The following is a 65,453-nucleotide window of genomic DNA, read 5'->3' on the forward strand; positions in this document are numbered from 1 at the left end:
TTTTCTACAGTAATAGACAAACGTCTTAACTTAATTGGAGTACCTGTAGTAAAGGTTTTAAGTAACGTGAGGTAACGACACTTAGACTTACAAATTTACCAGTTATATATCATGTTCATTGATATCCAAATGTCACAACAAAACACGGACGTCACAAAGTTGTGACAGAATATCGTGCCGAAGGAACATAAAAGTAAAGTAAACTTAGATTAAATATAGAAAGTAGTACCATTTGTCGTAAATATCTGTGTAGAGTTCACCGTGTTAAACACAAATATTTAAATCTGGCAAATACCAGTTGTTACTATTTATTTCTATTCTATCTAGAGTAATTTCCTTTTTGGAAAACATCGGCAGTATATTTTTGCAACTTCAAGAAAAATTTATGCACAGCATCAAGATAATGGTAAGCATTGTCGACTTTATAAATAATTACTAGTTGTATATCAACGCAATTTTAACTAGTCTGAGTTAGGGCATCAACAGTGATGCACAACAGTACAAGAACACGTCTGCTATGGAACGGGTGCAATCGGAACCCATAGGAATAAATACAATCTGCCGATAATCTTAATTGTCAAAACGTACATCAATATTATCAGAACGAAAATCAACAGCATCTATAATCTCTGTACATCTCCAGTAAGTATATCTAGCATATTTAACTTTCACAGTAGAGAAGGCATTAAATGAGTCGATACTGTTACTAGTCAGAAAATAGAACCAATTGACAAACAAAACAGTTATTTTGTTTCAATATTTGCTACAAATCTCAGATTATGATATAAATCCAATTTTCTCTTACTTTCACTGGAATTTTCAAACTATTACATGTTTAATATTTGACCTCATACTATTGTAAGCCCAAGCCTAAAACTAGGAATTATCCTATTTTGGGAATTGATAACCGTGCCTATGTATAATTGTCGTCTCAATTTTGTATGCTTTTACAAAAGTCTCTCAATGTCATATATATAAATATATATCTGTCATTTGAAAAATCGTATACTTCCTTGAATTTGTTGATGAGTAAATGAAATCTGATTTAAGTATGTATTTCCTACCACTTGATTGATTTTAAGTATCACACGAGGACATGTGAAAATAAATATGTCATCAGACAAGGCAACTGAATGACTTATTCCACTATTTTGGTTCACCCCTAGCTATAGACAATGTGAAGACTTCGGTACATACAATTTCTTAAACTCGGGATATTAACTATCAATTTCTACCTAATTTCACCTTCTGAGCTTGAATAGAAAATGAAACATTTTGTATCCATAAATCGATATCAATCTTTTTTTCATATCGCAAATAAATGTCTCTATATCATCTCATTCCAGAGGGTGTGTAAATTATTGTACAACACTTCCTTTTCTTTGTTATATTGTTATCATATCATCACTTGTACTATTCCTCCAGTTTTGTCCAGATACAGTAAATAAGGGAAACGCCCAACTTTCGTACTAGATAACATGGCTACGATATTTAATGAGTACACGTATTTATAATCACTACATCGACTGCACTCTCTGTTAACGTTAATCGTCTCCAAATGTATAAACAGCCAGAAGAAATCATTCGTGTATTGAAATAAAAAATCAATTGATGCCGTTATGTCTTGTTCACAGTGTTTTTTTTTGTTTGTTTTTTTTTTTATTTCAAATTATTTATTTTGGAAAATGATTTGGCCTTCCTACTTGATAACACCGAGATAGATACTTTACAGATCTTATCAAAACATTTGTGAACCTAAAATGTATGTTGTTGAAAAAGTACATACAATACCATTTACATCAGTGTAGTTTGTATTATAATTTCGGTATATTACTACAAATTACAAATCATACATATTCGATTCATAGTATTTCTAGTTTTTTTCACTTTCCAACGTATTTGTCAGATAAATCATCAATAAATGGCAATTCATTGCATTTATTTTCATATGCCATGTTTATAATATAATGTGTTTCTAAGTTCGCATTATAGATGCGGTTATAGATATATTTTAAACAAGTTACACCTAGATCTTAAAAGAAAGTTTCTGTATGCGACAGAGAAAAGATTGTGAAAATTGAACGACATTACATATGACTAAAAAACAAATCATTTAACACATTTGTTAAACTCACGAATCGACTGAAATTCGGTTTCTTGTATTCTATGCGATATGGACAAGTGGGTATACTTCCATCAATTATCAACAGTTTGATGTATGCCCCCGGGGTATGCCTTAGTACGTAAAAGTTTTAATACTAATCGTAAGCATGATATAAACTTATACGGTAAAACATTTTTTATAAGATATTCTTCCTTGTATATGTAAAGTTTTGATATTTTTTAAACAATGCGACATACATTGTTGATTCCGGTCCATAGTAAGTTTGTAAGTATGAAACAATTGTATATAATTTTGATACGATATACATTTGTACAAAATGTCTACTATTCGTATTTTATGTCTCACGACTTTATGGATACATAGCGTGTTTAACGGTCTGTATAGTTGTGTATGATTTTTAGTTGTTCTTAAATGATATGAATTTCATGTGCCCGTTCGTTGCGGTTAACTTTTTAGACAAACTGAAGATTTCAAATGTTGTAATTAATTGTGTTTTGGCTTGATTTACTAAGACATATTGATGTTATTATATTCTGATTAATATTTCACTTGAAATATATGCTTTTATATTGACCCGGGTTTTTTTATTTGCATATGTGACTGTTTTGATTTATTAAAATAATGAATACGTTTTGATCTCTTTCTACCTTCGTGAAAATTCGAAAGTAAATAAATTTAATGCACGCATTGCTATATGTTTTAGCAGCAAACGGTCTTTCTGTTGGAATTAAACGCACATCTGCAATTCCATATTCCAAGAAGAACATTATGGACAACCAACACAGATGTGAATGTCATCAACCTCCACAAACTTGTTTAAACGAATCTGTGCTGAACACACATTATGCTGATTCGCAGTGCTTAGTTAACTACAAACCTTATACCTACCACGGTAAAGGTAAGGTTCTTAGAAATATCTTCCCCAAGCAAATCAAAAGATGCTAATCTTAGGAAACATTATAAGTGTGACATCAGATATGTTTAGATTTTAGGATGCTTTGGTTACTGTGTAATTGAAATATAGAATCCATAATAATGAAAAAGCAAATAGTTGGTCGCTGTTGGTTTGACATCTGTTATAGGAGAAACGTTAGTTAAACAAGCATATATAAAAAGGTTATCATGAATGTAATAAAGACATAATTCGTGTTTATTTAACACTTCCATTTGTCATGCTTTATAACAATATATACTTTACTCGAACGTGAGTCAAACAGCTAATTATTTTCATACATCATTTGTAGTAAGCTTACATACAACAAACTGTTGCAAACAATATCAACGGAACAATAAACCAGAGACACAACAGATAACTTAAAGTGAACATTTCAAACAATATATAGCTTGTATATGTTTGAAGATGTGAGAAAATTTAACAGCGCCTAGTAAAGGCCATGACTACAAAACTACCCAATATTGACACAAGCATGTGTAAGCATGCACATTATTAGTGATGGGCGTTTGTATTGAAAAGGTTTTATTAATATATAGCAGGCAGTGGAATTTCAGTATAAACCCTGCAACTGAATATCACATTTACCTTTAAAATGCAAGTATTAAACAAAATGAACATTTAATCAATGAGTTCTTAGAAACAACGTATCTTTATTTTGTCAATGAATTTGTTCAAAATACCTTTCAGTATGTGTGTCAACAGATGCTGGTACGACATTGGTCATCACTTGCCCAGCTGGCACTGTCGTTAAGGTTGCACAATTACAGCGCAATAATAGCGAATGCTCTACTTACAGTTATTTAGATAGAAATCGCAAGAACCTTTGCAACGATTCCTTCAATTGCTCAATTTCAACCATGCCAGCTGATAAGACAAAAGCAAGCATTTATTTCCATTGCAAAGGTTTGTACATATAATTTTCATCTGTTAGACAAGTATTTCGAGGTGGCGTCCGTGAAATTGTTGATGCCGTCAACTTTGACCACTTGAAACACTTGGTTAATTACCCTCCAAGTAAGCTGAAAAAAATTATATCTCGGCAATCGTAATAAGAAAAAAGTAAAATTACAAAATGTTATTGAACTCCGAGAAAAATTCAAAAAGGAGAGTCCCCTAATCAAATGGCAAAATCAAACACATGGATAACAATTGTCGTATGCCTGACTTGGTACAGGCATTTTTTTATGTAGATGGTGGATTGAACCTGGTTTTATAGCTAGTTAAACCACTCACTTGTATGACAGTCGCATCAAATTCAATTAAATTGACGAACTGACCTCCGTTGTCCATTTTTAAGTATTAATCAAGGCGACATAGTCTAGAAAAACCTTAATGATTAACAATGATTAAAAAGAGGCTAATTAAGGTAACAAACGAAAATTGAAGACAAAAACGTATCACCCGTGATGTAAGCTCAAAATTTCGTTAAAATATGACACAGTGGTGGTCTCTTGTTGCTATATAAGATATTTGTTTTGTTAACTTATTTGCAATATATCCGGTTGTGAATTTTCTTTCTTGAATTAGATGATATTTGTCATTTTGGAACCTTTTATAGCTTGCTATGTGGTATCAGTTTCGCTTTTTCATTTATACACTGTTGAAAAATTGTCTCGTATTCAATTACATGTATATTATATTTTCCTATCTTAATAAATTATCTGATTTTGAAAAGCAAAAGATTGATATATTGCTTGTTTATAAACGTCAATTGGCAAATATTTCAAGCAAGACAAGAAAGGCAACCTACGATGGAGTATGAAAGGTACAGCAAAAAAATACCATGACATTGCCAATCAGTAGACTCCCTTGTCACCATCTTATGGTGTTTATATATCTCAACTTGTAAGGTTCGCTCGTGTATGTCACAACATATGAGTTTTAGCGAGATAATTTAGTGTATTACTGAAAAATAACACCGGGGTTTTCAATATCACAAACTAGTCAAAACATTTACTAAATTTTATCATCGGTGCAAGGACATCATTCGTAAACATAATTCAACATGCAGACATCTTATACGTTCAGGTATTTCACATCCAATTTTTTATGATAATATTCTTTACAAAGCACATAAATGTCGACATTCACCTCAAAAGCTAACAAAACCTTTAAACATACTGATTGAGAAGGGATATAGTTACGATATTGTTGTCAGGTCATTAACGATTGCATATTTTGTCTTTAATATAGATTCACTTATAGGGTCTTTGCATCGGAAATAAACACATTTATTCTAAAACCAGTTGTTGGCGGGTTAAATATATGTTCTTCTCATATATTGTATAATGGTATAATACTAACCCCATAACGGGATGGATTGTACTTGATATTCATATGATGAAGACATAATCTTTCAATCAGTTTAATTAGGTCTGGAGCTGCTAGTCCTTTGTTAATTTATGTATCATTGCCATTTTGTTTAGTTTTTTTTTTTGTTACTTATTCTGACATCGGACTCGGACTTCTTTTGAACTAAGTATCACTGTGCGTATTGTTGTTTATTATTCTACATTGACTAATGTATAGGGGAGGTTTGAGATTTCAAAAAACATATTTAACCCCGTCGCATTTTTTAGCCTGATCCTCTGGCCTTTGTCAGTCTTGTACAATTTTCAATTTTAGTTTCTTGTGTATATTTCGGAGTTTAGTATGACGTCCATAATCACTGAACTAGTATACATTTTGATGTTTTTTTTACCTGTATAAGAATGCGTTTTAGTAGATTGAATCATTCAACCAAATGTTTCCCCTTGTTTCATTTCCAATGTTGACCTTCTTTTCCTTTTTATAGCTGCATACGCCTAGTTCATTGGTAGCCCATCTCTAGCTAAGGAGTTGAAATTTAGTTAACATGAATTCGGATTTAATGAAGTCGAATTATTCACTTGCAACTATGTCTCTTTGCTCTTTTGACAAAACTGAACCAAACTAGCTGCTAAAATAATTATTTCACTATGCCTCTACCAAGTCAGGAATATGACAGCTGTTGTCCATTCGATTGATGTGTTTTATCATTTGATTTTGCCATTTGATTAGGGACTTTCCGTTTTTGATTTTCCTCGGAGTTCAGTATTTTTGTGATTTTACTTTTCACTTTCATGATTAAACAAGAAAACATGATGTTTTACCTTCTATATCTCATAGCTAATGTTGTTTTATCAAATAATAAATGACATGTTTCATCTACTTTTCAAATTATTGAATTCTTTATAAATCAAATTGCGAAAAGCATGCTATGAATCACGACAATTGATTAGCAATTAATTAATTTACATATAGAAAATGATTTTTTTTTAAAGATCTAATTGAGATATTATTACTTTTCAAAGATATATCGTTGAACAGTATTGGTGGTATTTACAGTTTAAACAAAAGCAAGATACTTGAATGTTTTAAAACAGTATGTGTCTGAGGGCTTACATATATGAAGACATGACCATTCATAGTTTAACCAATGTTATCTTTACTATATATTGTTCCGTATTACTCTGAGAACGTAAACGTTCAGATTTGAGTCATTGACAGATTTTGACACACTCTGTTGGTTTTCTATTATAATTTGTTTCATACTGAAGTTCCCGAGATAAATTAATGCATCCTCGGCAAATTAAATTGTTCTGGAAAAGTACATTTCTTGGTAAAACTCAAGTAGTGGTAGCAGATTTGTCATCAACATTTTCTGACCTCGATTAGATTGAAAATAAATGTTCTGGCTTAACTTCCTAAATTTTTTTCGTTCGTTTAGAAAAACTAGTCCATAATTGATATTTCTGATGAGACAAAATTATATATTAATTGATTATCTATAACATTCATTTCAGACAAATTTCAAATAAGATTAGTAGTTTTGTTATTTTTTCCTTAACATATTCCCAATTACGGTCATCCCTATTTTGAATTGCTGGTACTGTTATAATCATTTCGAATGTGAATTACGGTCTTCTTAGCAAAATTTTGAAATCGAATTTTCTGTATCATATACATTTCTCGGTGTAATTTGTGAACTCCGAGTGAACCTTTCAAAAGTTTATATTGTACCAATGCACGCTTTATATATACGTAATCATAGAAACACTTAACAGTCAATAAAGATTGTGACATAATTCTCCGTCCGCCATCTTTGGATGACCGTGAATCGAATAATGGTCATCAGCTTTACCCTAGTGAATATTAAATTGTGTTCGTTATTTGTGTGTTTTTTGTTGATCGAATTAGCTGAGCCTTCACAACTCTTTTCTCTTATTTTGTTACCCCAATGTTTCATGTAAAATGTGTAAAGGAGGCAAGCATTTTAGAACATTTTAAACCCCAACCAACCCACTTTATATTTGGATCTGTCCCAAGTCAAGGTCTTGCGTCAATGCTTGTTTGCGTATAACTGTGTGTTTTCTAATTCCATATTAGCTAGATGTTAGGGAGCTGAGATCTCACAAAACATGTTAAACCCCGCGGCAATTTTGCGCTTGTCCCAAGTCAGGAGCCTCTGGTCTTTGTTACTCTTATATGTTTTATAATTAAGTTAATTTATATGTTTTGGAGTTTAGTATGACCTCAATTTTTACTGAACTAGTACATATTTTATTTAGGTACCAGCTGAGGCCCACCTCCGGGTGCGAAATTTTATTGCTGCGTTGCAGCCCACTGGTGGCCTTCGGATGTTTGGTCAGGTTGTTGTCTCTTTGACATATTTCCCATTTCCATTCTCAATTTTATTGTAATTTCCAATCGAACTTCAACTCTTTATTATGTACACAAGACATATGTATTAATAAAATGTACCAAATTCAACGAAAGAGCTTCTCAGTATAACGGTTATTTAATGCAAGATTATTTTAAAGAGTAACGATAGAATTTTCAATAGAAAAAAGTAAACTGAAATTAGGAAACGTTTCGGTTTTATGCAGTAGGATAATATACATTTGCAAACATAATGTGAACATCTTGTTATATTTCTAAATTCAATTTTTATTGCAGCTGACAATTGACAATGAGTACATTTAAATTTAGCGAATATTTCGGTTTTATGCAGATGGATATACATGATATAAAATGTACATTTGCAAAGTTAACGGAACATCTTTTTGTTGTTTAAACTTAAAACTATATTACAGGGAGCACTCATATACTTAGTAATGGCATGAGTACAGAGTATAATGGTAGGTTAATATCATAAAATTAATTTAATGTGTATCAGGCAATCGCCTAAGAGTTTTTCTCTTTCCTCGCTGCACTTTGAATTAAAAGCAATAATACTTTACAAATCATTAAGTTCAAACTTTCTTATAATATTTGTCACTTTTCGAATAACAACATGACACAAGTGATAGTTCTTCTGTATTAACCTCTATCAGACATGTTGATAAAAAAGAAAGCCGTCGAGAAATAAATAACAGAAAAGCTACATGATCAAATGGACACTAACAGGGAAGCCAACAAAATTTGTGGTCAATTACAATGCAAATCGTGAATCGCTTCACACAGGTACATAATATCAAAAGTGTTATGTTCATTGAAGATGTTATACGGGATATTTTCTGCCGTCAATTTTATATTTACATTATTTTACTGAATTACGTGAAAGCTCTTGATTCAACCAAACAATAAATATAATATAAATATAAAACTTTCTGAGTGTAAAGATTTGTGTTAACAAATCCTTTCAGTTTTTGTGATGATAAGGCATATTATATCAATGGAGTTTGTAAAATACTAGTATAATAAAAACTACTCATTAAAATGGTAGTATCAAGCTAACATCCACACAGATGTACATGAACTTCAAAGAGAAACATATATTATAATAAATGCAAATTCATTAGAAAACAGCAGATCTAAAACTATCTGCCATTTTTGCTCTATGCAGGAGGTAAGGGTACATTTGACAATGTTTGAAAACTTGAAGTGAACAACTTTTGTATACATGTATCAAAAACTAGTCATTATTACAGGTGGCACAAATACAACAGGTGATGACATGAGTACAGAGTATTATGGTAGGTTAATCTATATATTTACATCCCAGCTACATATTCAAAAAAAGCAAGATATTTTCATAAGTGAGGCGAGTTGACAGACCTTTATTCAGTGGGTTTTTAACCGCTTTCAAAAATAAGGCAAGTTGCGATTAAGTGTGGGCCGATTGGCCAGTGGGGCGAGTTGACATGGTTTCATATTTGAACATCGTGTTCGGGGTCATAAAGGATATATATGTATTATATAGTAATATAAAAGGTATATTATAATGGTTTTGTGGCGTTTTAAACCAGATGTTATGAATTGTAAATGGTTTTTCGTCTAATCTTAAACAGCTGGGATGTAAACTAGTTATCCCAATCAAACACCGCGTTCTCATGGGATAACTATTACATAATGATTAATCTTTGTTAGACGATCGTCAAAAACGTTTTGCAGTTGTTTTTGTTGTGTGATACTAGAATTTTTATGAAATCCAAAGTACTTTTTTGAGCATTAAGATACAGACAGTCCTTCACTATTCATCAGTGTCAGTACAATGAATTATAATGGCAGATTTTGCATATACAAAAAAAAAATACCAAAAAACCTAACTCCAAGGAAAATTCCAGTAGGAAAATCCGATATAAAATTTCAAAATCAAAGTTCAAACACTTCAAAGGAATGGAAAACAACTGTCATATTCTAAACGTGGTACAGCCATTTCCTAATGAATAAAATGGTAGATTAAACTTGATGTCTAGCTGGATGAAACTCTCGCTTGTATGACAGTCCCATAAGATTTCATTAAATTGACAAGAATGTGTGTGAAAAAAAAACAGACATAAAAGGTACATTTGTAAAAATGTCAAAAAAAAGGGCACAGCATGTAACATTGTGTAATAATCTACAAAACTATACAAGCAAACAAATATCAACAAATGAAAATAAAATGGTAAACAGACAAAGCACATAAGCAAAAATGAGAGACAGGCCTACAAAAAAATGACCAGAAAATGAAAAGAATAAGTAAAATAAGCATACACGTCCGAAGCGCTTTTCTGGATTCACGTTTATCAGGAAAACTAAAAGCCTAATATTTGAATGCCAAGAATGTATAAGAACCGAAACAGTTGAAGAGCAACACATTGGCGGGATGCATAAGTACCGAGCCACGCCAAAAGGATATTACCAAAATGGACTTACAGGAAAGGCAAATGAACTACAAAGATAAACAAAAGAACATCATACTACGTATACGTTATTACGATTATAAACAACGTCAGTATCTTGAATCTGTACTTCAATACCAAAAATATATAGTTTACCCGAGGTTCAAAGCAGTTCAAAATTTCAGATCTGCTTATATCTATATAGCCCCGCCATCTGATCATGTGTTTTAAGTAATCAAGTTAGGAGGACCTTTAACCTCCGCATTTTAAATATACATATCATCTTTTTTTTTTTGCTATTCCTATAACCCATCATCTGTATGTTGTGGTCATTATTATCTTCAAATGTCACTTCAATATAAAACAATCGTTTAAATTAAGAAATAGTTATGCTTTATGCAGTTGGTCAGTGTGCATTTGAAAACTTAAAGTGAACATTGTTTTAAAATATTTCACACTATCCATCTTAACAGGTTGCAATACTACACAAGGTGATGACATGAGAGCTGATGACACTAGTACAGAGTATTATGGTAGGTTGATTTAATAATTAATCTTTGTTAGACGATCTTCAGAGAAATTTTTTGTTGTCCTTGATGCGTGCTTATACTAGAATTCCATTGTAAGGTACATACAGTCCTACAAGATTCCTAAGTTTAGTACAATGAATGATAAATGGCAGAATTCGCATAAAGTTTACCTGACTTAAAGAGAAGTTGAAAATTCTAAACATAGCCCCGCCATCTGTACATGTGTCTGCCTTAAGTGATAAAATTTAGTAAGGCCTTTAAGCTCCGTGTATAGAAAATATACACTTGCTACTCTTATAAACCATTATATGTATGATGCGGTTATTATTTCACGCACTATGAACTTATCAAATATGTTTCTGTAGAATATGATATATATGTATAAACGGCCTTTCTATTTCTTAGCAAAACACATCTACTTTTTAAAGAGTAATTCTTTACATTTATTTTATTTTAAAATCGATGGAACCAATATCAAGTTACCCGTATTTCTTTCTTATTGATTATTATAAAAGGGACACATGCATGAAAGACAATCAAAATAAAAAGACAAACGTTGAATACTTGTAAAAAGGAAAATATTCAATCTATTGAAGAAATATTAGTTTCTTGACGTTAGTGCAACTTATACTTTGAAAATAAAGGAAGATAAGAATGAATAAATGAACGCTCAAATAGATTTGGTTTTATGTATCAATATGTCGGAAAGATGAACAAATTTAAATTTGCTATTGATATACAAAAAAATAATTCAAACCTATGTAAAAAATGAAAATCATAGTTAAATAATAAATCGTTTCGTAAGTTGAAAGTACTTTTCATGTAGTTCATTAAAAATATTTTTCGAAATTGACCGGGTGTTAACAGTCTTTCATTCTTAAACTTAACTCAAAGTGGTTTAGCCTTCATCCAAATTAATAGATACCGCTGAATTATTTGTATGGCAACTTATCTGCTGTCTTTATCAGAAAGAAATTAATCACATATATTATGTTTTTTGTCTAAAAATTCATTTAGTCTCCAATTAAATAGTAAGGAATACTACGATTATTCTAATTCATATCAGTATACCATTCAATAACCACTCCAAGTGCTACTAAAACATGTACATAAATAACTAAATTGTTTTACAGAAATTCCAGTATATGTTTTCATTGTTGGAGGATTCGTTGGAGTTTTGCTCATAATGAGCATTATTGTTGGAGTTCTATTAAGGTATGATTCTTTTCAAAATTGTTTGTAATACAAACAAACGATGAGGTATAGCTAAATCAAAAAGTAGATAAATAGCTTATGTATTAACAATGAATATAAAGAATATACAAAAAAAAACTTGCAATATAAGAGTTAAAAGAAATTCAATTATGAATACTTAATAAATACAGATTCTGTAATGATAAATAAAGAGAACAGCAGTATACCGCTGTTCAAAACTCATAAATCTATGGACAAAAACCAAAATCGGGGTAACAAACTTAATTTTAGGGAAACGCATTAAATATTAGAGGAGACCAACGACACAACATTAAAATGTAACACACACAGCAACGGACTAAGCATTAGACAACTTCCGATGAGAATGATAAACCTTTCTTTAGAAACTCAATTTTTTCAAATATAATTTCGTTAATACTTGAAATTTTACTCTGACCAATGAAAAATGTTGATAAGGTAAAAAAAACCACACGAGACCTATCGACTAGAGATACCTACCTTATACGAAAACAAACTATGTCATCAAATTAAAGTTGACAAATAAACAATGAGAAAGAAGTCATGGGCATTTAAATTGCTCTTTCAAAAAGATAAAATGTACTACGGGTCTTCAGACTGTCTATAAAGTAAAACAGGTCATATAAAAGATAATTTTTACATATAACTGAAATAAAACACTTATTTTATTTTTTTTATTTTTACAGAAGACGTAATCAATCAAGAAATGTTGAGAAATCAAGTAAGGAAAACGTTAGGACAAGCATGAATACAACAACTGAGAGACAACCAGAACCAGTCAATAACCCTCAAGCTAATATGGTGATTTCCCATGATGCAATACAAATGTCAGCAACGCATGCAGTTAATTTGGCCATTTTAACAGACGAGTCAAACACGTATTCACATCTTCGGAGCACCGAGGAGGACTCTGATGTCATGTATGATCATACAATACGTCATAATGTTCATAACAACTGTGATGGTGATTACGGAATTGCACACAGGAGAATTACAGAAGATGACTACGATGTATCTGGGAACTATCTTCAGTCTCTAAACAAAAAAGCAGACCCTGTTTACAATTAAATTGAAAACGTTCAATAGTATTAATTTGTGTGATCAAATGACGTATTGTGATGCAATTAACACTATATTGCTGGTATACATTCATCGTATTCATTGATTGTATTATGAAGCGAAAACAAAATGATAAAACAAACTCAGTATGAAGATGATGAAAATCCTATTGTATAAATATTTTTTTTATTTTTATTCTGCAAGGTTATAGTCTATGTATTTTCGAAGTATTGTATACATTAATGTACGGGAGTGTGTTATTATAATGTCCTGTTGGATCAATCCATCAAAAAATAATTGGTATGTTTAGCATTTGAAATAAGCTTGAACCATAAACAAATTGAGCCACAGGTGTACTCGGCGTCATTATGATTAGCGATTAATACTATTGGCGATGAAATAGTGTCGTCTGGCACATACACGTGGTACTACTCAGCTTTTGAGTCTAGTAAACAAATGCTATTTTCATATATATTAAACATCACCATAACTAAGATATATATATATGTATATATCGATCGAAACAATGTTTTTTTTCTCGGTCATTATAATATTAGACGGTGCTTCTCAACCTTCCTGGTAAATTCGAATGCGTATAACCAAAAGTAAATCCAAATCTCTGTAAATATCAACCATGCCAGATATAGGGTGTGGCACGCATAAACTCAGAAAAGCTTTAAACTTTGTCAGTTATCACACTATTATGTGTAAATGAAAACAATAATGTTGATATGGCTGCTATGGACCATGGTTGCCATGGTAACATGATATTATAATTTAACCTTTAAAATTGCTCCTTTTCAACTACGAAATAGGTCTCCTTTGGGCTTTATAATAACCACTTAAATAGCAATATATTGATTAAAATTGATATAATGACGAAATTTAAAAATACAAAATATTTCATGTTACCCTGACTTGAACCATGTGAACCATGGATACATGGAAGAGTTCAACAGGTATCTGTAATACCCAATTTAGACAGTTTTTTCAGGATGTATAGCAAACCTACGCATCCATGTTGGAATAAGACGTTATCCTTTCCATTGAGTCAACATATCATAGTTTTGATTTATGGACAAAATTCGTGGGTATCTTGTTTCCAAGGGTGGTAACCATGGAAACAAAAAAGTTAAGTTTTCCAATTTTTATCAGTTTTTTCATAAAAAATGTAATTAAAAGTTAACCAATAACTTATTTAATCTTACATAACCTTTTTATCTATTATTTACAGCTTTCAAAAAATTGTCATCTTTTGTGTTACATTTACACATTGCATTTTTCCTTGAACTAAAATACATTATATTTCGACCAATAAAACTAGGAGCCATTTTAGAATAATATTTGTGAATTGTAATATTCTAACACGTTTCCGAAAAAAAACTATCCTATTCTACGCAAACAAAAATCAAAGCTTATGTCCGAATAATACGTAATATCACACAAGCTGATGTTGAAGTAAACTATTCTGTATAATGGTCTGCATCTTGTTTCCGATAAGTGATAGTACCATGCTTATATTACTTTGTGTAAATAATACTTCGTTTTATGGAACATAATTTATATTAAAAAAAGGTGTGTTTTATATTGAAGGTCATAATAATATTCTGAAATTTTATCTCAAATAATATATTTGACTCAAAACAAAACAAATAAAGAAAACAAAAAGAAATATAAATCAATTGCTTTTAAAAAGCAATTGTAAACGGTCTTTCCCTTCCCCCCTTGGGAACATGATTGATTGTTCTGTGTTTGTGTGTGTGTGTGTGTGTGTGTGTGTGTGTGTGTGTGTGTGTGTGTGTGTGTGTGTGTGTGTGTGTGTGTGTGTGTGTGTGTGTGTGTGTGTGTGTGTGTGTGTGTGTGTGTGTTGTTTGTTTGTTTGTATTTGTAAGGGGTCTATATTGGTGTGTTACCGGAGAAGTTTCATGTTTAGTTGGGAAAGTTTTTATTTTATTTCAGGTCCAGCGCGCGACTCTCGCGCCAGATTGAGGAGACATCACGTGACGCGGATTTATGATAACGAAAAGTCTTTTTATTCCTTTTTAGGTGGGGACGTTGAACAGACAACATGTATAGAGACGGAATAAAATTCAGAATGAAAATGGGGAATGTACCAAAGAGACAACAACCCGACCATAGAAAAAACAACAGCAGAAGGTCACCAACAGGTCTTCCATTCAGCGAGAAATTCCCGCACCCGGAGGCGTCCTTCAGCTGGCCCCTAAACAAATATATACTAGTTCAGTGATAATGAACGCCATACTAATGTCCAAATTGTACACAAGAAACTAAAATTAAAATAATACAAGACTAACAAAGGTCAGAGCCTCCTGACTTGGGACAGGCGCGAAAATGCGGCGGGGTTAAACATGTTTGTGAGATCTCAACCCTTCCCCCTATACTTCTAGCCAATGTAGAAAAGTAAACGCTTAACAATACGCCCATTAAAATTCAGTCCAAGAGATTCCCGAGTCTGATGTCAGAAGATGTAACCAAAGAAAATAAACAAAATGACAATATTACACAATGTAATTTCTTTTGTCATTGTAGGAAATTGACATTTTGATCACAGTTCACCAGCAGTGCATTATTTGGATTTAATTGATACGGTGTAACTTTAAAACATTTAATTTCTTATAATGTACATTTTTAAGCACCAATTTGTAAAACAGATTAGTATTTCAATCTAGGAGCGGACATTTTGTTGTAGGATTTCACTGAGTTTTACGGACCTAGCAAGCGATTTTTACGGCATTGCCATTTCCTTTCTCTAGGAAAATTCTTGAGAGATATCTGCACCACGTTGTTTTATGAACCTTTAGTACATGTATGTTCTGCTGACTGCAAATGTTCAGGTCGATCGGACTTGTAGTTTTAGAGTACACGTTGATTTGTTTTCAGAAGAGATGTAAGAACAATATTAAAATTCAATTCTTTTAGAATAATTGAGAGTTTTTTCCTTCCATATTATTTAAAATGTACGGTAATAAACAAACTGTCATACATATTGATTGATTGGTTGGTTGCTTAATTGGTTGGTTGGTTGGTTGGTTGGTTGAACAATTAAACACGTGGTATAGGGTCCCTTGAAACAGGCAAAAAAAAAATGAGACCTTGGACTCCGTAAAAAACACATGAGACGCAAACATGAATGCAATGATTGATTAGTTGGTTGATTGATTTAATGATTAGTTGGTTGACAATTTGGTTGGTTGGTCGATCAATTAAACACGTGGCATAGGGTCCTTTGAAACAGGCGAAAACAAACAAATGAGACCTTGGACCCCGTATTAAACACATGAAACGGAAACAAGCATTGATTGATTGATTTATTAATTGATTGATTGGTTGGTTGGTTAAACACGTTGGATAGGATCTCTTGAAACAAGCGAAAAAGAAACAAAAGAGATATCGGACCCCATAGTAAACACATGAGACGGAAACATGCATAAATTGATTAATAAATTGATTCATTGATTAATTGATTGATTGATTGATTGATTGATTGGTTTATTGATTGATTGATTGATTGATTGGTTGGTTGGTTGGTTGGTTGGTTGGTTGGATGGTTAGTTGGTTGGTTGGTTGGTTTATTAAACACGATGGATAGGGTCAATTGAAACAGCGGGGAAAAAAAGATCTTGGACCCTATATTAAACACATGAGACGAAAACATGCATGCACTGATTGATAGATTGATTGATTAGTTGGTTGGTTGGTTGGTTAGTTGGTTGATTGGATGATTTATTGGTTGGTTGGTTGGTTGGCATTCAAACACCCATAAAACTCTTCAAGTTGTGCCAAGATCACATTATTTGTCCCTTTGTACATGACCTTGACCTTTGACCTTGTAACCTTTGTCAAGGTCATTGCTCCACAATGTCATTGCAAAAGACCCTACGGGTCAAGGACATTTTGTTTAAGAGTTTTGCCTAATAATGGCTTTATATAAACCATCAATGGGAATTATGTCCCTAACACAATGGTAAAACCAATACAGTCATAATGTAACAAAGTTGCCCCTTGAAGTAACAAGTATTTTTCACTATGAAAATTTTCTGTATCTATAACCATTCCAAAATTATAGGGAAATCAAAGACAAATAAAAATCAAAAATACGACCTTGACCTTTGACCTTGACCTTCTTTGAATGTTTTTGGACCAAGGATTTCAAATAAAAATATCCTAGGTCTCTATCACTTATTGTTTTCCAGTTTAAAATACATTTCCAAATTTCAAATACAAAAGGGAAAATAACTCTCATATGGAATCTTTATACGGCTTCGGTCAAAATAAAAGAGAACATCCTGAGGATATAACAAACACTTTGGAAAAATAATTCTGTCGGTTTCTTATACGGTTGTGAAGATTAAAAGATAACAAGAAAAACAGTGTTCGGGAAGATAACTCTTAAATGGGAAAGTATTCGGTTTCGCAGTGTCAGTTTCAAAAGCGCATAAACTGTTTGATATCATATTTCATTTATCTAAGCGACATCATGCCAAACAAGAAAACAGCGAAGGAAAATATGAAGGCGGAAGAAAAAAAAATAATTAAAAACCAATTGTTCAGAGAACCATTGATGGTCTTTCCACCAGTTCAGACCTTTTTTGTATATGAAAATATTAAAATTTGGTTTACAATGTAAATTTTAGCGTCAAATGAAAGCTTATTGAACGCTTATTCCAAAAATATATGGTTCCTAAACAAAAATATATAAATAAGGGAGATCATTTTTTTAAATATGTTACTTCCGGTAATTTTTTATTGTTTACTTGAAACTGATTCCAAAAATATATGGTTCTATATACTTTTTCATTAATTAAGTACAAAATATAGCTACTTCCGGTTTACAAAAGGTCACTTCCGGTTGTCTTTTTCTAGATCACATTGCTTGCAACCTAATTTAAAAAGTCCCATGTCTTGATCATGTATACATATGAGGTAAAAGCAAAGGTCAAAATCTAGAATGTTACATTTACCTATGACCTTGAGCTCAATTTCGAGGTCATCAACCAAGGACCTCAAATCACAAGACTCGGCCAAAAAGGAAAAAAAGGGGAAAAAAAGAAAAGGGGGAAAAACTGGCATCAAATGTCTACGTACTCTTTCGACTAAAATTTACGTGTTACGACATGTCGCAACTAACAATTTAGTAAAAATGATTTGTCGATAAGTTATACGGCTTTTGAAAATAAGCGAAAATAAGACAAAATCAATTTATAATATGACCTTAACCTTTGATCTTGACCTTATTTTCATTTTTTTGGTTAAGCATAGTTAGTTTTAAAAGCGTATAAACTGTTCAATATCATATTCCAAAAATCTAAGCGACATCTTGCACAACCATTCACAATACACTTTCGGATGCTAAACTGAACACACAGTTACACACTCGAATAAAAAAAACCCACACAACATGATAAGGTGTAGAAAAAAAAATATGCATTCGTCTTAATATACACTAATGAATATGTCATTTTTTGGGGGCTACCGGGCTTAAACCTTTTGGATCAGTTAATTGAAAAAAACAAATAGCAAATAACATAACATATTTTTAAATTAAGTATGTATTTATAATCAAAAACGTACATAAAAATTTTAAATATATTAAGAAAAAAACAATTTTTTATGTGTATTTCGAAGCAATGTTTAAAAACGATGTATGCTGTCCTAAGGTTCTTTTAATTAGATAATACAGTCATTGAGAAATGATAAAAATGGATATGAAAATATGAAGATGTTGTATGATTGCAAAAGAGGGACGAAAGATACCAAAGAAACAGTCAAACTCATAAATCTAAAACAAACTGACAACGCCATGGCTAAAAATGAAAAAGACAAACAGAAAAAACAATAGCACACACGACACAAAATAGAAAACTAAAGAATAAACAACACGAACCCCACCAAGAACTAGGGGTGATCTCAGGTGCTCCGGAAGGGTAAGCAGATCCTGCTCCACATATGGCACCCGTCGTGTTGCTTATGTGATTACAAATCCGGTAAATAGTCTAATTCGGTAGGTCACATTCATGCAAATGACACAATACTCCATCAGTAACCAAATGACGAAGAAATTAACATCAATAGTTTATCGTTATGCATTTAACAATCTCTTAAGCAATGAAAGACTCATATATGACAAATGTAAAACAATTCAAATGAGAAAACTAAATATCTGATTTATGAACAATACAATAATCTTAATACATATGTATAGCATACAGCATAAACGACAAACACTTAATTTCAGGCTTCTGACTTAAAGCATTTACATATAGCATTTGGCGACAAACCCTCCCCTTATCTTGATACAATAGTAAAACAGTACAACATAAAAACAAATATGAAATCCATCGAAACAGTATAGCTCATTAGATCGATACACAGAGCTATAGAAACTACCAAAAAGCATAAAAGACACATTTCTTATTTTCTAACACACTTCCCAGATGTGGAGATGTGGTATGATAACTCATGAGACAATAAATCACCTATGGTCCATAACTGTTGATATTTAAAGAAAAAAATATTAGAACATACGAGAGAAAACAACAAGCATAGCATCAAATATATTTTAAATATTATATAGTTAGCGATATACAAACATCCATTTTCTAACATCATTTTGAAAAAAAGACAGAGAGACAAATTTCTGTATCCAACAGTGAAAAGTTTGTATTAACTGGTTTTTCTATATTAGACCTGTATTAATCATTGTTAATGACCAGCTCTCAAATAGTTATCAAAGGTACCAGGATTATAATTAAGTACGCCTGACGCGGGTTTCTTCTACATAAGACTCGTCAGTGACGCTCATAGCAACATATGTATAAAACCAAACAAGTACAAAGTTGAAGAGCATTGAGGATCCAAAATTCCAAGAACTTGTGCCAAACACGGCTAAGGTAGTCAATGCCTGGGATAAGAAAATCCTTAGTTTTTCGAAAAATCTAAAGTTTTTTAAACAGGAAATTCATAAAAAAAAATGACCACGTTATTGATATTCATGTCAACACCGAGGTGTTGACTATTGGGTTGGTGATACCCTCAGGAACGAAACGTCCACCAGCAGTGGAATCGACCCAGTGATGTAAATAGTTATCAAAGGTACCAGGATTATAATTTAGTACGCAAGACGCGCGTTTCGGCTACATAAGACTCATCAGTGACGTTCATATCAAAATATGTATAAAGCCAAACAAGTATAAAGTTGAAAACACATGGAATCGTGTTAAATTGACAATTCATAATATTAATTCATTCGTAAAAAAACTAGATTTTTCAGACACCTTTTTGGTTATTAACCTGCATAATGAACAATACAAATTCTGTGTTAACCGGGTTTTCTATATAAGTTTCGGAGACTCCTTCAGGAAAATATTCTTTTTTTCAATTGCTTCTTTTTCGGTCACTTTAGTCTAATGACTTCTTTCCAGGACGTTTACATTTTGTTTACAGACTTCATATCCCTTTAACGAGATATAGCTCATTAAACATTAAACGTGTAACAGACTTTGTTTACCGTTGAAATAAGTCATTAAATTGATGGGTTTTTTTATCCCGTATTTTGTCCCGTACAGTCATATTGGGTCTCAATCAGATGTTATTGCCCTAGAATCGACCTCGAGCGAATTAACTTACCTCGAACCAATATCACTGTATTTGAATGTATTCAGAATAAGTATGAACACACATTTTAAAAAACACTATAATAAATACATAAATGTATTTTTCGTGCAATGGAATGTTTTGATTTAAAACATATGGTATTGTCAGAAGTACGTGTCATTCGTATAATTCCGTCTGTATGGCGTCTGTTGGAGTACATCCGGAATTTCTGTGTAATCGGACGTTATAGCTACACTGTACGCATCACCAGCTTCTACTGCTAGCAAAATATCCTTTCTATGATGTATGAGTTGCTGATTATCAAATATTGGAACATCATCATTCAAAAGAGATATGTCTATAGGTGGTTGCAGACACAAAGCCTTTGCAGCTAAAAAAAAATTCCAAGTAGCATCATTAAAAGAATAAAGTGTATGTTGGTTCGTATTTGTGTTTGCTTTAATATCTTCAAAGAAGTCATTTTTTAAAGTATCACTATAGCATGTAAAACATTAAAGTTCTAAAATGTATACAGTCATATTCGAAAACTTATAAACTAACAGACAAATACATGCACATCAATTTTAATGTTTTTTACTCTTATTTCGTATTGCAATGTAAAAAGTATATGGTATCCTCACTGTCAAGGCACTATCAATTTCAAACATTTATGGGAAATAGAAATTATATTTGTATGTAGGTTTGAGAGGAAGATTATAAATAAACCCGCGGCTTATCAAACATTGCCATAAAGCGCGGATGTTTCGATAGCCACAAAAGCAGGTTCAACCCATCACGTTTTCTTAAAATTGTTCAAAGCCAGGAATATAGCAGTTGTTATCTTATAGTTCGTTTCTATGAATTTTGCATTGTTGTTTGTTTGTTTTTGCACTTCTGTGTTCTGTTATTTCGTTGTTTTCTTCTTATATTTGATGTGATTCTCTCACTGTTAGTATGTAACCTGAATTCGTTTTCTCTCAATCGATTTATGACTTTTGAACAGAGATATAGTGTTGTTGCCATTACTGAAATGTAGGAATATGACAGTCCAAGTCAATTAAAATTCAATTACAATGCATCTGCCAGTGCTGGAATCAAACTCCGTGTTGAAAAGTAGAGATACAGACATTCGACTACCAATACCACCACGCTACTAAGGTCTCTGGTTTCGAAATTGAAAGGTATTCATCATAAACGTAGTGATATATATAGACTATGCAAATATATTGTTTAATTTCGAAATTTGTGCATACTAACAATATTAGCTTACATTGCGTCTCGTTCCATTTGCAGGGAAACAAATGTGTTTAAATTGTACATGCTGTGCACGTCGTGACTTTGATTGTATCATAGCATCTGTCATTACAATGTTATTATGTAATTGGTAGAATTTATACTTAAATAGTATATACCTTTTATATGTAAATCAACTAAATCACTGGCAAATATTATTTTCTTATAACGAAGGTCTTTTGACCATACTTTGTAACAATCTCTGTAAAATAAAACAAAAATATGAAAATAAACTCATCATAGATACCCAGACTGAAATTGAAAGCGTCAATTAGAATTTGAAGATAGTATTTGTTTAAAAAAACTAAACCAAGTAATTATGCTTAGCTAAATAACTGACTGTAATTATTGAACTTCATAATTGCAAACGGAATAAGGTTTGTTTTTATTTTAACCCGTGAAGCCATACAGGTGCGTCTCTATGAAACTCGTTAGAAAATTACAGAAGCCGACAGATGAATATATGTCTTAGCCACAGTCAATCTCTTTGATTTTTTTTTACTAATCGAGCTCCATCGTCTGCATGAAATATTCAGACAAAAGTTGACGCAAGCAATGTTTTAATACAGATACATCTATTGATTATCGATGGGATCATGAAGTTCCGTTTTCACCATTTCCTTAAATTATATGAATTTCTTTATACGTTTAAATAAGTATATTTCAAATTTCATTATAATATATTATATGTCTCATATTTCCTTTTACGATATATTATGTCTCAAATTTCTTAATACGTTTTCATATGTCTCAGACAAACAATATTTAAAGGCAACAGTAGTATACCGCTGTTCGAAAGTCATAAATCGATTGAGAGAAAACAAACCCGGGTTACAAACTAAAACCGTGAGAAACACATCAACTATTAGAGGAGAACAACGACATAACAAAAACAAAACTAAGTACAGCAAAGAACAAAAGTCAATGCAACACACACAGAAACGAATTGTAAGATAACAACTGCCGTTTTCCGGACTTCGTACAGGACATTTTAAGAAAAAATGGTGGGTGACACCTGGTTTTGTGGCTAGTCAAACCTTGCACTTTTATGGTAATGTTGAATATAACACTGAAATAACATAATTAATTGACAGGAGTACAGTACAAATAAATACAATTACCATCGTTTGCATGAAATATTCAGGCAAAAGTTGACACACGTATTTCAATAGAGCTACATCTATTCATTATCCGACTGTAACATGTACCTTTAAAATGTATGACTTTAAATGTACTCACTTTTTGTCATTGGATTGCTCATCAGTTTTCAATTCAGACAAACTCTTCGTTATCTCTCCGGGGGTCACTGGTCGCCACCCGGTGGTTTCATTCATTGACATCAATTGTTGCCCAGCAACAGCAGTCAGCGAAATATCATCATCAATTACCGTACCGTCCATCTCAAGACACAAATAATTATCTTCTTGTTCAAAGATATGTTGTACTACAAATGTATATAAATGCAATTCAATATATATATATTTTAAGAGATACACAAATTCATCTTTTATACTGATATAAACGTGAAGATATTGATATCGTAGTTCCTATTTGTTATTTCATGTCAATTAACACTGTGATTTAATAACGTATAATTGTAGTTTGAATTATAATGACTTTGATATAGAAAAGTGACAAATATTTTAACCTTTTTTTCAATTATTGATGTTAAGTTTACACAATAACACACCATTAAATTTATGATGCATTAAATGTATTGCCATTGTCTTGATTTTGTCTCAACTGCTACTCTGTTCGGTTATCTAAATGCTACGTAGTTGATATTTAATTTTTTTGCCTCTTGCATCGCAGAAAACACGTTCTGTGTCGTAATGAAAATCTGTTGTAGTATCATTTAACATTTATTATTTACCTTGGTCTATCAGATCTTTTAAACTGTTTGCTAAAAATAACTTTCTTTGCTTTCGATCAAATGAACACACATCGTAGGTTAATCTGAAAGATTATTGTTTTGACAACGGGATCAGTGTATGTTTCATGATAAAAATTAAGTACGTCACAGTTACAACTGTCAAGTGAAAAAGATTCACGGTATTAAATTAAACAATACCACAATTGTCTAATTTATTCATTAATTGATATATCCTTATCATCCTGTGCCTTCTTTTCAACATAGCGTAGCCATTGGAGCACACTATGATCCTTTCATGCCGACATGTTTCTTAATGCATACCATATTATAAAGGAGCTTCAAAAAGAGATTGAAATGGTACTTGCATATCCTCTTACTTAATTTTCTGCTATATATTTGGCGTCTAATCCTTGATTAATCCAAAATTTTGTGTTTTAGTAAAGGATTTAATTACAATCGATCTTTAGATAACGGAAAGGAGACATGTACAGTTTATTTTCGTTTTGAGTAAATATTGATTACACACACCTGCTTGTATCTAGTTTTGTAAATAGGGGGTCTGTGCTGCTTTTGATTTAATTGTAAGTGATGGTATATTTGCTTTTTTCATTTTTTTTTATGTTTGTATTGTTTATACTTGTTAGTGGTATTATTGTCATGAACAATTTTTACATTAGGTCAAAAACACATCATACAAAGACTGTACAAAACGGACAACACCGAATTATTGCGATATTATGTGCATGGAAAGAAACAGATTATGATAGTAATGAAATATGTATACCTTATTTTCTCACTCTCATCTGATGATACGGGTTTCCATTTGTCGTTCCTATCTATAACCATTAAAACTTTCTTTTGACAAAGAACCATAGAGGGCGTTGTTTGAATCTCTGATCCATCTTCTTCTAATACTAGTTTCAAGTATTTATCTTGCGGAATATTAAACATTTTACTTGCTGAAACATTCATGCAAATTAGAGATAATCCCATATTTGACATTAAAAAAAATTGAAACATTTTCTTTTTATGTGTAAATGTTATATAGGATATGTGGTATGATTTCGTGTGACTCAACTATCTAGCCAAGTTCGAAGCTAATGTAAGCAATTATAGGTCACGACACGTCCTTCAGAAATGAAAACAACATTAATCGTATAGTCAGCTATGAAGGGCCCCAACATGAAAAAAAATATGTTTTAAAACATATATTCAATTATTTAAAATTATGTGGTATTTTCCATCCATTTTTGAATTACATAGTGATGTGTGAATAGTGTGCCCGCTGCCAAACGGACTCACACCTTTAAATGACTTTACTGTTATGTAGTAGGTACAACCACCTCCATATTCTCTGCAGTGGTACAACTATAATTTATATAGTATTAATTTCAAAACGGTGGTTTCACTTTGTCTAACGTACTACGCCAGAACGTGTTTGCATTCGATAGTATTTAATTTTGTAAGATAAGGGATCAGGAACATACTTTCTGCTTATCTTTTTTCATTGTGATTGGTAGGCAAAGAATTAAAGCAACAATTTATTGTATGAGTTCCAAAACGCTCAAAGCCGAGTTTGTAAGCAATCAAACCCCAATAAAACCTGAATTGATTTTCGGAACTCCAGTAGTGTAAGAAAGGTTAGGCATGTTCTACACGTGGCACTCCTCGTGTTGGGGAAATGTGTTATGAAACAAACTGCATTCATATACAATCGTTTTATATACCTTTGTTCTTTAACGATGACAGATCTACTGCTTCAATTATTTTCTTTTGTGTCCTCCGTATTGTCCAAACTTTATAAAACCTATAATCATAAACTTTTTGATATAGAATTAGAACTTATCAAGTGTATACACTCTTTACAGATTTGACTACGTTGTCGTAGTATTTAGAATATTTCTTAGGGTATATTGTCAATGGAAAATCACAGTGATAAACTTTCAGTTCAAGAAGGTTAAACAGTTCCTGCAATAAAGACTATAACAAATATAAGTTTGAAATTAAACTCATATTAACCGGGGATATAATGTAAACTGTCAAATACCACCACGTACTAAAGAAAACTTTGTTATGGAGTTCGAGGGAAAACAAGTTTCAAAAACTAAATATGAAACATGTGAGCGCATCAATTGAAATCGGAACAAAATAAAACCGTTACAGAAAAGCAACTCTGTATTAACTACATGCGTTTAGGTTGATTAAGAAAAAAATACAAAACGGTAGATAACATTCTGTATTTATTTGTATGAGATAAATGTATTTTTAACCATATTTGTTGTAAGTCTGTAGATCTATATAATGCCATATATTTTTTATAAAATTTGAACCCAACCCAAAGGCTACTAGTGATTTCAGGCTCTCCAGATGAAAACGTTTTTAATTTTAGGAACAAACTTTCCTTCGTAAACGTTTTCATTAATATCGACTTTATAACACTTGTATAATGCAAGCATTATTAGGTCAGTATACAAAATGTAAAATACAAACGGCGTTGTTTCATTTTTCTGTGATAGATGTATAGCGTCCTGTATTTCTGATTTCTTCAGTCTAAAATAAATAAAATAAATCGTTATTTAAAAGAAGTGCAAATCAATCAACAATCCAACATAGTTCAAGTGTAGTCGATGAGTTATACGGAAACGGTTGTAACCATTACACAAAATTTTATAATGTAATTCAAATTTTATTAAAACAAATATGAATAATTAAAAACCAATTGTTCAGAGAACAATTGAAGGTCTTTCCATCAAAACAATGTATTTTGATATGAAAAGTTGTGAAACTAAGTTTAAAATGTCATTTCAATCGTCAAATGATAGCTTAGATCTAGTAAGCTGATTCCAAAAATATATTGTTTCCATACATTTTTTTTTAAATAAGGGAGATACTTTGTTACTTCCGGTTTGAAAAATGTTACTTCCGATTATATTTGAATATTTACTTGACACTGATTCCAAAAATATCTGGTTCTATATACTTTTATATTAATAAAGTACAAAAAATAGCTACTTCCGGTTTACAAAAAGTCACTTCCGGTTGTTTTTTTCAAGGTTAAATGGTTTGATACCTTTTTCTAAAAGTTGTATATCTTTATCATGTATACATATAGAATAAAAGCAAAGGTCAAAATCTAGAACGTCAAATTAAGCTATGACCTTGAGATCAATTTCAAGGTCATAAACCAAGGACCTCAAATCAAAAGACCATAGGCCTTAATTTTATTTAGTTAATGAGTTATATCACCATATGCGTATTTTTAAATAAAAGAGGGGAGAAAACTCCCTTTTACATTCAATGTACGCTTGCAATCAAAATTTACATCTTACGACATGTCGCAACTAACAATTTAGTAAAAATAATTTGTTGATATCTTATACAGTCTTTGGATATAAGTGAAAATAAGCCAAATTCAAATATTAGAATATGACCTTGACCTTTGACCTTGACCTAATTTTCATTTTTTGGGACCAAGGACCTCAAATCAAAAGATCCTAGGTCTCTATCACTTATGGTTTATAAGATAGAAGTTCATATCACTTATATCAGATGCATAAGGGGAAATAACTCTCATATGGAGCGGTCATATCACTTCGGTCAAAATAGGACAAATCATGCGAAGGATATAACTAGCAATTTTATAAAATAAATTTGTCATAATCTTTAACGTTTGCGAAGGAGATGCGATAACAAGGAAAACAGTGTTTGGGGAGATAACTCCTACAAAGAAAAGTGTTCGTTTACGCAGGGTAAATTTCAAAAGCGCATAAACTGTTCGATATCATATACAAAATATCTAAGCGACATATTGCGAAACAAATGTTTATCGCAAGAACAAAATTAGGCGGAAGAAAAAAAAAATAATCAGAAGAAAAACAATAGGTCTTTCCACAGAAAAGTGGAAAGACCTAATGAACAAATTAATTATAAGAATAATATTCAAATCCCGTCAGTGAATTTATCATACACGAATTATGATATAAAAAAACGAAGAAAATGAATAAGCTTCAAACGCAGATTGCGATATGTAACATTAAATAAAAATGACAGACAGCAACGAACGTGAACCACTTAATTAGCCTCTTAACTTGGTATTGACATATATCGAATGTAGTAGCTATAGAATTTAACATGTTAGTGAGCTCATACGTGTAACCCATCCCCTATTGTTTACAGTGGTGCAAAAATAAAGTTAATTCTAAATAAAGGCAACAGTAGTAAACCGCTGTTAAAACTGTTATGGTGTGAGTCATAGAACTATCATGTAGCACAAAAACAACTGACATACAAACAAAATACAAACAGTACGTATCTATTTTTTTCAAGAATACTTGCTACTACTAAAAGCTAGTTTATAACCACATCATAATAAATTTCTACATAACTTCCCCATCCTATAAAAGAAACTAAAGGCAGAAGATACCAAAATCATCAAATTCGAAAAAAGCTGACAACGCTATGGCTATAAACAAAAAAGATCAAACATCAAAGAAAGGTAGGGATCATACAACAATCAAAATTAAGGACTGAGTAACAAAAACCTATCAAAAACTGAAAAATCTATTATCCAGTATTGCAATAATTATCAAAGGTACCAGGATTATAATTTAGTACGCCAGACGCGCGTTTCGTCTACATAAGACTCATCAGTGATGCTCATATCAAAATATTTATAAAACCAAATAAGTACGAAGTTGAAGAGCATTGAGGATCCAAAATTCCAAAAAGTTGGGATAAGAAATAAATACAAAGTTTTGTTCATAGGAAATTTCTAAAAATGACCACATAATTGATATGCATGTCAACACCGAAGTGCTGACTACTGGGCTGTTGATACCCTCGGGGACGACACGTCCACCACCAGTGTAAAATCTTTAAATAAACATGCCAGTCTTGTCTTGTTTTGTTCGTTTTGCTATTGACAATTTAAATTAATATAATGATTACCTTCGTTTAAGCAATAATTTTCCTAAGACAATGACACAAACTACCAGTACTAAAGCTGCTGGACCGGCTATAGCTAATATCGTCATCCATCGTCTCTCTGGGGGAAACTTTTTAGCTGTAGCAAAATAAAAGGGACCATAAGTTAATTTACAATTGGTACTTTTATGGATTGTCAATACTTCTTTTTTGTGTAGTTCCGGAATTATAACATAATTTCCTCGATGTACATGTTATCATTTAAACTTATATTATATATCTATATCAGTAAATGTAGTCTTACAAGGAAAAAAGTCTTTCAAATCTTTGAGATGAAAAATACATAATAAAGATTTTTCTTTTTGTTTTTGTTTTTTGCTATTTTAAAATTGTATGCGTTCTTAAATAACCAACATATTTTTTTGTGTCCAAAGTTAAATGATAAACTTCTATATAATTGTAGTGAGTTACATTTTTTTAAACGTTCCGTTCTAGCGAACAATGAACGTATCAGAAGGGCGTCAAAATGCAGCTATGAGTTAAAGGGTTGGTTGTATATAAGGCATGTTGACCTCAAGTTTAACGCATGTGTGTTTGATTATATAGTTTGGTATTTAAAAAAACATTTATCTGACATGACGTCATCCTTACAATTCCGCTCTCACAAAAAAAAAAGAAATGTTTGATTCAAGAAGATTCCTTCCCTTTATCGCTGATCAATACTATCATGAAATGATTTATATTTGCTCCTTCAGTAAAAGTCATGGGATGTGTCAATAAAACATTTATCAATAGACACGTTTAGAACAAACGATTTAACATCACAAGACAAAATATCAAATGCTAACGTCTGCATTTTGGAATCTTAGGTGTCCAAGATCTATCTGATTGACATGTAGTTCTAGACGATCCGTTTACAATATACCCGGGTGTAACGCATGAAAGAGAAATTGTTGTACCAGCTGCTCTATCTTTGTCTTTTGTCTGAAATATGGAAAATAGTTGCATTAATTAATAGAAATGTACAGCTCTTCAATTACTTTTTTTTTATCTATTACATATCTGAATCAGCATATTGTTTGTGAGCAACATGATGGATAACAATTGTTGATCAGAAAATGGACCCCATATTATCTTGTAAACGTAATGTTTTTGTTTTTGCCTTGTTAGTATAAATTTCAATAAAGAATGAAACAATTATCATTGATGCACAACTGTTTTTCAGAAAAGGGTATGATGGAGTTAAAAAGGGAACAAATTGCACATTCATTGACCATATTATAAAGTGCATGGTGTTCTCAAATACGTTGCGCTGTGAACATAATCTTCATTCTTTTTTAAATCAACCAGGATATTGTGTTTTACTTTGTTTCATTAGGGTTTTTTTTATTACGTAATGGCTGTTGTGAAAGTTGTATCCTAGCCATAGGTAAACTGACTTACTAGAACTACATCGATTGATTGGAGACTTTATATCTATATAGCGTATTAATTGGAGCAATTATAACATGAATCAGACAAACTATATGAAGTATCAATGAAATCTTTTTTACAGAAATTATTGTTGAAAACGATGATAAACAGGAGACAATTTGTCTTGCGGTTGGTGGGTGTATTCTATCACAATTAAGCAACACATTTAACGTTAAGAGAAAAAGAAGTTGTATATAATTGTAAATTTTAAATGGACACCTTCAGCATGAGAGGGAAGGTGGTATATGTCTTAATGCATTGTTATTTGTACTATATGTGTATAATTATAGTTCTAGTGTTTATAACGACCACTCAGGCTTGACGGAGTGTACATACAAAATGGTACCTCACTGCTATAATATTAACGATCTAGAATATTACGGCCAGAATTATTTTTATTATTTTCATTAAAATGTTAAGATAAAATTCAAAAAAATTGTTAAATTTTCAAACATTATTCCATAAGATCGGCAGATGTATAAATAAAACTTTTGGTATTGATGATTGAGCCACGATATTCTCATTACATTGTTTGTATCGAAAACCCTTAGAAAGATACGATACTGATATACAAGGCATGTAAGAATATTAACAGCGCTACTTTATAATATGAAGATCTTACCGTTACATAAGTAATCGTATTCGCTGAAATAATGTTTGGTGTTGGTGGAATTGGTGGGCAGTTCACTAAACAATAAGGAAACTCTGGATGCCACTTATGATTTTTTTGGCACGTGACATTGCTACTTCCGGCCAGTGTAGTATCGTTTACACAAGTAACATGAACATCCGGACTTCTTATTGTAATGTTATAGTTGCCATAGTTACTTTGTATAGATTTGATAAGCTCCGTACAAGAATCTGTAGTGTAAGTAAGAAATTTAAAACATAAACTTAAGCAAAAAGCAACCATTATTTATTCAATTTTGTTAATATTTCCATTGAAAAGTAAAAGATGAAAAGTTTTCCTTTTGACTCATTGTCGATTACCACATTTTAAATGTTTAATTATCAATTATCCAATCCATACTATTATTAACATGTGCATTGCTACTTTCGCTGATCGTTGTTATGGTTGATAAACCTCAAGCACAATTACTTTAAATTCTGTCGGACGATTCTTAGTTCTTGTCTTACCGAAATACTATCATTATGTGTAAGGTCTTGGCTGAATGGCCTTTGTCATTGAAAAGACATTGAAATTCTTCTGTTTAACTGCGTTTTACTGTGCGTATTAATGATTTTGTTTATTCCGCATTGGCTTGAGGTATGTCTCAAGTTAGGAGCCCGTAGCCTTTGTTAGTCTTGTGTATTTTTTCTTTCTATATTTTTCTGTTGTGTCGTCCATTTTCACTGAACATATTTACATTTTGTTAAGGGGCCAGCTGAGTGTAGAATTTTGATAACGAAAGTAAGTGTGTATGTATCCCACGTGGATAACTTTTTTGTCCCCTATAAAACCACGTGAAAATCATAAAAAAAGCCAGAGTGACCACTCGTTTGCATACGATAATGTGTCGTAGAGATTAAATAAATCAAAAAGTACTGCAACAATCCTTCGGTATAAATCGATATTTTTGTTAATGTAAATAAATTAACATTGTTACATTCTTATATATATAGTTGGTGGTATATGCAATAAGTATAATGCAAATGTAAATATGTAGACGTTTATGTTACTTACGTATCAAATGGGGGTCTGTTTCTCGACAGTCACAAAGTCTTAATATCAGAAATAAAAACAGAGAATACAGTAACTTCATGCTGTCCTATAAAGATATAGTACTTGTCATGCATTATGTCATGATTACATTATCATGACCAGGTCTAAAGAGAACAAACTCATGTAACAAACAATATTGTGTGTAAATCATTGACCCTTTTATTGTAGCATGATCGCTGTCAATAAGGTTATGGTCACTTGTCAAATAATGTTAATAAGCTTCTACCAAATGTGTTTCAATCTTTATCAGTCCCAACAGCGTTACAACTTGTACAAATAAATAATATGCGCTCGCAACCTTGAATTATATATAAGTAGATCAAAACATCTACAATATTTCGGTATGAGACCCAGTTAGCGACATAAGCTCGCTTAAAAATTGAAACTCGTTTATTATAACATTTATCGTGCGTAAGTTTATGTCTTCAGTAAAACCATTCCAAATTAAATCAATATGTACACATTTCTGTGAAAATAAAGCTTTTAAGCGCTTGTAATTTCAATATCTCACTAAGACCATATATTATATTCAATGTAAAAAAAAACATTTCAATTCTTACAGACACTCTCATTATGTTTTATACTGTGAGAGGTTGTTAACATGCAATGCATATGAACTATTAGTAAGTGACTGCAGAGTAAACTAGCCTCCAAAATGATAACCATTGCAACTAAGTTTTTTCTGGTTTGCAATCTAAATTGAAAAAAATTAAACAAATGAAATAAAAAGTCATAATATAATACAATACTGACCGTCATTATTCCGGAAGTTAACATAAGTTTGTATTGATATGTGAACAACAGATAAACGCATTACAAATAGATAACAACCAATGATACAAAGATAAAGACTCAATCATTGACACGCCTGTGTTTTGAATGTCTGATAAACTGATTATGTCAAATGAAATTATTTCGTTGATTAAAAATAAAAACTCTTTTTAATTTTCATGTGTCTCAAGCAATTTTCTGGATGAACCTTCATCAAAACCGAATAAGTGTAAGCTATGGATGTAAAAGATCTGAGATTTACGACAAAAAAGAATTTATGATGAAAATTTGTATGAATGATGGTTTTTAAGTGTTGAATAGTACATGAAAAGTGTATGTTCGAGCGTCACTGATGAGTCTTTTGTAGACGAAACACGCGTCTGGCGTATATACTAAATTTAGTCCTGGTATCTATGATGAGTTTATTTATAACTACTGAGTCGATGCCACTGCTGGTGGAGATTTATTTTCCCGAGGGTATCACAAGCCCAGTAGTCAGCACTTTTAGTGCTGACATGAATTGTTTACAATTTTTGAATTTTTTGAAAAACTAAGGCTTTTCCACCTCAGGCATAGACTACCTTAGCTGCATTTGGCCAAACTTTTGCAATTTTGGTTCACAATGCTCTTCAACTTCGTAATTTATTTGGCCTTTTCAACTTTTTTGGATTCGAGTGTCACTGATGAGTCTTTGTAGACGAAACGCGCGTCTGGCGTATATACTAAATTTAGTCCTGGTATTTATGATGAGTTTATTCATGTCATTTTAACTAACGTTACTTTAAACCAGATGAATTACATGCTTACATGGCTAATTCAAATTGTTACATTCTCATCATGGAAAACTTGTTTTCCTACAAAGTCATAAACGTCTTGAAAATGAAAAATAATGTCGCTTCTTAAGGTATTATAAAACGTAAACAGCACAACATACTATCAAAAGTTTAACCATCAAATTGAATTGATAAAGGCATGCAGTATTCTGATCGTGTAAACATCAAAGAACATTGTATTATTTGAAATATAAGTTTACAATGGTATTTAGTTCAAGGTATAACAAATTATTTGTTAGGTTTTTTTTTTTAAACAATTATGTTTTCTAAATAAAAAGACTTTTAAATATACCAAATTTCAAGAACAGCTATTCTCAATGGTTTTAACCATTTTTAAAAGTTGATAGATAAAGAAGATGTGATATGAGTGCCAATGAGACATATCTCCCTCCGAGTCACAATTTGTAAAAAGTAAGCCATTATATGTCTTTATTCAACCTTATAAGGTTTTGACATGAAGCTGAAGACTATATTACGCATGAAATGTAAAAAAAATATTTTCCGGACTGTGACACGATATATTTAGATTGATAATTTTTATTTAAAATCAATGATGTCAGTCTGGTGTTATCAGTATTTGTTGACATATTTATAAAAACCGATAGGACGGTTTGATAGAATAACGATGTGTCCTCTATAAATTTTATAGTACGGTATTTTCAAAATGGAAAAATTTATGGACCACATTTCAATACTGTTTGCATTAGTTTTCTGTTTAAATGGATACTCTTTTCACGGTTTGTATATTTTTTATTTCTCAGTTGTTATGTTTTATGCTTTGTCAGAGTGCAATACATTATTGCCATTGATGTGCCAGTTGTCATCCTTACACTGTGTGCCCTTTTACGTTTGCTGATAATAAGATAACAACAACATAGCAATACAATTTAAAATAGAAAGATGTTCATAATCACAGCCAAATGCTTACGGTCAAGGGACAGTAAACGGACTGTTTCACAAATTTTTCAAAAATGTTTCGAATAACTTTGTCTTGTTGGAACTATAACTGAAAACTAAACAAAAGTAATACATAAATTTCTTTCATAATCTGAAATACTACTGATAATAAGTCTGATTCAATCTCGAGGATTTAATTCTTTCATAATAATAACACTTATATAGAAAGCACATGAAGTCGTCAAAATTAAACTCACTCTTCAATTTTTCTTAAATATCTACTTTTTTTTCCTTTTGGACAACACCTTTGATTTTTAGTAAGAAGCGACTTATTTTCTTGTATTAAGCGCAGAATATAGTTTTATCATGTTTCAAGGAAGTATAACACATTTAAGTTTATTGAGATATCAATGTTTACATTTAATCTATAAAGTATCCGAAATAGATACTATAAAGATTTTAAGACAAGCATTCATTAGACTCAGTGTTTAATATGGTATTTAATGTCAATGAATATTTCACAATTTCACGTTGCTTATGTTATGTGTGCATTTTACACTGGAAGGGATATTCATATCAATATGTAAATGTAAATGTAATGCATCTAGTTGCCTTGGTGTTGATTGTCATGAATAACTCTTGTCCGTTGCATAAATCATTATACAGTGTACGTAACTCAACATATATCGGTAAGGCAGATAAGTCAGATAAGCCATTTTGTGCTTCTTTGTTACATATTAGTTTGTTTTTATAGTGATTAAGATTAGAACGCAATGTTGATTTCTGTACCCCTATTTTTGACATTTTTACTTATTATGTCTGTTTGTTTTATTCACGCATCGTTGTCAATATAATGTAATTTGATGCAACTGTCATACAAGTGAAAGGTTTAGCTAGCTATGAAACCAGCTCAATCCACCGTTTTCTACATAAGAAGATGTCTGTACCAAGTCAGGAATCTGACGGTTGTTATCCATTCGTTTGATGTGTTTCAGCTGTTGATTTTGCTTTGGACTTTCCGTTTTGAATATTCCCCGGATTTTGGTATTTTTGTTATTTTACTTGTTTTGCCCTTTTGTTTGAGATCGATTGCAAATAATTTGATTAATTTAATCGACATTTAATTTATTAGAGAATTATGTTGATGAAGTACTGCCGTTATTTATTTGAACAATCCTAAAGATCAGACGTATATTCATTATTGTGTCACAAAAAAGTAATTGGTGATTTCCTTATCATTCAATTACATCAAATACATCTTATCATAATTTCAATTTCAACTGTCATCGCAATCAAAATGTTTTAATCAGTTTCATTTTTCGTAAAACATGTACGTTCTTGTCCCTCTTGAGCCTGTAGTTCAGATATTGCCTTTGATTGGTGTCTTGTCATACCTGATGTCGTAAATTGTATTGTTAACAATTTGGCCGTTAGTTTTCATAAGTGAATTATTTAATTATTTGTCGTATTGGAGACATGGCAAATAAAGAAAACAGAACCAAAAGACAGACAACAATATACACAACAATAAACACAACAATATACGTAGAACAACAAACAAAATCTAAAGACTGCGGTACACGAAAACAACAACAAAAGGGGTGATCTTAGATGCTCCAGAAGGGTAATCAAATTCTGCTCCACATGTAGTACCACTCATGATGCTCGTGTAAATGCAAACCCAGGGTTAAGTCTTCTTCGGTGGGTTCATGCTTAAAAGAACAGAATTGTGATTACTTGTCAACGTGTAGCAATACAATGATTCATTCCTATCTGGCAGAGTTATTAAAGATTTTGTACGTTGTTTTTTTTTAGGGGAAAAGTGTTATTCAATTAAAAACAACACCACTGGGACATTGCAATGTCCAGACGGCAAAAGCATTGTCATCAAACAGATAGGCTTTGCAAATAAGAATTGTTCATCAGATGCTTTTCTGAATCCTCGGCATCTTAGCCTTCTAACCAATATAAAGTGCACCAACATGTCTACATGTAGACTACCATTCCAGCACCACCTGTACAATTTCCTCAATATAGGTTTCCAATGTAAAGGTAAGTATTACATATGTGTCAATACTACATTGTTTGTGCATAAACTAAAAATACACGTAATTCGTGTTGACATATAAATGAACAAATTTCATATTTGATTACTAAAGTATCTTAAAGTCATGCATGTTAAAATGACTATTCCAAGCTTTAACTTTCGAAACACTGATGTAGTGTTGGTTCCTATCATTCAATATGGAATGCGTGTATTAAATTGCATGAGTTTTATTATAACAGAAAATACTGGATTGTTTTGGCAAAGGGGCAGTATTACTTTTGGTTGTTCTTATTTTGTTTCGTTCTTTCTTTTAAAATAAAAAAGGTAAACTCTTAAACTGTTTTTAAAATCTTAATGTATTGGTTTAAACATATCCGATTCTATTCATCATCATTACAAATATATCATCATACAAAATACAAAATAATAATAGGATTCGGAAACAAGCTGTAGATAGCTTATATTAATCCGTTTCCTATAAACATGTTAAATAACAACTCCAGTTAACAATTACATAAATATAGCATGCAAGTAATTGAGATTAAATGTATGATTTTTAAATAATGAAAAAAGAACAAAAGGAGAATTTTTTTAGAGAAAATAAGGGGGAAAAAAGGATAAAACAAAAGGAGAAAAATACACTGAAGGAAGTTCGCTGCTCAGTTTCAAAATAAATAGCGTTCCATAACACTAGTATATATTGATAGAGGATTAATCGAGGGAGTAAAATAGCAACAACAAAAAATAGGGGTCATTGTGCTAGTTTTCGAGATATTTGGCATTGTAATTTTAGCGGGAAAAGGTTCTCTCTTGATTTTCCATAGCTTTATCATTGACCAGTTAAAGTTCTCAAAAAACTATTAAAAATATGAATAAGATTTTATAAGCCTTTTACAAATCGCTTATAATTATACATGTAAAAGATTTATAAAAAGGCCCATGGGTGTCCATGGAAACAATGATTTACGGCATTCAAATGGATAAAACCAGAGGATTTCGAATATCTGACAAAAATTCCAAAACATAATAAGCAAACATCCTTAAATACTACACACATGTTTATATAAAATGAAACTTTGTAAAAATAATAAATAACAATTTAACTTGATAATCTCTTGCACTTTAGTAAGAATGTTTGTACTTTTACAAAAATATCTTTGTTTTGGTCTAAAGTTAAAGCTTGTGTTAAGTATGACTGGATAATTAATTGAAAAAATAATGCCTTTACGCAATTCGTAATATTTTTTACAATGCATTAATGGGCTGTATACTCGATTAGACCACACGAGCTGTTTGAAGAAATCTACAAGATTTCGTTTGAACAACTGTTCATTTAAAAAACTACTATTCATCATTAATCTGGTATGTTATACTTGACCTATCATTGTACCAGAGTAGTAAAAATTAGGGCATTTATTATTTGGTTTATTTATACGACTTTTAAATCTCGTTTGATCTGGTTACTTATTCCACAACTTAATAGACGAAGGAAGGAAATAATCGGAGTATAGATTACTTCTTGTGCGTATATCCGAAGTATTTTGAGTTTGACGAGTGAAATGGTTATGTAAATTAATAGATTTGTAAATGATCTTACTGTTATACCACTGTCCCAGGTTGGGGGAGGGTTGGGATACCTCTAACATGTTTAACCCCGCCACATTATTTATGTATGTGCCTGTCCCAAGTCAGGAGCCTGTAATTCAGTGGTTGTCGTTTGTTTATATTTTACATATTTGTTTTTCGTTCATTTTTTTACATAAATAAGGCCGTTAGTTTTCTCGTTTGAATTGTTTTACATTGTCTTATCGGGGCCTATTATAGCTGACTATGCGGTATGGGCTTTGCTCATTGTTGAAGGCCGTACGGTGACCTATAGTTGTTAATGTCTGTGTCATTTTTGGGCTTTTGTGGATAGTTGTCTCATTGGCAATCATACCACATCTTCTTTTTTATATTAATGTATTAACTTTTGAAAAAAAAAAACATTTCATAACTTTATATACCTATAAATGGATAATGTGATTTCATCCTTTTACCGACATAATTTGCAGTTAAAATTAGTTCTTACCTCTATCAAAATATGACGAGAACTGTCATGATAGCTGTTTTAGAATATTCAGAGAAACACAGTTCAAACCTACATCAATTGCAGACAGTTTTAATCTATATATCTATAAACTTTAAAGAATTTAAGTGTTCAACCCTGAAACGAATTTTGCCAGTTCTAAAAGAGAGGCAAAAGATACCAGAGGGACATTAGAACTAAAAGATCACAAATGAACTAACGACGTCATGGCTAAGAAAAGAAAAAGACAGACAGTACACATCACACAGCATGGAAAAATAAAGACTAGGTAATCTATAACTGCCTTAGAAAAAAAGTGTTTTGATAATTCTTGTGTAACAGAAAAGAAGTTAAGATATAAGAAAATGTGGTGCGAGTGAATCTCCATCTCAGTCACAATTTGTACAAGTAAACCAATAAACTTCAAATAAAATAGAGAATGGAAATGGGGAATGTGTCAAAGAGACAACAACCCGACCATAGAAAAACCAACAGAGTCAACTTAGCTCAAATCGAACAGCAAACTATAAAGTGCTTCAAAAATGAAAAGTTAAACAAGATGATTCCTACTGTATATATGCATTTGAGAGGTTAATCGTGGCGCAAAAATTTGTTAATACTTTGTTGGGGTTTTATTGATTAAGACATTCCATTTTTTTCTTATCTTTACAGAATGTGTGTTTACTGGAGAAAACAACTTTCTGAAATGCAGATTCAATCATAAAATCAAAATCGATAATGTTTTGGTACTTAATAACACATGTCCAGCTTATGATATTTTCAAAGTAAAAAATATTCAACGGAACGATATAAAAAGTAACATTTCTGAAGAATGCAATGGAAATCAAACCTGTGAGATTATTAAGGATTATCCAAACAATACAAGTATATACTTTCACTGTGAAGGTCAGTTTCTGAATGATATATTTATACGACAATAAAAAAGTATTCGTTAAATTAAATGGGTGTCTAATTCGTATTCTGGTTGTCTTACTTGGTAATGGTCCGAATAGTTCATGAGGTTATTTACACATTTAAAAAAACGTAAAGTCACTCAAAATATTGAACTCCGAGGAAACAAAACAGAAAGTCCTTAATCAAATGGCAAAATCAAAAGCTCAACCACATCAAATGAATGAATAACAACTGTCATATTCCTGACTTGGTTTAGACATTTTCTTATGTAGAAAATAGTGGAATGATCCTGGATTTTATAGCTAGCTAAAACTCTCATTTGTATGACAGTCGCATCAAATTCCATTATATTGACAACGATGCGTGAACAAAACAACCAGACATAGGTAAAAATGTCCAAAATAGGGGTACATGTAAAGCATTCAAAATTGTGTTATAATCATAGATACATATGCAACAAGGAAGCACAAAAAGGCAAATACCTAATTTAACAACCTCATTTATTGCTTTTTATTATACGATTTGAACTATCTATGTGAAATCCACCCACAAAAGATTGAAGGATTTAAAGTACTGGGGTCGATTCTTAACCCTGACTTGCACTTGGTTAGGTTAACATTGACTCTGACAAACATACGTGTTCACATAAACTTTTAATTTTTTCTAATTTTTAATAGTTATGTGTCGTTTGCAAAAAAAAAGTAATAAAACAATGATGTTATTTACAAATAAAAAACAATTAGTCGATTGTTAATTGATCATGATAGTTTACCCATCAAATATGAAACCAGTCCAATATTCAAAAGTCATACGTAAGCAATAAATGATAGGCAAATCAATGAAAATATATTTCAACTAAACAAAGAAACCATATATAAATGAGTTTAAGAACATATCAAACTGCAATGTAGTAACTAAGTCATAGGATGATAAAATCAACCTTCCTCTGGCACCAAGACGTTGTAGATGAGGGCGTTTATATCCATACACTCTTTTTTTTAAAGTATTTTTGATGCATATACATAATACTAAATACACGACATCTTCTTATATTCATATTTATATGTTTTAAATGTAAGAACCGCGTCCTATGACAAGGAGACATCTACTCAACAGCATAAAAACCCAACTTCACACCAAAACCGTCGTGATATGGTTTTCAATAGGTTTTAGTGATTGTTTTCATATCTCAAACCCTCAATCAATTAGAATAAGTGTCAAATGTATAAATGTAATTGATAAAGCACTAACATTACCAGTCTAATCTCAATGTATTGTTTATTGTTCATGTTTTAAATGTAGAGGAACCAGTCGTCAATGATACTGATAGAAGACATAATGATTCCAGTAAGGGCCATTTGAATACTAATCATACATCAAACCCCGATAACAGAAATCAAACGTCAGAGCATGGTACTGGTAATCAAAATCATACATTGATCGATTTAAAAAGCAATCAAACTAATAGTACAGATCATGAAAGTGGTATTCTAAATCATACTCCGGAGCAGACAAGTGGTTATCAAAATCATACTTCAGATCATGGTACAAGAAATCAAACTCATGCAACAGGTAATCATTCAAATAATACAAATCAAACATGATAGTGGTAGTAGACATCGCTAAACAGATACCAACAATGGTTATCAAAATCATAAATCAGAATATTCAAGCAATGGCAGTTTCCAAAATTATTGATTTGATCGCAATAATTATGATCTAATTTATACATCAAATCAGAACAAAGATAAAGATAAGCATCGATTTGATCAAACTTGGTTTTGAAAGTGATAATTATAAGTCATACTTTTGGTAGTCATTGTTAACAAAGTTCATGAAGTCTGAAAAAGAAACCAACAGACAAATCGAAGTAGAACATTCAACTATTATATCGGTTAATCTTAATTCAAAACCAGCCTTACATGGTTATGAGGATAAAGGAGAATGTAAAATGAAAGCAGTTACTTCTCTATAATTGTCTAAGTCAAAAGATTGTTTATATAATTGAATTATCACATGTGTTAGGTGTCACATGTTGATATATAAAAGTGCAATAAGAGATACACTTTTGATAGCATATATAGAGTATAACATATAAATATTACATTAGGTTCCGTTCTAATACACTCTGTTTCCTTTTTTAAGTTACAACGACAAAGAAGAATCCTTGCTCAATTTGTTCGTTAAATGAACAGTGTCAAACCTTTCAAAATGAAACTGAAACATACATAATGTGCAGCCATGAGAGAAGAATTGACATTTCCATGGCATGGGTCGATAAATCTGATTGTAATGATATAAGAATAATAGCTAGGAATGTGGTTAATTTGACCAGGGATGTGTCTAGTCGGTGTAGTGGACATTCTAATTGTAGTCTATCATTTCACCCAACCGCAGCTGTCGTTGGATTTTTAAACGTAATTTACAACTGTAATGGTAAGTAAAGTAGTTCATCGAGGTGCAAATCTCGAAAAGAAAAGACATGTCAATGTAACAAAAAAAGCTGATTTAATTTGTAATTCAAAATGTATCGAGTCCTATAGTCGCTAGGGTAAACGTCTCTGGTCATGTTATTTCACACCAGTAATGCGAAACCACAAAAAAGTCGATCATATTGTCACAATCAGAAACAAACTTCACTTTAAATAGTCTGACATATTGTGTAGGAAACTGTATCTTGACTTTTCTGGGGTGAAATGCAGTGTTTGTCTCAGTTTTTGGTGATTTTATCGTTTACACACAGCGTTTCAACACATGCCGCATTTCATTCATATTTAGCTACAGCAATGCGTTACAATATAAATCGCCGAAATATTGTTTTCCAAAGTAGTGTATTAGATGGGGTTCGGTATGATAAATTGTTCACTCAAATTGTATATCCTTTTTTTTATTTCTAATCTTTTTACGTGGTATTGAATAAATGTTTGTATGGTGGATACACTATTGAGCGTTATAGACAATTAATCCTACCCAATTGGTTTCCTTTTTATATTATGTTGTAATATCGCTTTTTGTATAGTTTTAGTTTCATTGCTAGTATCTCTTCAATGCCATTTTTGTTTTTTCTTCATTCCACATTCTACACAGACATATACATAATTGGGGACTGGAAGACAATATTACTAAATCCAAAGTCATGATTTTTAGCAATTCTGGTAGACTTCTTTTTACTCAATTTCATTTAAATAATACCCCCCTAACGAACACAAAAAAATATACCTACTTGGGTGTCAAATTTAGTATTGATGGCAAATTTACAGATGCCCAACATGAAATGTATAATAAAGGGTTAAAGGCCTTATTAAAACTAAAAAAAATGTTTCTCAGGTCATAAACCAAAAATAAAAACTCTAAAAAACTATGTGGAGACCTGGCAGTAGAGAAGGCTCATTTAAGCTTTTGTAAATTTATACTTGGAGTAAGTAAAAAAGCAACCAATATTGCAGTTATGGGTGAACAGGGCAGATATCCTCTATTTTTGGAGGTTTTCTTAAATATGTTTAAATATTATATACGTTTAAAAAAATCTGATGACTTATTATTTAAAGAGGCTTTCAACCACTAAAAATCTCTACATGATAAGCAGAAAAAGAGCTGGTATACCAGAATTCAAACTTTATTTAAATACTTTAGCATCAATGAAAATTATGCACTTAATTTAAAGACGAAGTTAAAAAACTATTCATGCAAAATGATGCAATCAAAATATGATTTAATATGGCAAACTGAGCTTAATAATGATTTCAGAGGCAATAAACTATATGGTAACAAGCTCAGAACTTATAGACTTTTTAAAAGCAGATTTTGCTTAGAAAATTACTTTTTGCAGGAAAATTTTAGATATAGACATTATTTAACAAAATTTCGTATCAGTGCTCACAATTTAGAGATTGAGAGGGGAAGGTACAAAAATCTGACAGTGTCAGAACGTATCTGTAAATTGTGCGGTACTGAGGTTGAGGATAAAATTCATTTTCTTCTTCAGTGCAACAAACTTTCAAATATTCGTTTCAACTTTTTAAATGAAATAAAACAACGGTTTAAAAATTTTAGTGGTTTAGATATTTAATCACAATTTATTTGGCTAATGTCCTCTGAAGATACTTTCATACTCCAGAAACTCGGAGAATTATTGGAAAATTTATCCTCATATAGGAAAGTTTCCTTAAATGATATATAGATATAGAAATGCCCAGTGACCCCCCTTATATTATTAAACACTGTGCTTGTTGTATTCTTGTACTTGTCTTAATAAATAATTTTTGGTTTGATTTTTTTTTTATAACATTGTGTCTTAATCATATTGAATCACTTGTAATCATTTGTATGTAATTAATGTTGATTGTTCTGCTCCTTGTGGGCGCTTTGATTAGCAATAAAATATATTTGAATTATTTATACAATTTATTGTTTAATAATTGAAACATCTTTGTTAATAAAAAAGAAGTTATCAACGTGACTACACTTGATTTTTATTCTGTATTGTGAACTTTAAACTGACTGTAAATTAAATGAACTGATCATAGTTTGTTTTAGATGACCATCAGCCACCGAATCACATTAATAAACGCAGCAACGAAAAAACAATTGGTAAGTGAAGCTCTACGAGACTTACAAGAATGGAAAATTGGAAATTAATTTACAGCGATCGACTGAAGAGCAGATGCAATTAAACGAACAACTGGTTTTATTCAATATAGAAATATTTCATCTATAAAACAATATCAATATTTATAAATTCATGATTGTTTTAAGAAATTCAGGAAGATTCTATCTTAACAATTGGAACGTAAATACATAATTATTTTATTTTTTTATTCATTGAATTGGTTTTTTTTTTCGAAAGTTAAGTTTATTGTCTGTCGCATGTCCTTTTTGTTACCACAAGAAAAGAGAATAGACAGAAAAGATTTGGGTATTCATTTTTTAACCACATTATTTAATTTTGCATCTCCTTGTTATAAAAATCCAGACGCTAGATGTTCATGGTACACATCAATAGCTGTGTCCTATCGGAAACTTAGTCTTGTGGCAAAATATATGAATGACTTTTATTATTGTAAATTGTTTTTATCAAATCTCCTGACTTTGAATAATGCTAAGCAAAATTAGAGCTGACATTTTTGTAACTTTGGTAACTAAAAAGAATATTTTATAGGTGGTGCAATTGCAGGCGGAGTTTCAGGTATCTTAATTGCATTTCTTCTGATTGGAGTTTTCCTAATCAGGTAATTTTTAATTATTTATCATATAAGGTGTATAATTTTAACATCACGACACATTGCATGGACAATTTAGTTTAGGTATCTGTGCCTTTTCCTTTGCTCTTTTATTCTCTTTTTCGAACAAATAAAATTCTGAAAAATGCTGCACATTTGTATTCAAAATAAGATAACGGATCAAATGTAATGATACATGTATAAAATAAGATAACGGATCAAATGTAATGATACATGTATAAATTATAAAAACTACGCATGCTCTGGTATAGACTCAACATAATGCAGAGTTGTTGAATTGTCTCCCTTTGTCACTTATCAAAACTTGTGATAAACATAGATGATACGTCTTATACATTCTGTTCTTATCCACTTTTACGATGCTACATATCGCGAGCCTTTGTATCACCGGAGGTATTTCCAATCGAAGATGACTCTGACGTACACGAACGACGCATATGTTGAAAAGTTCAAATTATTGACGTTCTATCCTACATGTATATATTAGTAAATCAATAACATAGTATTACACCATTTATTATTTCTGTAAATGATCGAGTTTTTTTTTACTAAATTGACTTAATTGATTCATTAATGTACAAAGCGCTAGTATGTTATTGACTCAACTGGATTCCAGTTGTAAGAGTAATCAACTGTGCCGTTCTTCCTTCCCTCTACACGATTAACATCTACACGAAACCTTTCGAGTGTGTTTAATTCGTATAGTGAAAATAACGCTTTTATTTGATTTCTATTTGCAGACGATGTCGAAATAAAAATGGCCACGAATCAAACGCCAATGAAATGAATAAAACAAGATCGAATCAAATGTACGATCCTAGTGAAATACAAGTAGACCAAGAAATAAACAATCAACGTACATATTCAGAAAATTTGCCACAAAAAACATCTGTATATAGTATGGACACTAACTATGATCATTTACAAAGCAAAGAGAGCAAGGGTAACAATTATACAAATGGAAAGGATACAAACTACATACATAAAAGGGATTCTTCTACCTACGATCACATACAAAGCAAAGATGGAATGCGAAACCAGCAAACTAAAACGTTGGATACAGATGTATATTCACATTTAAAAGGCGGTGCTGCTGTTTCGGACGCCATCTATGATCATTCACTACGCAATGGTATCCGAGATAATTTTGAAGGTGATTACGATGTTTCCCGCGGAATAATGACTGATGACGACTATGATGTATCTGGGAACTTTAATCAGTCTCAAGTGAAAAACTCAGATTCGTTGTATAATTAATGCTTAAAAGATTGACAACATACGAGCATTTCTATATAAAACGTTATAGCGGTAAAATTGCTATTCCAGATTATTTAAATATTTGAACTGAACCAATCATTTAGCATTCCAGCTGTTTCTAAGAAATGTATTCAATTTTTAGAAATGTTACCATCACCATTAGTATAGGGAAATATTTTCGAGCCTGACAATTTCAATATCCAATCATCTATATCAAATTGCCAAAATGTCTAAACATTCTATAAGTGATATGTGACATACATTACATACATACCAGGGAAGAAAAGAATGTCCCTGTCTGAAATTAAAATGATCATAAACATGATAATGAATAATACATATTACTTATATTTTTTTTCTTTTAATTACAGTAAAAGTAATACCGATCAAGTATATAAAACTTCTTGGGGGACCGAGTATATTTACTTTGAGCAAAAACTTATTAAACGCTACCAAAAAAGAGTTCATTTGGGGTGTTTGTTTATTGTATGAACAATAATTAAATTTATAATGCATTTGTGCCTTTTTGCCTTTTTGCAGCATATCAAATAATCAAATGTCTCATATTAAAGTTATTGTTTGCTTTGATAATTATTCAGAATCGTTATGTATTACCCCGTGATGTCTACGGAGTTTAACAAAGCATAATAATTTTCGTGCTTGGACTATAATTAATTGTGCACATACAATCTCGTAACTCTAACATTTGTTATAATTCCTTTCATTGCACTGGTTTTTCTACTTACTTTTATTAATATAGCATGTGACAACATGAATAAAATCAGAATTGGAAGTATCGTCTATAAGACATATTTAATACACAAATAATTAAAGCGACATATGGGGGTAAATATTTGGTTTTCAACTATATATAAGAATCCGCTGTGAAACTCCACAACAAAACGACACACAAATAAAAAGGAAACCTTGGGTAAATTTATGACAATCAACTCTAGCGATGTCGAGCTGTTGATTGTGTTTGTATTGTACACAATAATTTAGATATGACTTAATGCAACTGCTTACGAATGTGTTTTTTGTCTAATACGTTTTCCTATTTATTTGTATTGTAGTCCTGTAATATTATGTTGTCATTTCTATGTTATATTTAACATTGCCATTAAAGTGCGAGGTTTGGCATGCGACAAAACCAGGTTCAACCCACCATTTTTTCCTTTAAAAATGTCCTGTACCAAGTCAGGAATATGGCCATTGATATATTATAGTTCGTTTCTGTGTGTGATACAGTTTAACGTTGCGTCGTTTGTTTTCTCTTATTTTTGAGTGTAAATTGACATTGCGATAAGACGTGTCACGGTACTTGTCTATCTCAAATTCATGTATTTGGTTTTGATGTTATATTTGTTATTTTCGTGGGATTTTGTCTGATGCTTGGTCCGTTTCTGTGTGTGTTAGTTACATTGTAGTGTTGTGTCGTTGTTCTCCTCTTATATTTATGCGTTTCAGTTTTAGTTTGATACCCCGATTTTGTTTTTTGTCCATGGATTTATGAGTTTGAACAGCGGTATACTACTGTTGCCTTTATTAACGAAGCCTGGCTATACCATAATGAACATAAGGCGATGATGATTTGCACTTTATCCTCCTCTTTGAAACAGTAGACGTATTCTGCATCCCGTCATCGCTTTATTTCTTACTAATATATATGATGTTGTCAGCATGATATCGACCTATACATTATGATTTCTTAAATTTCAAATGGTATTGTATCCTTTAAAGGGGAAGTTGTGATAAAACTTGCAGGTCGACAAAACACGTTGGGAGTAAATATAATAGTTTCCGTATGATACTATCTAACTGTTCATACTTCCTTTTACGTTACTTTATAGATAAGAAATAATCGATTTTTGGGTATTTGCAGCAAAATTATTTGAACTTTTAGATTGTCTATATATAAGTGTCGTTTATAGGGTTATCGAATATTTCCCAAAATATATACATAGGATATATGACTTGTGTCATAAAAATGTACAAAATAGTTTTGCTCATCGCTGTAGTTTGTTTGATATTCGCAGAATTGAATGGATATTCGAATGTTTATAATGGTTTGTATATTTTTTCAATTATTTTTGAAAATCTTTCGTTAAGCTCTTAAAGCTCGAAACGAAGATTCATCCGGGTTCATGTTATATTGTAGATCTTTGGTATCTAAATAAAGATTGTGTGTAATGTCCCTTTATCACAAATTAAAGTTCATGTTGAAGACATAATGTAATCCTTCCATATTTGCTCTGCACTTGGTAAATTTGAACCTTGTTATCAGCTGTCAATTCAAAGATCACACCCAATCTAGTTGTATGTAACAAGTTTTCTCTGATTATACCATTACAATTATGATAGGCTACAGTATCAAGAAGAAAAAACTATACCATTAACTGTTAACAGAAGCAAAAAAAACAACAGACTAAAGTTAACATATGTTCGTCAATTTGAACAAGATATTGAAGATACCAAGGGAACATTAAAACTCCATCAGTCGAAGCAAAATTGATAACAAAATGGCACAAAATTACGAAATGATAAGCAAGTCAACTTAACACTATGTAAATAAAAACTTGAGATATACGATAACAACAAATAAGAAATTAATGCAATGAATGATGACAAACTAATTTAAGACATGCCAAGTCAGAGTAGAAACGATAATACTGATAGCACGGGACCAGGAAGACAGATAAAGGAAACAATTCGCCATACACAACACTGAATATTAAACGATTATCCTTTAAAAAAACGGAAATTCGGTTCTTGTTGAGATTATTAAATTATTGCTTTTAAAATAAAAAATAAAAATAACAAATAATATTAGCTTTTCCAAAATTGAACTGTGCACGAAAAATCCCACCAATCAAGAGATTAATTGCAAGATACAGTAGTGTAACAGAAATCAAACAAATAAACTTCTATTATAATGAATTGGAAAAAAACTAACTTAAACAGTATGTATAGTATTTTGAACATAAAAAAATAATTTAATTCCAAAACTGGTCGGGTTTTCAATAATCATTCAGTGCACTTTGAATAAATTAAAAGTAAACAAACCACTTACACATAAACGTATGGATTATCAAAGTACAAATATCAGTATAATCTAAGATGTCATTAGGTAGATTATATTTGCATACAACTGTTCATTATAAACGCATAAGACATAGACAAACTTAAAGATATCACAAATATTATAATATATAAATGTTTTGATAATTATATTGTAACTATTCATCCCTAATTCCTAATGTCAAATATTATAATTTCTACGCCACAAAGTAACTTTATAAGTATTATAATAAACGACATGTCAATCTAATATCAATGCAGAACATAAAAAACGGTGTTTTTATAGACATTAATTTGAAGTGTATGAAGAAAAATAAAATAATACAAAACAAGAATGTGTCCCCAGTACACGGATGCCCCACTCGCACTATCATTTTCTATGTTGAGTGGACCGTGAAATTGGGGTCAGAACTCTAATTTGACATTAAAATTAGAAAGATCATATCATAAGGAACATATATACTAAGTTTCCGGTTGATTGGACTTAACTTCATCAAAAACTACCTCGACCAAAAACTTTAACCTGAAACTGGACAGACAAACAAACGAACGGATGGACGAACGGACGCACAGACCAGAAAACATTATGCCCCTCTACTATCGTAGGTGGGGCATACAAATATATGTTTACTCAAATGTAGGAAGAACACTTGCTAAAGATGGTACGACCAACATATCGCTGTTCGTGTATCTTTAAATATCAGTAGTGTAAACAAATAAGTTATCTATGCAATTCCATAGTTAAAACGCAACATGCTCACAAGAAAATGTTTCATAGGGGTTTAACTTCCATTGTGTCTTTGCTGATGGGGTGGACTATCAATGCTCTGAGTGATCCGTAAATCATTAATGACCTTAAACACATGTACAATTGTCTAAAAATTTCGAGTTCATATACATGGGTATTTCACGATGTTCAAATCGAATTATCGATTAAGAAAATACTTAAAGGTTGAAAACACAAACTAATGGAAACTCAACTCAGAAGAAACGAGCTTTTGTGTTTAATGCATGTCAAGCAATGTACAATTCTGGTCATGGTTAGACTTTCTAAATCCGTTTCTTTAGTTAAATGTTGCTAGAAATAATATTGTCACAGCCTATGGTTCAACGCTTGTATGTATACGTATCATCAAAATCTACTTTAGAACAAGATTTTGAAAATTTCAAAATCAATCAGGATAAATCAAATAACACATTATATATTTGTTTATGCAGAAAGTAAATGTGCAACTGCTGGGAAGAATGAAACTGGTCGATTACACTGTAAGGAACATGATCACATTCATATTGAAAAGATTTGGACGGACGAAGATAAGTGCATATTTGGAAAATCTGCTAACATATCATATACAATTCGCAATGTTTCATGTATTTCAAATAGCTCATGTGACGTCAAATATGAGACAAACATTTCTAGTAAATATCTCAACATCGTTTATAAATGTGCAGGTAAGTATTATAATATAATGATTAACTTTCAGCACTAATTTGCAGATCAATTTGTTGAAAAAACAAAACTTTACTTCATATTTTTTTATTTTTTTTTACATAAATAAGGCCGTTAGTTTTCTCGTTTGAATTGTTTTACATTGTCTTATCGGGGCCTTTTATAGCTGACTATGCGGTATGGGCTTTGCTCATTGTTGAAGGCCGTACGGTGACCTATAGTTGTTAATATCTGTGTCATTTTGGTCTTTTGTGGATAGTTGTCTCATTGGCAATCATACCACATCTTCTTTTTTATCTTGTGTAGGTTGGTTGAAATCTTCATTATGTAAACTATTGGATTCACTTATGCTTGATTGATAATTTAAATGCATGGACATTTATATGTAAGCACAAAATGTCACTTAATGTTTCCATGAAAGGGATATTAGTACATATATATGTTTAAAATTGGAGTTGGTGAATTGATGGTCTACCACTTATGTTCCAACTGACAACTGACCTAGATACAGACAAACGGAACACTCGAATATACGGCAAAGGACTAAAACAATTACATTTATTACACAACATATAAAAATGCAAATATTTGTCCGACAAAAGTTTCTCTTATTATTTTGGACCACAGAAGATCAAAGAGAAACATTTCTTTTATTCAAAATTGTATCTTATATTAAGTGGTGTCAAATGCATCAGAATGGCAGCAATTACGGATAAAGTCTTACACCACTCAACATCCATGAACGCAATAGAGATTTCAAGATCATACAAAAAATGGAAATGCTTTAACATTGCTTTTTTAGAAAATGACATTATGAAAGCTGTATGGTGACCTATAGTTGTTAACGTCTATAGCACTTGTCTCTTTTGGAGAGTTGTCTCATTTGCATTCATTCCACATCTTCTTATTTTTATAATATCAGTATGTGCAAATTGTTTGAGCTATCCCTGAAAATTACTATTTTAGTACAATAAATCATAATTATCTATAACATACTTCATTTTTTACAGATTGTGTACCTTTAAAGTATAATACCACATCCGAAATTGCATGCCGAAATAACACGATAATTGAAATATATGATGTATGGATAACGAATGAACAAGAACATTGTCCCAGTTACAAACAAACGCATAAGATACATACATTTAACAACTACCATTCAACGAAGAGTGCATTCTCTAAGAAGTGTAACTGGAAGTCCAGCTGTGAGATTTATAACAGCGACCAACATAGAAAAGCTAGCTATATATATAGTGTGTATTATCAGTGCAAAGGTTTGTAACACGATTATATGCAAATACTATTCCTATGAATAGTTTATGAAGTGAACTATTTTTGTAATTTGGTTCACAAAAGATATGCTTCCATTTTACAGTTGTTTTTCTTTCTTTTCCTTTCTAATATATTTATGAAGAAAAAACAACAATGACTGTTGCGATTAATTACTCAATTCCTCGTACCAATCTCAATATGTTTCTACTCTTCGTTTGCATTAACTGAATAAATATATATGCATGACGATGAACAAGGGGATGAAAGGATATAAGAAAATGTATCAACAAAATCGCAAAATTATGAGAACACCTCTACCGTGTTCTAAAGTCAAGAAGATAAAATGTGACATTGATTGGGAATAATGTATTCATATTTCTTACGTCTTCTCGGATATGAAATTTATAACCGATGATGGAGTTCTGGTCGATGAGTCTCGGACATAGTAATAACGATGACAGGAAACATTATCAGAACCAACGTTTTAAAAAGGCGGTTCATTATCTAACATTTATGATACAGGCCATCGGACGTAAGTCAGTATAACATTCCCTCATTCATTATGGGTGTTTACGTGTATGCATGCTCACGCGGGTAAACTGTACAGCGTTGCTTTGGTTTCTGTCATCGAAAGCAGTAAGTCTTTGAGCTATCTATTAGTAAACCGACATCGCAGATAATGAGTATAGAGGAGATGACCGAAATCGTCCGTTCAGTTGTAATGACTGAGATGTGATTGGAATGTGATTGATGCAAAGTCAGTCTGTTACAAAGCAGGGTTAATATTTATTTTACATCAACATTTTTTTTTTTGTCATTTGAAAAGAAAACGTAATAGTTTTCCCAAAACAAACATTAGTTTATTAAACACGAACCCAATCACAAATCGGAGATAATCTCATGTAATCTGGTATTCTTAGGTTCTCCAAAAGGGTAAGCGGATCCTGATGTACATGTGCCATCCATCTTATTATTCATGTAAGAAAAATCCCGGTGATAAGTTTAATTTCACGGGTAACATTTTATAAAAAAAAAGGGCGTGAATGTGGTAACGACAATTTCAACATATAAAGTTTCTATAATTTCAGCTGAAAACAAATCTTTAGAATTGGAAAATGATATATCACGTCAAGGTATATATGCCATACATACTTAAATTTGCAAATCAAATAATTGTGATTGTAATTGTAATTGTTGTTGTTGTTGTTTTAATTACCAAATAAAATATCAAGTATGAAATCAATAGGTAAATATATAACAAACAATTTATATCATTTAAAATGAAAAATCACGAAAGAAGAATCCTAGCGAAAAATAATCACAATTAGTTCGTTTTATTTCATATATGTTTCAAATATACAAAATGTTGAGACTTCAATATTTCTTAATTGAAAAGATGAAATAATTCAGGGTCAAATTATTCGTATACCATACATCATGCACCGTTTACCTTCTTATCAAATAAAACATAAACATAAATATGTTAAATATCTGGTAATAAAAAAAGTATTTTATAGGTGGTGTTATTGCAGGCGTAGTTATTGGAATACTGGTAATACTGTGTATACTTGTAGCGGTATTCGTTTTCAGGTACTGTCACATTGTGTGCAAGATAACTTAAAGATACACGTTTTACTTCCATTAAAGAAAGCTTAGTAATATAACATACTAGTATCTGAAAATTGTTATTTGAAACACGTTACTGTCATCAAGAACCAATAAACAAAATTTTGTAATTAATATCATAAAGTACGTTTCCATCATGAAAACTGTATTAGGCCAAATACGTATATAGAACCCTGAGGACAATTGATCTAAACGATTATCCATGAGCATATTACCTTGAAATAATATTATATATACCTCAACTTTGTTTTGATAAATCTTATAATGGAAAAGAAAGTAAAAACTTTTAAAATGTACAGAAAAATCTTAGATAAAAAAGAAACGGTCAAACGAACTATAATTCTATGTTTCAGAAATTCATGTTTTTCAAATAACATGCATAACTGACCTAACATTATACTTAGCATTTTTCAATTAGAATTCCCCTCCCCTGATAAAAGCTGGGTAAAACGATCTTTGAACAAAGCTTTATTAGACGTTACAGTTACTCGAATAGTGAATATTTATCAACATAAAACAGAAGATGTGCATTTGACTAAAAACGAAAATACAATTCCTTAAACCTTTTATCTGCAGGAGACGGATTATTCACAAAAACAAAACAGATATATCAGATACAACATACGGACACAAAAAAGTACCAAAGGAATGTCAAAATGGAACCCAGAACAGCAGCATATCAAATTCAATGTATACAGAGTTATTTTCTTCGATTGAATATACTTATGCCATACTCAGTGCAGAACCTGACTCATTTGCTCAACATGGAAACCAGAACAACAGAATATCAAATTCGACTTATATAGAGCTAGATAATTTGGGTGAATACTCTTATGCCACACCTAGTGAAGAACCTGACATCAGTGCTGAACAGAACAACATTTCTAATGTACATCAAAATGGAAATCATAACAACAGCATATCAAATTCGACTTATATAGAGCTAGATCATTCGGGTGAATATTCTTATGCCACACCTAGTGAAGAACCTGACATCAGTGTTGAACAGAACAAAATTTCAGAAGTACATCAAAATGGAAATCATAACAACAGCATATCAAATTCGACTTATATAGAGCTAGATCATTCGGGTGAATATTCTTATGCCACACCTAGTGAAGAACCTGACATCAGTGCTGAACAGAACAACATTTCAGAAGTACATCAGAATGGAAATCATAACAACAGCATATCAAATTCGACTTATATAGAGCTAGATCATTCGGGTGAATATTCTTATGCCACACCTAGTGAAGAACCTGACATCAGTGTTGAACAGAACAAAATTTCAGAAGTACATCAAAATGGAAATCATAACAGCGACATATCAATTTCACCTTATGAGATGGCTTCATCGATAGAATACGCGTATGCCATGAGGATTGCAGAACCTCAATAACAACCTTATGTAGTTGTCTACCTCAATAAATATAGAATAAAGGACTTTTTGTTTTTGATACTGACTTTATCACAGTAAAATATCAGGTGAGCCCGAAGGGCGAGCCTGATATTTTCTGTGATAAAGTCAGTATCAAAAACAAAAAGTCCTTTATTCTGTTTATCGGTAATTTAAAAAAAATAAAAAATTACTACAATAATAGAGAAAATAACAAACGAACTTCTTTTTCGCGTCGAATCACGGCGAATCACACTTGACGTCACAGGTTGCATTACGTCATTTGAAATTTTGTCACAGTGCAGTAAACATGGCGTTCTCTTGCACAAAGTATTGAAAAGGAATTATTGCATGTGTTTTATTAATATTCTGCTTTGGACATGACTCTAACAATGGCAAATCTAATGGTAGCATACCGGTAAGTCAGATTTCTTTGATTTTTCACAAAGCATCAACATAGAGGAGGATAGGAGGGTCCTGATCCCGAATTCCCGGGTTTAAAAACACGAAATCACGAGTTCCCGAATTTATATCACAGGAGTTTGAAGTCCTATCAATAAGCCGGGGTTAAAAATATACCAAAGTCGACTATCACAGTAGAGCTTCTCTCAAACTCCTGTGATTTAAAGGTGATAGTCGACTTTGGTATATTTTTAACCCCTTATTGATAGGATTTAAGCTCCTGTGATTTAAATAAAGTAAATCCCGATATCCCGAAATCACGAGCTTAAAGACACCCGATCCCGGAGTCCCGATTAAGGTCCTATCCCCCTAGAGCATAGTAAGTCAGGACATTAGAATGATACGATATGAATCAGCAAATTTTTCATCGATCATCATTTTAAAAGTTCAACGACGTCAAGTTTTTGCTTTAAGCTGACTTTAATTTGTTAATTATCTAAACAAGCTCATTTCTTGTCTACTTCATAATTATTTCAAACATTTTAATAGATGGTGCCCCGGTTACCCCTTTTTAAAATTTATCTTAGATCCGCATATGAATAATGTAAGTTTCTCTAAAACTTACCGTGGCGATCTTGCAAGTACAGTTAGACAGTTATCTAATTATTCTCTGGGTCGGCTAGAATCAGCGTGCTTGTGCTTCTGCTCTAGGTTTTTCGACTGCCGGCAGATCCGAAACGAGGCTCTCTCGTCTTCCGGATCTGCCTCCAATGTGGAGCACCACCAATGACCCTGAGGTACTACACTCCCCCCAACTTTGTACGAAAGGAGTAACCCCCGGGTAAAAACAAAAGATCATGCTAGGGAAATCAGTAGGGAATATACCAAAAACAGGATCAGAAACACAGTAAACCCGCCCCCACCCATGCCCTATGGAGACTGAACTACAGTTGATCACCCCCCATTCCCCTCACCCTCGGGATCCCCATGACACACACCCCAGGATTACGCATATATACATCCTTCCCTTTTTGGCCAACGGGCCCTCAAATTCATTACTAAGAGCCAACTGGCTATAACTATGGTTAATTTAGGAGCCAACGGGCTGTAAATTCATTTACTGGAAGCCAACTGGCTATAACTAATTTATCTAACAATTGTAACTGGCCAACGGGCCTTTCTGTTGCTATGTACATATTGGGAGTTGCCCACCTACGGGTTAACTCCGTACAGACGGCTACCATTGAGGTGGGCCACCCGTACAATTTCCCTCGGTGAGTCTGCCCTCACTGTCCCCACCACCTTTGCCACCTCATAAAGGTAATGAGGGTGGCCATGCCGTGCATTCGGTGGGGGGAAGTAAGGGGCATCACTCTCCAAGAGAATCCTGTATGGGGGCACCGACCTCAAGGCCTCCTTCTGCTCAGAGTTAAAGGACCTGACACCCATCCCAAACCCGAAGTATGCATTGCGGTATGAGTCCTGCCACTCCCGCACCTGAGCAATCCCCCCCTGGAAACAGTGGAGATGAATCAACTGTAGCGGATTAACTCCCACGCTCTTCAGGACCTCTAAGACCTCGTGATGGGCTCGGGCGTGAACCCTATCCAGTCTGCCACCCCGAATGTGTAAGACCACAGGCTGGTCAAAGCGGCAGGACTGGAGTGCCCATCGCAAGGTCGATATCTGCCGGGCGTGTAGTTTTTCCTCCACAGTAAAATCCACTCCCACCTCTCCAAGGGCGGACACACTGGAGTGAGACACCAGTTGGTGGAACCGGTGCTGAGTGGCGTCCTCAAACTGCCCAGCACTCTTTGGGTGGATTCCCACTGCTCCAACCCACCCTGGCTCCAGCCTCAAAGGCACACTGGGCCAAGTCTTCGGGTCACAGAAAACTGCAACCCCTCCAGCCAGCTTGACTGGATCCACAGGGACAGGGTCCAACCGCACCCTTAGGAAATCACCCAGAGATGTCCGAGAAGGCAGCCCCATCTTGGTCAGGGACCTATCCAGATGCATATGACTGTCAAATGCCTCCGGAAGATCCCTGCACAATTGGGACTCCACTCCCCTACTCCCTGAGGGACTCCCAGGGTACTTTGATCCCTGTGCCCCCACAGATGAGGATGAGCCTCTTGACCCTAGACTCGGAAGTGACCTGCTGGGACCAGGACGTGGGAGAGACATGAGGGAGGGTACAGGCCGGGTGGGGAGGGACATGAGGGAGGGAATGGACCTGGGAGAGGGCCCCGTGGAAATGAACGCCCCAACCTGCCCCATGGGCCTGGGAGTCCCCTGTGTGCAAACCGGAGCCCCCAGCCTGCTAAAAACTCCTGCCTTGGCTGGTGGACTCCCCTGCTCACTAGAGGAGCTCGCCGGGGACGGCTCACTGGAGCTTAGGTTAACCTTCCCCAGAAAGGCCCGACGCTGATTTCCCTGTAGTAGAGCCATCAACTCCACCTGCGCCCTCCAATGCATAAGGACTGCAGGTGAGTTTATTGGCGACAGTGTGAAGGTTCGCGGAACCTCCCACTGCGCCAATTGGCACACTGCTGCCATGGCTCCCCACTCAGCGGTCAAGTCCTCTGGAGTCAGCCCCACAGTCTCCAGCTGGCTTATCACCCAATGGATGGGGTCCCCAACAGCAGCCCCCCCCAGGGCCCTGAAGAGTGTGCTCAGCGATGTGAGGCGCACCCGGGCTAACCCTGGGTCGGAGACTACCAGGTCACGGAACACCTCGGCCACGTGCTCCGCGAGAATGTGCCCTTCCAGGCCTGGTCCCCGGGTTTCACAGCCAGAAACTGGACAAGACAGTCCAGCACCAACTGCTTCACCCTGAACTCCATAGTGAGGTGTTGCCACCTCACCGGAAGCTGGGGAGCCAGACTGGCCCCGACACACCTCCTGACCCTGAGCCACCCCCTGAGGTGAGGTTGTCAGGAGAGGTGAGGTTGCTGCTGTAGCCTTCTTCTTGGCAGCTCTGCTCTTCTTGTTGCTCCTCGACTTCCTCTTCTTCTTGGTCTTCTTCACCTCCCCCTTCCCCTCAACCCCTTCAGACCCCCCTTCGGACCCCCCACATACCTCTAAGGCAGCCCCTGGGCTCCCCTGGACCTCAGGGTCCAGCTGCCTCAGCTCCTCCTCCGATACACACACTACCAGTTCCTCCGTCACCTCTGTGACGGAGGCCTGCTCTGGAGAAGGTGGCTGGCTTCCATCCCCTGTTTTGTCCGTACTGTTCTGGTTATTCATCTGAAATAGATTTACCTTAGAGTGCAGGGAGATCCTGGACACGTGCACATCTGTGGAGACTGAACATCCAGGACACTGATAGGCGTCCATTCTGTCCGCCTCCTCAGGAGTGAGGTCCACGCATCGTCCATGGAACCATTCCCTGCACTCGTCACATCTAATCATGAGACCCCCATCATCTGGTCCCCGGCATGAGCAATAAATGTTTTTACCCCTTTTTCCCTTGGGTTCCAACTCCTCTATTTCCTTCCAATTTCTACTTAAAACTTGTGCTTGTAGTTTTTTACACCAATTTGGGACCTCCCTATCTTTACACAACTTAATCCGGTCATGATGGCCCACCACCATTGCTGTTTTCATTTTGACCCTGTAAAGATATGGAGTGAGACTTTCCACCACCACCCCCGGGCCCTTCCAAGATGGTGTCAGTTTCCGACATTTTCCCTTAATGGTGGCCGTGTCCAATTGATACACTAGATCCCCCACCTTAAACCTTTTGACTACCACCTTGAGATCGTAATCCCTTTTGAGGCGTTCTTGTGCCATTTTTAGGTTGGCCCTGGCCAGCTCGTGTGCCCCTTGGATGGCCTCCTCTAAGTCTGAAACATATTTTTCTCTATCCTGAATTTCCTCCCCATGTGGCCCCCTGAACATCAACTCAGCAGGTTGATTGACTTCTCTGCCCAACATGAGATGATTAGGAGTAAACCCGGTGCTTCTACTGACTGAAGCACGGAACGCACCAGCTAATTGCGGAAGGAATAGATCCCAGGACTTTTGATTTTTTCCCACAAAGCACCGCACTGAAGCCATCAGCGTTCGATTGCAACGCTCTACTTGACCATTGGAGGAGGGGCGGTATGGGGTGGTTCTACTTTTGTGTATTTGAAGCAGGTCACACATGGCTTTAAACAGATGGGATTCAAAGTTCCTCCCCTGATCAGTGAATACCTGGAAGGGACTCCCGAAACGGGAGAAGAACTCATTCACTGCCGTACGGGCGGTTAGTTCTGCGCCCTGGGCGGGGAGAGGGACACATTCTACCCATTTGGTAAACTGATCGATCATCATGAGGATATGTTCATTTCCTCGTTCTGTTTTTGGGAGGGGCCCCACAAAATCTAGATGAACCCTTTATGAGGATATTTATTAGACCCCCTGTTGGGTGGCAGGGAGGTACTAAAATCCATAGATTCTAGAGCTGCCTCAGTTATTCTCATATAAGGAACCTCCCGTAGGTCCTCCAACTCCAGAATTCCTTTATCCTCCCTCAATTCCCAAATTTTTGCGGCAATTTTAGCCCCTACCCCTGGAATTGATAACAATTCCTCAAAAGTGGCAGAGTTTATGTGGACTCTAGCCATGGTTACACTTGAATGGGAACACAATAAATAAACAATAAACAATTTAGGATTAAATTAGGGCTTAGGCAAGGGTATCTACTGAAAAGGGGTGTTTATACTATCAAACTGTTTTGTATGGTTTTACAACAACAACTTTTTAACTGGGGATCAAGCTTATAAGTTGACCCCAGAGGTATGTATGTAAAGGGCAAGTGTATGTGTGTGGGTTGTTTAAATTGACACTTACAATTTCTTCTTTCTGTTTTGACAACTGGAAGATTTGCAATTTTGGGTTGCAAATGCGAAGTTGAACTGCGTAGGTCAACTGAGTGCAATACGCGGCGGAAATGGATTGGGGTTTACAAAATTCCCTACAAGGGTTTTGCAGAACGAGTAAGGGGTTCACACTTGTTCCTACAAGGGCTCCGCAAACGGCCAAGTATGAAAAAATCCCTCAAAAATAACAAACGATGACTGAAACTTAACCACACAAGGTTCCCTTCCCGGTGCTTTAACTTTTCCCTCCCAATAAAACTAACCTAGCAAAGCTATGAGTAGCGAAAACTGAAAATAGGTGACCTGTCAGGGATCCCTAAAAATAAAATGGAGGTGCTGTTTTGGCCCCTTGAAATTTTCAATTTCGATGTAGAATTCGACTCCCCGAGTGAATTTGTTCGAACGAATGCTCGCAGCGCCAATGTAAGTTTCTCTAAAACTTACCGTGGCGATCTTGCAAGTACAGTTAGACAGTTATCTAATTATTCTCTGGGTCGGCTAGAATCAGCGTGCTTGTGCTTCTGCTCTAGGTTTTTCGACTGCCGGCAGATCCGAAACGAGGCTCTCTCGTCTTCCGGATCTGCCTCCAATGTGGAGCACCACCAATGACCCTGAGGTACTACAATAAGTTCACTTTTTTTGTTCTTTGATCTATGAATATCTGTCTTTAAATTGACAATGAAACCACATCTTTTAAAATTGCATATATGATGGTCCCACAAAAATGTTGAAAATGCGTAAATTTCATTTTTTTTTAGCTTCTCTCATGCGATAGCGGTACCTTTTTGGTTACTATTTATGTGTTGCGTTTAAATATGAATTGTAACACTTTATAGTGACTGAACAGGTAAAACAAATACTTCTCAAGAAATTGAAAAAGAAAAATACTTGGAACAGCACCAGGCTATGTATTGGTATTGTATGAATAAAAATTCGGATTGGAACACCATGAACGATGTGTTAGTTGTACTTCAATAAAAAGTTCATATAGATATCAATTATAGATAACGCATTTTTTTTTTAAGTCTGTCGGCTTTTTTATGCATTTTCTGTTCACATTTTCACAACAAAATAGGATAAACTAACTTTGTGAACGTTATAATCAATGTCAAGTGTTTCATTCGCCAAAAATTTCGTGCGTTTCTGCGATAAAAATCACGCGCAATTTTGTGAATGAAAGGGGAAAGTAGATCCTTACGCGTTGCATTCGCGCATGTCATTTGCGTACTAACCCAATAATTTTTATATCACGGCCAGTCCACTGATACTGGCATTATCAGCGAGTACACATCAAAGGAAAAATGTACAAATTACCGATAAAAGAAATTATAGCTTTTTTGTATATTGACCATATATTTTCATATATCACAGTATTCCTTAACAACACTCTACTCTTCCCTTTTCATATGCTTTCTTTTTATAAAACCGTAACATGTCAAATACAGTTATGATTGATTATCTTCATTAGACTGATACATGTAAGTACGATGATAGTCCGTTGGAAGGGGACGATAAATGGCTGACCCGTGTTAAGAGAGAGTCATATCTCTTGCACGTAAAAGACACCCTTGTAGATTCCGAAAAAGACTACAAGGTACAACTCGCACCCATAAAGTGGAAAGGGACTAATATAAGTTGCAATAACTTGTTTCCAAATCCACTATAAATAAATATGTTTAAACGAAACGAAACTAAGTACTTTGTGTTATAAATATATATCTCCAGTCTACTCTGTCAAATCAAACGCCTGACTGAAAATTGCGTCCATCTTATACCCTAACATATTGTATACTCCTTGTATTATATATTTTCAAAATAAGAAATAAGAAAGCACGATACGGCAAACATTGCTTGATCAACAAATCTACAGTCCGTGTTAGCACATGCATTTAATATGCAAAAACGATAACTTTTACTCACATGTCACAGTTTGAATAAATACGTAAAAGAAAGGTTATTGGTGGTGCTTTATCTTAAAAGAATTATTCTTATTTTTCTTTGTTTGATATTGTCAATAAAAATAAAATCGGTTCTTTTACAATTGTTTATGTAATATAAACAAACACCATAAGTTTCAGCATCGGTGTTAGTTAGTTATACACTTCGGGTAACTGCGTGTCTTGTTTTAAACCAGACACGCCGATCCCTCAGTGTTCGGCTTTTACAGCAGGCTAGCCATTTAGGCATGTGAACTCTTGTATGAAAGATTCTAAAAAAAATTAATTTTAAAGAAATATGTCGTAACAAAATTTCAATTTTTACTAATTAACGAAATTTACAATTATTTAATTTCAAAACGTCCCTATAGACACTAACCTGTAGATTGAGGTGTTGTGTCGGAAATTGTTTTATCTTCATGGAATTAAGACGATAGCCTTAAATAAATATTGCAAGTCACAAAAAACAAAAATCAAGTTAATATTTTTTCCGTTTTTAACTGAAAAACTTCCTTTTAATTTACGATGGTGATAGGAAACTAACACGATTTTATATCGTGATGTTTTGTCCTAAATTGATATCTGGAATATGCATATCTGAGTGTCTTGTCGTGTGTTATCGAACATTTATCAACATAAAACATGTATGTACAAGAATTTCCATGACGTTCACTTGTGCTAAATAATCAATATGTACAAAATATGTTATTTCATAGTTTGTGGGATATTCTGTTGTTTAAATGGATGTTCGAGTACATATAATGGTTTGTATACTTTTCAATGGTCTATTCAAGTCTTTTCGAAACGGTTATTTACCATTGTATACATAATATAGATTCATTTTCAGGTTCATTTTCGGAATTGAGTATAATTTAAGTTCCTTGTAATCTAACACATTAAATTTGACAAATGCATAATATCCGATTATCATAAGACGTTAAATCATCATTAAGACAACAATGCTGGCAGCCTTTTTAGAATTGCGTTGAGCTTTGTGAATTTGAACAACCAGCGATTTATTCACAGATTACACTTCTTTAAATTGAGGAGAGTTTATAATTTGTCAATTTTGTTACTATATAAAAACACAAAGAGTCAGGATGAACGATCTAGAAAGAACATAAAACCTGAAAAATGACGAAAGATAAGTTCACATTACACTATGTAGAAAACTAAAACAACAAGCACAGTAAAGACATATGAAGTCAAAGTAGGAACGAAAATAATGATATCACGGCAGCAAAAATGCAAATAAGGAAACAATTATATATAGTTCAACATACACAATACTTGAAATTGAGGAAATTGATTAAACATAGTTTGATCCTCAATGTTTTAAACATGTTAAGCTGAAGCGTATAAAGTATACACAATGATAACATGTTAACAAGGACTATGATGTAGGAAGGAAACTTGATAGAAATAATATGACACAGTACAATATCAATATTTTTAAAAATAGACTAGTATTTACGCCTTATGTAAAACTCCCTAGTATGAGTCGAGGAGTTAACTTTAACTGTGTGTATTTGAAGAAATAAAATCACATATCGCCGTTTATACCTCAACTCTACATGTATACTGTAACAAAAATAGGTTAGTTGTGATATTGTTAGTTTGATTGTTCAAGATGTTTATTGTCACAATACTGCATTGATTTAGTTATAATTTTATATCATGTATACATGTATTAACTTATCTCATAATATTTTTTCAAGACAGTAAATGCACAACCGCTGACGAGAGTCATACTGGTCGCTTACACTGCCAAGAACACAAGTACATTCATATTGAAAAGATTTGGACGGATGAGGATAAATGCATGTCTGGTCAAAATGATAATGTATTACACGAAATTCATAATATATCATGTCGCTCGAACAGCTCGTGTGATGTCAAACATGAGAAAAACATTGATAGTAAATACCTCAACGTGATTTATAGATGTGCAGGTATGTATTATAATACAATGCCTTCCAGTAAGTACTTTAGAAAGCATTGGGGGTTGATGGTGAGGTACGTTTTCTGAACAGTCCGCTTAAAATTGATTACAAATAAGTTGTACCGATTTTCAGTTAATAAGTACAAACAGACGAAAGGTATGTGATAAGAATATTATCAGCGGAATGAGACCAATTATGTCGACTTTGTGAAAGCCTTGATTTTCTTCTTTTTGATTGAAAATCACAGTCGTATGCGTCTTACTAATGTGATAGAAAAGCTATATAACTGATAAAATATCATTAAAGTGGAATAGTAGAAAAAAAACAATTTATGAAAGGTAGATTGTTGTAATAACAAGTCAACGAAAAAGAGAACTATAGACACAGTTCTGTTGAGTTAGGTTCAAATTCACAACATATGCAAATAAAACGAAATAGTTAAAAAAAATCATTAATCTCATTAATTAAGACAACAATAGATCAGGAAGTAATATTTCAATAATGGAAAAAGATTTCCAGAATGTAGTGGTGTCACGTGCGCCGGGATGGCAGCGAGAGAAAATGTTCACACAAATACATGTTTACACCATACAACAGTGAACATTAAAGAACGCAGGAGAGAATTCCAGATGTGAAAATATATTCAAATACTGTTTTTTTTTTTAATGATCCAATGTCAGTATGAACAAATTGTTTGAACAATCTGTAAAATTTATTGTGTACAATAAATCATACATTGTATCTACAACATACTATAATTATATTTGTAGATTGTTTACCTTTAACGTATAATACCACATCCGAAATTGCATGCCGAACAAACATGGTAATTGCAATACTTGATGTATGGATAACTTCAGTGCATGGACATTGTCCCGGATTCAAACAAACGCATAAACATCATACCTTTAGTCCCTACATTCCTTTAAAGGATACATTTTCTAGAAAGTGTAACAAGAAGTCCAGGTGCCAGATAAGTAACAGTGACCAGTATAAAACAGCTAGTGTGTATTATCAATGCAAAGGTTTGTAAAAACAACATCATATACGCCCCGGTGAAAATGCAATGCGTGTTTATGAATGTATAGTAAATTAACCAATTACTTTTTATATTTGAAAGTTGGTTCTTTCATTATTTCTTTTCTTTAGTAATGACTTTTTTATTGAATGAAAAACAACATTTGGGTTTGTGAGACATTACTTTAAGATAAAACTATGGAGTATTTATCACGAACCAATCTCATTTTTTTTATATTCGTTACTTGGACACACATATTCATAAGACGATATACCAGATCTGGATTTTGAAAATTTGAAAAATAAATGATTTGCTCTACTAGCAAAATTTAAACGGGTCTTTTTTCCGAGAAACGATTATTTCGAAAATTAATGAGAAGATCGCATCGCTTTGCTTAAAAAAACTCGAGAGGATACAATATGGAAATCGATTGAAAATAGTATAATAATATTTCTGACTTAAAACATAAATTTCAAAACACAAATTTGTTTGAGGCGTGCTTCA

At 33.0% G+C, this 65,453-nt stretch overlaps 4 protein-coding genes across 4 annotated transcripts; 3 read left to right on the forward strand and 1 right to left on the reverse strand.

Moving 5' to 3' along the window:
* The first annotated feature begins 10,685 nt into the window (after window positions 1-10,685).
* LOC143051337 (uncharacterized) lies at window positions 10,686-13,580 on the forward strand. The gene is made up of 3 exons (XM_076224277.1): window positions 10,686-10,740; window positions 11,871-11,952; window positions 12,657-13,580. The coding sequence occupies exons 1-3, from the start codon at window positions 10,707-10,709 to the stop codon at window positions 13,036-13,038; spliced, it is 498 nt and encodes a 165-aa protein (XP_076080392.1). The 5' UTR covers window positions 10,686-10,706; the 3' UTR covers window positions 13,039-13,580.
* A 7,096-nt stretch (window positions 13,581-20,676) lies between these two features.
* Window positions 20,677-32,732, reverse strand: LOC143052709 (uncharacterized). The gene is made up of 12 exons (XM_076225799.1): window positions 32,682-32,732; window positions 31,890-31,974; window positions 30,828-31,066; window positions 29,581-29,716; window positions 28,757-28,871; window positions 26,300-26,359; window positions 25,537-25,616; window positions 24,594-24,768; window positions 23,810-23,892; window positions 23,176-23,380; window positions 22,056-22,138; window positions 20,677-21,034 (listed from the first exon to the last, which is right to left on the reverse strand). Exons 1-12 carry the CDS (start codon window positions 32,703-32,705, stop codon window positions 20,808-20,810), a joined length of 1,512 nt encoding a protein of 503 aa, XP_076081914.1. The 5' UTR covers window positions 32,706-32,732; the 3' UTR covers window positions 20,677-20,807.
* Window positions 32,733-34,098: 1,366 nt separating this feature from the next.
* Window positions 34,099-46,214, forward strand: LOC143052711 (uncharacterized). The gene is made up of 8 exons (XM_076225800.1): window positions 34,099-34,269; window positions 36,245-36,481; window positions 39,217-39,450; window positions 40,762-41,031; window positions 41,605-41,895; window positions 43,996-44,049; window positions 44,618-44,687; window positions 45,440-46,214. Exons 1-8 carry the CDS (start codon window positions 34,197-34,199, stop codon window positions 45,954-45,956), a joined length of 1,746 nt encoding a protein of 581 aa, XP_076081915.1. The 5' UTR covers window positions 34,099-34,196; the 3' UTR covers window positions 45,957-46,214.
* A 1,655-nt stretch (window positions 46,215-47,869) lies between these two features.
* LOC143051338 (uncharacterized) lies at window positions 47,870-54,808 on the forward strand. The gene is made up of 6 exons (XM_076224278.1): window positions 47,870-48,022; window positions 50,253-50,486; window positions 51,495-51,761; window positions 52,848-52,892; window positions 53,277-53,349; window positions 53,962-54,808. Exons 1-6 carry the CDS (start codon window positions 47,926-47,928, stop codon window positions 54,782-54,784), a joined length of 1,539 nt encoding a protein of 512 aa, XP_076080393.1. The 5' UTR covers window positions 47,870-47,925; the 3' UTR covers window positions 54,785-54,808.
* Window positions 54,809-65,453: the final 10,645 nt, after the last annotated feature.

Source organism: Mytilus galloprovincialis, chromosome 11 (genome assembly GCF_965363235.1).
Source record: "Mytilus galloprovincialis chromosome 11, xbMytGall1.hap1.1, whole genome shotgun sequence".
In the NCBI taxonomy this organism is placed as follows: Eukaryota; Metazoa; Mollusca; class Bivalvia; order Mytilida; family Mytilidae; genus Mytilus; species Mytilus galloprovincialis.

Coding starts and splice junctions, on each gene's coding strand:
- LOC143052711 (XM_076225800.1), top strand. CDS start 34,197: ATGGAAAAATTTATGGACCACATTTCAATACTGTTTGCATTAGTTTTC. Junction 34,270..36,244: donor AAATGGATACTCTTTTCACG/GTTTGTATATTT, acceptor GTTTTTTTTTAG/GGGAAAAGTGTTATTCAATT. Junction 44,688..45,439: donor ATTGGAGTTTTCCTAATCAG/GTAATTTTTAAT, acceptor TTCTATTTGCAG/ACGATGTCGAAATAAAAATG.
- LOC143052709 (XM_076225799.1), bottom strand. CDS start 32,705: ATGTTAACTTCCGGAATAATGACG. Junction 31,975..32,681: donor TAACTTCCGGAATAATGACG/GTCAGTATTGTA, acceptor ATATCTTTATAG/GACAGCATGAAGTTACTGTA. Junction 26,360..28,756: donor AAATTATTGCTTAAACGAAG/GTAATCATTATA, acceptor TATTTATTTTAG/ACTGAAGAAATCAGAAATAC.
- LOC143051337 (XM_076224277.1), top strand. CDS start 10,707: ATGAGAGCTGATGACACTAGTACAGAGTATTATG. Junction 10,741..11,870: donor CACTAGTACAGAGTATTATG/GTAGGTTGATTT, acceptor ATTGTTTTACAG/AAATTCCAGTATATGTTTTC. Junction 11,953..12,656: donor ATTGTTGGAGTTCTATTAAG/GTATGATTCTTT, acceptor TTATTTTTACAG/AAGACGTAATCAATCAAGAA.
- LOC143051338 (XM_076224278.1), top strand. CDS start 47,926: ATGACTTGTGTCATAAAAATGTACAAAATAGTTTTGCTCATCGCTGTA. Junction 48,023..50,252: donor ATATTCGAATGTTTATAATG/GTTTGTATATTT, acceptor TTGTTTATGCAG/AAAGTAAATGTGCAACTGCT. Junction 52,893..53,276: donor AAATGATATATCACGTCAAG/GTATATATGCCA, acceptor AGTATTTTATAG/GTGGTGTTATTGCAGGCGTA.